The 72,089-nt window shown below is 42.7% G+C and overlaps 3 protein-coding genes and 1 pseudogene across 4 annotated transcripts; 2 read left to right on the top strand and 2 right to left on the bottom strand.

The window, feature by feature from the left end:
- Nucleotides 1-25,558: 25,558 nt before the first annotated feature.
- Nucleotides 25,559-27,267, bottom strand: LOC148870486 (F-box/kelch-repeat protein At3g23880-like). Its single transcript, XM_088968330.1, has one exon. The coding sequence runs from the start codon at nt 26,768-26,770 to the stop codon at nt 25,670-25,672; it is 1,101 nt and encodes a 366-aa protein (XP_088824456.1). The 5' UTR covers nt 26,771-27,267; the 3' UTR covers nt 25,559-25,669.
- Nucleotides 27,268-36,072: 8,805 nt separating this feature from the next.
- LOC148870485 (CASP-like protein 4B1) lies at nt 36,073-38,035 on the bottom strand. The gene is made up of 3 exons (XM_088968404.1): nt 37,586-38,035; nt 37,254-37,389; nt 36,073-36,410 (listed from the first exon to the last, which is right to left on the bottom strand). Exons 1-3 carry the CDS (start codon nt 37,849-37,851, stop codon nt 36,219-36,221), a joined length of 594 nt encoding a protein of 197 aa, XP_088824530.1. The 5' UTR covers nt 37,852-38,035; the 3' UTR covers nt 36,073-36,218.
- Nucleotides 38,036-60,988: 22,953 nt separating this feature from the next.
- Nucleotides 60,989-63,266, top strand: LOC148870484 (uncharacterized). Its single transcript, XM_088972139.1, has one exon. The coding sequence runs from the start codon at nt 61,538-61,540 to the stop codon at nt 63,086-63,088; it is 1,551 nt and encodes a 516-aa protein (XP_088828265.1). The 5' UTR covers nt 60,989-61,537; the 3' UTR covers nt 63,089-63,266.
- Nucleotides 63,267-63,488: 222 nt separating this feature from the next.
- LOC148870483 (IRK-interacting protein pseudogene) lies at nt 63,489-67,406 on the top strand (annotated as a pseudogene). Its single transcript, XR_016107265.1, has 2 exons — nt 63,489-63,533; nt 65,901-67,406. The product of XR_016107265.1 is annotated as an IRK-interacting protein pseudogene (transcript).
- The last annotated feature ends 4,683 nt before the right edge of the window (nt 67,407-72,089 follow it).

The following is a 72,089-nucleotide window of genomic DNA, read 5'->3' as shown; positions in this document are numbered from 1 at the left end:
AATTTGCAGATAGGATTAAGAAGACTCCTTATCCAAATACAGATTTAGATTAAAATAACTCCTAATGGGATTAAGAGGTTTCTTAATCACTAAGAAATGGATGAGAAAACCCTATTCGAATTACAAGAATTCGAACCCTTAGGGATTTTATCAGAACACAGTGCATTCCTGAGATAGGATCTCAGAAACCCTAGAGAAGAAAAAATAGTTCGCCATCTTCTTATCTAGCTTCTCTCCTCTAGTAGCCGCCGCCATCTAACTGCCAAATCGAGTTCTCTATGAAGGAAGATCAAGAAAAGTTCTTGATTTTTGTGTGGTGCTCTCTACTTCCACCGAGCTCTTCAGAAGAACCTGGTTCATGGGACGAACACTGCTGGTTCTGCTCCATCATCACTGTGTCATCTTTAGTGGGAGCAGACCTTGGGATTTTCTTTGGGCGTGAACACCAACGTTGGAGGTACTGCTTCTCCGGATCAGGTATATCCCTTCCCTTCTCTTTTTTGGTTCAGAATTGGTTCGGTTTTGATTCAAGATATATTTTGGAGTATTCAGGGAATGTGATTCCCAGTTGGAAGAATGAAAGAAATTTTTTGAAATTCACCCACCCATTCCATAACCCTTTTGGCGTCCATATGATGGATCTTACCATTCTTTTTGTGGTATCAGAGCCACAGGTTCGAATCTTGAATCAAATAAAATCATATCTGAACCCGCGCAAATGGGCATAATGTGTTCTACCCGGATTTGCGCAGACTGTTTTTATTTCTAGAAAATTTGTTTCTCGAAGTGGGGCGATTGATCTAGAAAATTTGTTTCTTGAATCAAATAACCCTTTTAAATATGTGCATTCTTTTTGTAGTTTTCTATTCATTCGGTTTGTAAATAATTTTTTTTTCTAAACTGAATGTATAGGATTCAATCAAGTTGTAATTAATTAATAGAAATTAGGATTTCTTTTTTTTTTATTTCTTGATTGGAGTTGGCGGCGGTGCTGGAGGTTTGCAAATGTCGTTGTCGCAATCTGTGTTTTGCAGTTTAGGAAACTACAACCCTGCATTCTAAACTCTGTTTTACAGGTGGATTTGGTATGAACGGTCTCGTTCTGATTTGTGATTGTCTATAATCAGAATTATTAATTTCAGATCTTTCTTGAATTAATTCTTGAGTTGAAAATTGGTTTGGAACCATTCCGGACCAGATTGAACCAAAACTGTTTGGACCGAATCTAGGGTTTGAAGGAGACTATTTTCAGTCCTGTTTTCTCCCACTTTCAGGTCTGAAACTAGTGTTTAATTGCAAGAATTAATTCGGCCTAACCTGTGAAGCCCATTTTTAAAGAGTTAAAACTACAAAAGCCCATTTATGTATGAAAGCTATATGGGCCGAACTGCTAACTGCTATTCAGCCCATGTACCTAGATAATGTTAATTGTTAATATTATGGACTTTTAATGGGCTTGTTAATGGGCTTTAAAGCAAGTGATTGATTGGATCAATTCTTCCATGTCATGTGATGTATAGATGTTTGATGTACTACGACCATGGGCCATAAGCACTTGGCCCATGATGATACGATAGTGGCTCTTGCGCACACCATGGCTGAATGCACATCATTGCCATGATGTCCCTTACGGTCATTGGATGACCCCTCCCTTCATGGTGGGCCCCACAACCCTGAAAGGGGTCGCGTGCGAAAACCCTAGCTGAATTGGGCCACTAGAAATCTGACTTTTTGAAAGTTAGTGGGAGCCACTTTGGTTTGACCTAAATTAACTAGGGCGTGAATTTTGTTCCCTCCATCAAATATGAATGCATGTGATAGGGAAATTCATGTGATGAACTCTCTAAAGGCTTTTCGTCATTAGCACAATGATGGGTCCTTCAGTAATGAGGAAACGCACCATAAAATTGGGCTATCCATTTGCTGTTGGATTTGTCAAAGTGTTTCATAAGATGATAGGGGTGTCATTGATCGATGTGGGAGGGGCTTCACCAGAAAATGAGAACTCTCTCACGGTACCTTGGCTTAACCTGAATATGATGGGTGAGCACTCACTGGACAGAAATGCTTACCCTAAAATGGCTATGAACCTTGTCTGACAAAGGCCAAAGGGAAAACTCATACGATGAGTGGATGTGATCCTTCACAGAAAGGTGGTGGGGTTATGCAGCTGAAACAGTTGGCTCCATACACCCTATGTGATTTCCCACATTTCTAGAGACATTTCGCCGTCTCCGTCACTGAGATGGGAGGGAAATCTCAGAGATGAACAAATGAAAATGGAACATAGATTAAAAGCCATATCTATGTAGGTAACATGAATCAAACTAAGGTTGTAGACTAACGTTTTGTTGTTTTACCAGAAAAATGGCAAACTGCCAATTTGCAAAGCTTCTCGACGATAATAAGTTTAAGGGCCCAAACTATGTCGACTGGTACAGAAACCTTATGCTGGTCTTGACTCCAGAAAAATTGGATAAAGTCGCAAAGAATCATGCACCGGATCATCCGGGAGACAAGGCTTTAGAAGCCCGCAAGAGGGACTACCAAGAGTGGGAGGAGAAAAACTCCCTACCCCGTTGCTATATCATAGCCTCTTTAGATAATCTGATACAGAGGCAGTTCGATCAGATCGAACTCACCAAAGACATATTGGATAGTCTAAAAACTATGTACGAAGAGTAGAACCGTTCTACTCGCCAAAAGGTCCTGAAGCAGTTCATGACTGTGCAGATGACCAAAGGGTAGCAAATCCATGACCATTGTCTCCGGATGATGGGGTACATAAATGAGCTAGAGGCCCTTGGGTCCGGGCTAGATCTAGTCACACAGATAGATGTCATTCTTAACTCCATGCCTCCATCCTTTAATCCGTTCATTATGAACTATAATATGAACAACTTGATTGTCAGCGTTCAAGAGTTCAGCAATATGTTGCAACGAGCCGAAGAATTGATTAGGAAGAATGAGCCGATAGCTCAGCAATATATTGCAAATTAGGAAAGAAGAGGAGGGCAAAGAGGAAGCCACAGAAAAAGGCTAGTAAATCTAAGAAGCAAAAGAAAGACAAGGCATCTAAGAAAGGTAATTTTGAAACTTGTGTCATAGAAACTAATCTGTTAGTTACTTCTGTGTCCTGGTGTGTTGACTCCGGGGCTTCAACTCATGCGTATAATTCATTGCAGGGGTTCAAAGTAAGCAGAAGGCTGAGTGAATGAGAAGTGACACTTTACTTGGGGACTTCTGCAAGTGTTGAAGCTATGGCGATAGGAACCGTAGAATTAGTCTTTAGAGAATGAATACTTGTACTTAAGGATTGTCTTTATGTACAAAACTTAAGAAGAAATTTGATTTTTGTTTCTAAATTGTGTGCTGATGGATATACTGTCTGTTTTAGTAATGTGATTACTATTAAAATGAACAATAAATTCATCGCATGCGGGGAACTGGAGAACGGTCTTTATGTTCTACATCTTTCTCTACAAACTAATTTAACTGAAACTACGTCGGTCGAAATCTCCAAGAAAATGACTCGTGATATAGTTAGTCCCACGTGCCTATGGCATTATCGACTTAGCCATATCGGTACTGACCGAATCACAAGGCTGGTAAAGGATGGTCCTTTGGATTTTCTAACCGTAGAAGTTCTTCCCACTTGTGAGCCTTGCCTCTGAGGTAAGATGACAAAATGGCCATTTAATAGTAAGCCTGAAAGATGTACAGGCACGCTTGACCTTATACATACTGATGTATGTGGTCCCTTGAGTGTTAGGACTCATAACCAACACGTGTATTTCATCACCTTCACTGATGATTACTCACGATATGGTTACGTGTACCTAATGAGACAGAAGTGCGAATCCATTGAAAAGTTCAAGGAGTTCAAACAAGAAGTCAAGAAATAGTTAGGGAGAGAAATTAAGGCCCTTCGATCAGATCGAGGTGGCGAGTATCTTTCTGATGAATTCAGGGACTAGTTGAAGGTCAATGGGATAATATCACAGTTAGCTCCCCTTGCAACACCATAGCTTAACGGTGTTTCAGAGAGGAGGAATAGGACATTTTTAGAGACTGCTATCTACATGCTGAATTGGGTTCCATCCAAATCAGTTTCGAAACCTCCATACGAACTTTGGACCGAAAAAAACCAAGTGTCAAACACTTGAAGATTTGTTGTTGTCCTGCGCACGTTAAAAGAATGAGTGCGGACAAGTTTGAATCCAAGATCAGTCGTTGCCTATTTGTAGGCTACCCAAAGGATTTGGTGGGTTATCTATTCTATGACCTAGGTGAGTAGAAAGTGTTATGCAGTCGAAACGCCCAGTTTTTAGAGACCGATTACATCCTGGACACCCATCGTCAGGAAATAGTTTTGATGATGAGAGCTCAAGAGCAGTGGGAGATGTCCCACAAGTTCCAAGTAGTGACCAACCTAGAAGATCCACCCAGGTATCCAGGCCACCGGTCCGTTATGGTTATGACCAGAATAGTTACCTAGTGGAAGCCTTGACTAGTGAGGAGGATCCTGTGACTTACGTGGAAGCTATGTTGGACATAGATTCCCAGAAATGGGTGGAGGTCATGAAAGCCGAGATGGACTCGATGAAGGCCAATGGAGTCTAGACTCTAGTAGATCTACCCTTTGGGGTAAAAGCAACCGGTTGCAAATGGATCTATAAGAGGAAGAAGGGCCCCAATGGCAAGGTTGATACCTTCAAAGCTCGTTTGGTGGTGAAAGGGTATACTCAGAAAGAAGGCATCAACTATGAGAAAACCTTTTCGCCCGCGGCCATGCTTAAATCCATTAGGATCTTGCTAGCTGTAGCAGCATACCATGACTACCAGATTTGGCAGATGGATGTCAAAACCGTGTTCCTGAATGGAGATCTTAGTGAAGATATCTACATGTAGCAGTCGCAAAGCTTCATTGTTGCTGGTCAGGAACACATGGTATGTAAACTTAATCGATCCATATATGGACTTAAGCAAGTTGTAGGAGTTGGAACATCCGTTTTTACTCTGCAGTCAAATCGTTTAATGATGCGAATAAAAATGACCATATTCTTATCTATGAATATTCAATCTTTCTACACATAATTTACATTTAATTGGACTCATTACTCTGGTATTTTGATTCAAGGCAAGAAAGAAGTCGCAAGAAGGAAAATAAGGCTAATCGGATGGTTTTTCATAGTTTCGGCACCATTCAGTAATCTGGGACTAACTCTCACATCCGAGCACCAATTGGGCTGATTCAAGATGCACTGCAAAGATAAGAGCGAGATCTACAACTTTCATGTTTTGGGTTTTGACAGATTCGGCCTGAATGAAGTCAAAATTAGGCCCAAAGTCGAAGCAGATCAGTAGTAAAGCCCAATTCACAACTGAAGCCTAATTCGCATAAATACCTTGTAGCAGCCCAAGTTATTAAAGCAGTCCACTCGAATTCAAGAGTCTAGAGTTTTCTTAGATTTGGATTTTAAATGTAATTCTAGAAAGTTAAAGAAGATTGAGATCATTAAATAAGAGATAAGATATGATAGGATCAGTTTAGAACTAACTTGGATTATCTATTCTAGAGATAACTCCAAGTAGTTGTAACAGCCCCCCCTTAAACTATATCAAGGGTTGGGCGTACCAGTTCCTAAAGGAAGGAATCACTCAATCAATCAATTACTAAAGTTTCCTCTGAAGTAATCAAGAAGATCATCAAGAAAACTTCAAGAAGGAGATCAGCAAAGGAAGAAAACTTCAAGAAGGAGGTGGCGACAAGAAGAAGAGAAGATCTTTGCTCCTGGGGTGAAATCATGAGTTCTTTCTTTCCTCTTGTTTGTTTTATTTCCTTTATCATGAACTGATTTATTTATAGCTAGGGCTGTGGAAAGCCTAACCATGATAATGAATATATTTTTATTATGATTCATCCATGATCGTGATTTCCATATAGTCTATGAATTATTTGCTTAATGCGATTAGGAGTGGCCATCTCTTAATTGATTAGGTTTATATAAAGAATCGGGAGAGGGATCGAGGGGTTATTTGATAGAAGTAGGTTTAATATATCTTGGGAAAGAATATTAAATAAAATTGGAAGAACTTCAGCTTATGAGAATGACAAATTATCTTAGTTAATCTCATCCATTAATATTCATTGGACTGGTTAGGTGGACCAGTGGTTCTAGCGATTTCAATTAATCGTTGCATATCCAGTTATTGATTACCCTTGCTTTTATTTTCTTTCTCTATTTTTTATTTTCAGTAGTTCTTACTGTTGGATCTGAATTTCGATTGTCCAAATAATTAAGGAAGGTTGTAGTTCTAATACTTATTTTGTTAAATCCTCATGGAAACGATATTTTTATACTACTTGAGAACTAGTGCACTTGCTAGGGTTATTTGACTTTGAGCAGAATCCGGGCGAGCCCTATGTTTACAGGAAGTCCAGTGGGGATAAAGTCACCTTCTTGGTGTTGTATGTGGACGACATCCTACTCATTGGGAATGATATAGGAATGTTGAATTCGGTCAAGGTGTGGTTTTCGCAGCAATTCTCTAAAGATCTTGGAAAAGCCTCCTATATACTGGGTCTTCGACTCTATAGAGATAGATCAAAGCGGATAATTGGATTATCCCAAGCTGCTTACATTGACAAAATTGTCAAAAGGTATAGCATGGAGAACTCCAAGAAAGGAAATGTTCCTTTCAGGCATGGAGTCACTCTCTCTAAGAAGATGTCTCCCAAGACTTCTACGGAGATTGAGGGCATGAAAGACATTCCCTATGCTTCAGTCGTAGGGAGCATCATGTATGCCATGCTGTACACTCGCCCTGACATCGCTCAGGCGGTGACTGTGGTAAGCAGGTTCCAAGCCAACCTAGGGTAGGAGCATTGGACTACTGTGAAGAACATAATCAAATACCTTCGAAAGACAAAAGAGTTTTGTTTAGTATTTGATGGTAGTTCACTACAAATTCTAGGGTATACTGATCTCGATTTCCAGTAGGATCTAGATGATAGAAAGTCTACATCTAGGTATGTTTTCACGATAGGATTGTGTGTTGTTTGCTGGAAAGCAGCAAACAGGGGTCCATGGCAGACTCCACGACCGAAGCCAAGTACATTGCCGCAAGTGAAGCTGCCAAGGAAGCCGTGTGGATGAAAAAGTTCGTTCACGAATTAGGAATAGTTCCGTCCAGTACATCACCCATCCCGTTGTTGTGTGACAACAATGGAGCGATCGCCTAGGCTAAGAAGCCTCGAGCCCACTCGAAGTCAAAGCACATCGAGAGGAAGTACCATGTACTGCGGGAGATTGTTGGTAGAGGGGACGTCCTGATTCAGAGGGTAGCATCAGCGGATAATATGACAGACCCATTAACTAAGCCACTCACACAGAAAGTGTTTGAGAAACACGTGGAAAGCATGAGACTCGGACTTGTACCAGATTGGACCTAAGTGCAAGTGGGAGTTGTTAGACAGTTTTGTATGCCCTTAGCTCCAATCAGTTTTGATGTACTTTTGACAATTAGTGTAAATGAATAAAGTGCATATTTGATTCATGTTGTGTGGTATGTTTCTGTGTAAGATCTTTAGACTGGACACTTAATGAGACTTGTGTTAGTTTAGAATGTTCACAGCCATTGGATAAGTCTGGGGAGATTTATCCACCAAGACTGACACTGGTGTGCTGCCAAGTGTTGGGGTGGCCTGTCTCAGCTGCTAGGGTAAAACCCAAAGCACATGTAGTGTAGGATTGCTTGAATCTTTTAACCAGACCAGATTTCTAGTATTGCCCTGGACCTTGGAGATTGATGGGCAAAACTGGAAAATTGCACCTGACCCCTAGACTCGATTCTGATAATGCACTAGGTGTCAGATTGGGCTGTCTTTGATATGCCAATCAGTAAGATCCTTAGCGGGGGTCAAAACCTGGGTATGTTGGGACAGTCTGAGAATTCATCTGAGGGGGTGATCATAGTGACAGAATCAGCCCCTTTGTTGGACAAAGGTAATGATCAAGGATGCACTCTCTTTGATGGAAACCAAACTGCCAGCAGTCCTTGGGATTTTCTTTGGGCGTGAACACCAATGTTGGGAGATACTGCTTCTCCAGATCAGGTATATCCCTTCCCTTCTTTTTTTTGGTTTAGAATTGGTTCGGTTTTGATTTAAGATATATCATGGATAATTCAAGGAATGTGATTCTTAGTTGGAAGAAAGAAAGAAATTTTTTGAAATTCACCCACCCATTTTGCAACCCTTTTGGCGTCCATATGATGGATCTTACCATCCCTCTCCACCTTGCTCAATTGTGAATGATGTGTGTGTGTGTGTGTGTGTGTGTGTGAGAGAGAGAGAGAGAGAGAGAGAGAGGAAGCACAAACAAACAAAAAACTTACCAAGTTTGTTGAAGACATTTGTCGCACCTGAATGCACCGGGTTTGCTGGCTTCCCGTCTATGGTGAGCTAAGTTTGACAAAATGAATAGGTTGTGGTTAGAACTCAGATGCAAAGAGGGAAAAGAAGAAGAAGAAAAAGAAGAGGGGAGAGAGAGAGAGAGAGAGAAGTGGATAGGGATCTCACCATTCACCGTTTCGAGGAGGAAGAAGGTAAAACGTATACCTGGCCTTCTTTGATTTTTTTTCAAAAAAGTTTACCTTTTCTAGATATTATGTTAAAATAATTATTTCTATTGATATTAAAGGGCAAAAGTTGCCCTTATCAACAATATTAATCAATGTTTTTGAACTATCGTTGACCTGGACGATCGAACTGTTTGGACCAGAAACTGATCACTTGAACGGTTTCGGTTTTACCCCGAACCATCATCTAGACCAAAACCGTTGAAATGGTAAAAAAAACTATTGACCCAAATGGTTGAACCGTCGACCCATTCGACTCGGTCAATGGTTAGTGGTTTGGCATTTATATTTATTTTAATTTATTATTTTATTTTAAAATGAAAACAAAACAATAAAGAAAATGACAAACATATCCCAACTTCTAAACATTCAATGATTCCTCTCTATAGGGTTTTGTTTTGCCAAAATTGAAAACCCAACATCTTCATCAGCTTCATCAAAGAAGACGACGACAGCACACCGACACTACCTTCCCGAAGTCTGAACAACCACATGTCAACGACCAAGATTTGCAGCGGCAGCTGATGAACACGGTGGAACACTCTATTTCTAAACATCTCTGATCTCTTGAAAGGAACGACATGTCTTGAAGAGAACGGCGGCAATCACTGTGGACATCCAACCTTTAGAGGCCAATCTTCACTACAGTCGCCTACCACCACACTAGAAGGAGTACAACGATGACTATAAGGTAGAAAACTCGCATGTGATTGTTGATGGAGGGTGATTTGGCCCGACCTCATATCTCAGGGACACGTGTGCGTGACCTGGCTCAATGAACAACTCAGCCTGACAGCACAAACCGCAACTCGACAGGAGAGACATGTCGTGTCCAACACAGACCACTCGGCGTGTTAAGTGACTCGTTGGGGACTAACACCTAGCCAGCCTTGACTCCCACCAAGTGTAGGAGATTCCGAGCTCCTCCCAGGGCCCGAGCTCCTCCTAAGGGGCTCCGAGCTCTCCCTTCCTAAGGGGGCACCCCGGTTTTTGGCTAAGTGTCCCAAGGTAAAAGCACCTCAGAGCAGCACTGCCTCCAATGCAGGCACCTCGGCAACTCGGTGCCAAGACAAACCTGCCCCAGGTGGTCCAGCGTACAATAGCTCGGCAGGCTGCAAGGAAACCTGCCTGACATCTGTACCTTCCGGATCCGGTGGCAGGGCTTTCATCCCTTGCCAGGTGGCGTTCTGCTTGCCAGGCGGCATTGTGTTTCTCGTCTCTAAGAAGCGTGACGCATCTGTCAAGTCCGTACCTGGCAATAGCAATCTGTAGCCGCAACCTACATCTGCCACACCTACCTTGGCAGTAACGGCTAGGGCAGTGGTGGTTATGCCAGGTATGACCGAGCTCCGACATAAAAGAACCCCAATCCTCACGAAGCAAAGGTATTGAAGCTTAAGCACTTTCAACACTCCTACTCTCTGTTCTCTCTTTGAGATTTCTCCAGTTCTAACTTAGCCATCGGAGCGTTCCCACCGGGAGATTGCCCCAGGACCCCTTCACCTTCTCCTTCCTCTCAGGTTCCGTCCGTTCCAACCAGGAAGCCAAGTCACAGTCAGCTAAGAGTGCCTAGATCGTGCAACATCATTTGGCGCCATCTGTGGGAATTACGCTTCAAAAAGCCTCCCTCTAACTTTTGTGAAACTTCCCTCTCTTTAACTCATCGGCACCGACACCCATGGCTTCTTCCAGCAACTCCGAACGGTAGAATGACACACTAGAGGAGCAACTCCAACTACCCATCGTCTACATCGGGTAGTTCACCATCCCCCTCTTTGCGGATAGAGTTCCTAGCCTGAACATGCCTTCCGCGGTGGCACTTGTGACTGTTCCGCTGCCCCCTACAGTTGGGATGACCTTCGCCGAACCTACCATCCCCCTTCTGGTGGCCGACCAAGGTCAAATCGAAGACCTGATGCAGTGCATGCGGGCCATGCAAGCCCAGATGCAGTAGTTTCAACAACTTCAGTTCCACCAGTAGCAAGTGCTTCACCAAGTATCCCAATACCAGTACCAGCAACAATTCTCGTCACTCCCTCCATGGCATCCGGCTGCATAGCCAGCTAAGCCTCATCGCCGCAGTGAACTCCCTTCTCGCCGGGGAGAGTCTTCAGCATCATCTCATGGAAGGAAGGGAATACTCCCTACCCCCGCCACATGGCCTGCAGTCAAGTCGGGGGCTTCCTAGCTGGTTAGGCCGGCGTCGCCTCAGCACTCGCAGTTTGAGCCTCTACTTGCGGAGAATAGGTCTGAAGTGCTAGCCGACGACTTGGAACAAGGTCCTTCTGTCCGTAGCTACTAACAGTCATCCCTGCCTCCCCCTGGGCCCATCGAGCTCAGCAACATTAAGGCCAGCAGCACCAACGCCGAGCTGACCAAGAGGCAGTGGAGACGTCACCGGCCTCGTCGAACTACCACCACCCACAACCTTCCCGAGCTCAAGGGAAAAATACAAATAAGTTCGGGAGAGGTAAGAGCTACGCCACCTCTCTCAGTCCCCTCCCCTCTGTCCCTGGAGCTCCTCGCAGTCCCCATGCCCAAGGACTTCAAACTCCCACCGTTGGACAAGTATGACAAGTCCTTCAACCCCAACGACCACGTCGACGCCTTCTAATCCCAGATGCATCTGGCCAGGGTGAGTGAGTCTTGCATATGCATGGCCTTCTCCACTACATTCAAAGGAGTAGCCCACACCTGGTACCGAAACCTCTCGCCGGGCTCAATAAGGAGCTGGGCGCAGTTCGTGCAGGTCTTCACCTCCCACTTCGTCACCAGTAAGAGATGCCCGAGGACTCAAGAAAGCCTCCTCAACATAGTCCAAAGGTAGGAGGAGTCCATCCGGAACTACATTTTCCTGTAGATACCCGACCTAGACCATGCAGTTCGGCTCACTGCGGCCAAATGGGGCATCACCCACAAAGAGTTTAAATGGCACGTGGTTGTTAACCAACCCAAGACCGTGACCGAGCTCCTTGAGCTCGCAAATCGGTTCATAGGGACAGAGGAGGAGATCAACCAAAAGGGCGAGCACGCCCTCGAGAAAAGAAAAAGGGAACCGGAACCCCCGACTCCAATTGACTACAAGAAGAAGGACCAAGCTCGGGGGACAAAGCCAGTCCAGCCTTTTCGAGCTCCGGTAACAGAAAGGGTGTTTACGCCCCTCAACACAAAACGGGCTGAGATCCTCATGGCAATCAAGGACGCCCCATATGTAAAGTGGCCACCTCGGTTCAAGGCCGATCCTAATGTTAGGAACAAAAAGTTGTATCGTAGTTTCCATAGAGATCATGGTCATAGTACCGAAAGTTGTAAGAATCTCCGTGATGAGATAGAAGAACTCATCCGTCACGGATATTTGAGGAATTTTGTATAGCATAGCAATAATAACAATAAGGCAGGTCGGCACAGGGAGTAGAATAAAGAAGCCCCCGAGTCTAGCAGGCAGGCAGAGCAGTCGTAGAGGCAGCCTCCAGACGAGAGGCCAGTCCAGGGAACCATCCACGTAACCATCGGAGTATCGATTGTCGCGGGCTGCACTTGGGCAACAGCTCGACCATTAGCCCGCGAAGCTGCAAGAGAAGAACTAAACCCCCCAAAGCGGCCAAGGGTGGAGGAGCCGATCTTCTTCACTAAAGACGATGCGCGAGGGGTCCACTACCCCTAGGATGACGTGCTCGTCATCAAGATTAGGATCAATGACTTCGAGGTCAAGCGCATCCTAGAAGACTTGGGCAGTTCGGCGGATATCCTCTTCAAGGAAGCCTTCAACCAGCTTCAGCTCCCAGAAAGCGACCTGAAGCCCGCGAGCACTCCACTGGTGGGATTCAATGGCGAGGAGGTCAGACCTTTGGGGAAAGTCACTGTGCTGGTGTAGGTCGATACCTGGCCCAATGTGGTAAAGCTCAATCATGAGTTCCTGGCGGTCGCGACCCCGTCTCCATACAATGCGATAGTAGGACTACCCATCACCCACGTCCTGCGAGCGGTAGTCTCCACCTACCACCTGGCGATGAAGTTCCCTATAGACTTTGGAGTCGGAGTGGCACGAGGCGATCAACTCGAGTCCCGCAAATGCTATGTTGCCGCCCTCAAAGAAAAGGCCAAGGTAGCTGACGACCTCGAGCTAGGACAACCTGCAAAGCAGTTCGCGGAGCGAGCTACGCCTACCGAGGAGAACATCCCCATTCCGGCTTCGACAGATGATCCAGCTTGGGTACTTTGGATTGGCGCTTCTATCGAGGAGCCCTTGCGGTCTCAACTGGTAAGCTTTTTACTCGAAAACTTAGACATTTTTGCATGGTCAACGGCAGAAATGCCCGGCATAGACCCCAACATTATCACTAATAGACTTAATACTAATCCCGTAGTTAGGCTCGTTAGACAAAAGAAACGCAACCTAGCCCCAAAGCAATGAGGGCAGTCGACGAGGAGGTCGGGAAACTCCTTGCAGTTGATTTTATTAGGGAAGTCCATTACCCGAGCAGGGTGGCCAACCCCGTTCTGGTGAAAACGGCTTACGATAAGTGGCGCATGTGCATCAACTACACCGACCTGAACCAAGCTTGCCCAAAGGACTGCTTCCCAGTTCCCAGGATTGACCGCCTAGTGGATGCGACCTCGGGGCACGAGTTGTTGAGCTTCTTGGATGCCTGTTCAGGCTATAACCAAATCAAAATGGACCCAACTGATGAGGAGAAAACCACCTTCATAACCGAGTTCGGCATGTACTGCTACAAGGTCATGCCCTTTGGACTGAAGAACGTTGGGATACTTTTCAAAGACTTGTTGTTCGAGCCACTCATTGGCAAAAATGTAGAGTGTTATGTAGATGACATGGTCGTCAAAACCCAATTTTCACATGAATTAATACAAGGTTTACACTCAGTCTTTGGAATCTTATGTAGATTTAATATGAAGTTAAATCCGAATAAGTGTATCTTTGGTGTCACCTCGGGTAAATTCCTAGGGTTCATCGTTAACCGACAAGGCATTGAGGCCAATCCGGATAAAATCAAAGCCATCCTAGAAATGAGACCACCCGAAAGCTAAAGGAGGTTCAGAAGTTGAACGGCCGGTTGGCCGCCTTAAGTCGCTTTTTGTCCAAGTCAGTGGATTGTTGTCTGCCTTTCTTTAAGGCCATAAAAAGCAAAGGCTTTGAATGGACCAAAGAGTGCCAGCTCGCATTCGACGAGCACAAAAGGCACCTCGCCAATGTCCCTGTCTTAACCCGACCCGAAGTGGGTGATGTTTTAGAGCTATACCTCTCGGAAAGTGATGAGATGGTCAGCTCAGTACTAATAAGAGAAGTAGATCGGGTCCAACGACCCATCTATTATGTTAGTAAAGTGTTGTAGGGAGTAGAGACGAGGTACCTGGAGATAGAAAAGTTAGCCTATGCATTGGTTATAGTAGCCCGAAAGCTCCGCCCATACTTCCAAGCTCACACCATTGTTGTCCTTACCAATAAACCTCTGAGGCAAGTTTTGTTCAAGCCCGAGGTCTCAGGAAGGTTGACAAAGTGGGCCATCGAGCTCAATGAGTACAAACTCCAATATAAACCACGAATTGCTATCAAGGCCCAAGCCTTGGTAGATTTCATCGAAAAATGCACCTTTAACTCCAAAGTCCCCAGGTCGGTGGAACACGAGGCCCCTAGTACGGGAGAGCTAGGAGTTCTCGGGCTGGTTGAACTCGAGTGCGGTGAAGTAGCAACCAGTGTGGCATCTCTCCTAGTTAGGTCAAGCCTGAACTGGGATGAAGAACCCTGGATCCATCACATAGATGGCTCGTCAAATCGGCAGGGCAGTGGAGCAAGGATCATTTTGTACGGGCCAAGCGGTGTTAAACTGGAGTACGCACTACGCTTTGAGTTCGAGGCATCCAACAACGAAGCAGAGTACGAGGCACTTCTAGCCGGGCTGGATCTTGCAAAGGAAGTGAAAGCCAAGCACATCATCGTCTGTAGTGACTCCCAACTCGTGGTCAACCAGGTTCTGGGTGAGTATGAAGCTCGCGAACCAACCATGGTAGCATACTTAGCCAAAGTAAGAGGGACTTTACTCAATTTCCGGTCACACTTCATCTAGCAAATCCTGAGATCAGAGAACGCTGAGGCCGATGCCCTATCGCGGTTAGCCAGCACGGGAGATAACACCATGAGGACTTTGCATATAGAAAGCTTGCCTCAGCCTAGCATTCTCAGGGGGCAGAAGAGGTCGCTCCCGTCGTTCAAGCAGAGCCGAACTGGATTGATCCACTCACAAGCTTTCTGCTACACGGGGCCCTCCCCACAGATTGTAATGCCGCTAGGAGGGTAGAGCGCCAGGCAGCCAAATATGTCATGATAGACGGATGGCTGTACCGAAGATCCTACACACTCCCCTACCTGCGTTGCCTGCGACCCTCGGAAATCGAGCTCGTCCTCCGTGACACTCATGAAGGCCTGTGCGGTGGACACTTGGGGGGTAGGGCCCTTGCTCAGAAAACACTACGACAGGAGTACTACTGGCCAATCATGAAAGCAGATGTGACTGAGCTTGTCAAAAAATGCAACAAGTGCTAGAAGCACGCCAACATCCACCACCGCCCTGCTGCCAACTTGAAATACCTCACTAACCCATGGCCATTTGTACAATGGGGGATTGACCTACTCAGGCCATTCTCGCCAGCAACAGGACAAAGGAGGTTCCTAGTGGTGGCAGTTGACTATTTCACAAAGTGGGTTGAAGCTGAACCTCTCACAACAATCATGGCTCGGAATGTGCAGAACTTCTTTTGGAAGAACATAGCGTGTCGTTCCGGATTACCTCGGGTACTGATTTCCGACAATGGTAAGCAATTCGAAGACATCAAGTTCCAAAACTGGTGCCGAGACATGGGAATTCAGTAGAACTTCACCTCCATGGCGCACCCTTAGGCAAATGGCCAAACGGAAGTTACGAACAGGGCTATCCTTCAAGTACTAAAAGCGCACCTGGACCGAGCTAAGAGATTGTGGACAGACAAGCTGCCCAATGTACTATGGGCCTACCGTACCACGAAAAAAACTACCACTGGAGAAACACCCTTTAACCTTACATACGGCATTGAAGCAATCATCCCAACCGAGATTGAAGTCCCCTCGCTGAGGTTAGAAGCATATGAAGATAGAGCAAATGAAGACGAACTACACACCAACCTCAACCAGCTAAACGAAGTACGGGACCTCGCATACATTAGGACCGCGGCCTACCAGCAAAGGATAGCTTGGTACTATAACGCCAGGGTAAAAAAGTGGACTCTCTGTGTTGGCGATCTGGTCCTTCGCAAGGTTATGGTGCCTAAGCCCGACGTTGGCAAGCTCGGCCCAAAATAGGAAGGACCCTACCGAGTAAAGCGAGTACTCGAGGAAGGAACATACGAACTTGAAACCCTATAAGGGAAACAAGTACCTCGGGCATGGAATATTGTCAAGACAATATTTTTGATAAATCACCGAACTGGGTAGACCGCGAGTCGCTCCTAGAGCCTAAGGGCCAATTCGCCGAGCTAGCGCCGACCTTGGCAACACGAGATCCAATCACCCCCTCAGTAGGGGCAGCCTTTAGGAAAATGGACCACAAGTCACTCTCAGGGCTAAAGGGCCAAAATGCCGAGCTAACAAAGACCTCGGCGCAATAAAACTCCGAGAACGGACCACCTCTGTGACGCGGATAAATTTTAAGAGGCTACCACAGTACATGACGTATCGAGGGCGCAAGAAGACCAGCAGATCCCACGACGCTTAGCTCACCTCGGCATACAACCAGAAGACAGTTCGGGAACATGCACTACTATGGCTTACTTAGCCTTACTGTGTCTTACTACAACAACATTACCCATAAATTACCAAATTGAGTAGACCACGGGTCACTCCTAGAGCCAAAGGGCCAATTTGCTGAGCTAGCGACGACCCGGCAACATAAGACCCAATCACCACCTCGGCAAGGCCAATGCACCGAGCTAACTGAAGACCTTGGCACTATGCATGGCTTAACCATCTCGCTAGCGTAGGCTCAGTATGACAAGTACAAAAAGAGTCTCGGGTACGAACTCCCTAACACTTAGCCTAAATCGATATACGCTAACAAAGGTAAACACCGACCTAAGTAGCCATGTCAGGCACGCACCTTAGTATGTCCCCCTCAGGGTATGTTGTAAAATCTTATTGTCGCCCCTACCAAGTATAGGAAAACAGTTCGGGGTGATAGTGGTAAAAGGACGCCCACCTCGAGAACTAAACTCGCTAGCTCGATAGCTTGGGATAAGACAAACACTTCGGCAGAAGAGAATTACACAAACACTTAACAAAATACGCACTCTCATTACACAACATACGTTTCCATTGCAAAAAACCTCATTACAAGGGATCAAGAGAAGGAGAAAGTAAAACTGAGCTCGCAGGCCCAGGGTACAAGGAACACACAACTGCTTCGAGGGCTTGTCGACCTTACGCGGAGTCTCTTCGAGGGTGTCAGCCAGGTCAGTAGCACCAGCCTCCTCATCGCCGCCCTCCTCTTCGGAGTTCGGGTCATCCATGGCCTGGCGGGCCATGTCACCTGTGATCCTCCAGGTAGTGATGGCACTTGTGTCGAGGTTGGGGTAGGTATGCCTTATCAACCACCTGCTGAGCTTAAACCCCCTACAGTAGACCTGCGACATCACATCGTCAAACTTAGATGATTTGATGTAGTCGATGACAGCTTGGACCTTCGTCTCCTCGAGAGCTTGATTGAAGATCTTGGTCCTCTCCTTAATGTCAGCCTTAAGGTACTCCACCTCGTGCTCCAGGGCCCCCTTGGCTTCCTTAAGCGCTTGCGCCTCGAGCTGCGAAGCCTTCTGACCCGCCTTGAGGCTCTCCACCTCGAGCTTTAAGGCCTCCTGGCCTACTCTAAGCCCGTTCACCTCAGCTTTCAGCCTGTCCCTCTCGCGGGCTAGCTCCTCCTTCTCTGACAGCAGAACTTCAGTAAAGCACTTCTGAGCTGCAGCGTCACTTTCCAATTGATGAATCTTGCACCGAGCTGACCTCAGATCAGTATGAGCTGTGCGAGATGACTCCTCAGCAGCCAAAGCGCACCTCAGGAATTTGTCATACTGAAAGGCCAATGCGTGCATAGCAATGTTCACCTGGCAGAAGGAATTTGGTTAGTACCAGAGAGGAAAGAACGAAAGAATGGGAAAGTTGTGACCCTTAGAGTGTGAACTCACCACCATAGCCTGGGTTACAGCCCGGGCCCCAAGTTGACCAGGGGTGAGTTCAGCCCAATCTATAACCTCTACAGAGATGACAACCCCTTTACTTCTTTCAAGGCTGACCTGGGGGTTTAGGATGCTCACCTCCTCCTCCTGGCTCCCCGAGCTGGACGTCGTCGTCTCTGTAGCATGATGAGCCAATCCTTCAGAAGCCTTAGCTGCAACCTCGGCAGGATTAGGAACTTCAGCGGCAGCCCCAACTGGTTCAACAACTGACTCTACCGCCATTTCAGGTTCCCGAGATGGCAAGTCCCCCTCCAAATCTATCATTGGAGGGGCACTGGGGAGCTCAGGTCCCGAGATGGGAGCCTGTGGGAGCTTGGGCCCCAAAGAAGGGACCTGCGGGAGGTCATGTTCAGGGGCGGGGGTACTTGGGGGCTCCACGCGCACCTTCTTGGCGGCTCACTTTTTCCTCTTCTTCATTTGGTGAAGGAGCCTCGGGCCAGTAATCCTTTCTTCCTCCATGGGACCTGCAATAGAGCTCGACGTCAATAAGCTTGAAAATACTTGGCTGATAAAGCAAGACACTAAAGTAGAAGTAGACCTACCCAGGCTCAAACCGGCCTGAGTGAGATTCTCCTCAGCAATGTAATCCCTGTGATCGAACCCGACCTGACCCCATGAGTGGAATGTTTCCCTCGTCTTCTAATCGAGAGTAATGCTGGGGGCTTGGGTAGCCACCATCCAGCTGATAAGAAAGGGCCACCCCGTGCTGCTCCAGACTACAAAGTAGTCCCGCTTCCAAGCCGGGACCTTGCTTGGGAATTTATGTAACATTTTGAACCCCAGACGAGGGGACAGATAGTAGGTCCGCCCACGCTCGGGGGGAACGCTCGAGGCGCTCTTCTTTATTAACAGAATGGAACAAAGGATGTCTGCGTCTAAGGGAAAGTTATGTGTGGAACAAAGGGAGATAGGCCCGACCACGTTTCGAATAGAATTCGGGTGGAGCTGGTCCAGTGTGATGTTGAAGCGTCTCAACACCTCAGGAATAAGGCGGTGAAGAGGGAGACGAAGCCCGCCAATGAGTTGCTCTCTAAAGATCACGATCTCGTTTGGATCGTGCTCCCAAGGGAAGTTGCTGGTAGGAAGACTATATGCGTACTCCTGAGGCAGGTTGAAGTGCTGGATGAGGTGTTGAAGCCTCTCCAGTGTCATAGTAGATGGACCGAACTGATCTGGCACCCAACCTTGGCGGGAGGTGGACGCCAGCCTACCCGAGGTCACCTGTGCCTTGTGAGAAGGCCGGATGATAGTAGGGTCACCCTAACCCGAGGTACCCACCTCGGGTTCGTCTAAAAGATTGTCCCCGCTAGACATGGAATGAAATGAACTGAAAAAGGAGAAAGGGAAGCTCGGGGGCTCATCGGGAAAAAAAGCAATCGAACTAGAACTGAACGAACTAGAAGATTCGAGCTAAAGACTCCAAACGCTAGCTCAAGATAGACGAAAGATACTTAGTGGCAAAAGAGAATAACCAAGGTCCCCCATTATTTATAGCCACTAGGCCCGGGGTTCAAGATCGAAGCAATCTGACGGTCCTCAAGAAAACCGGCTGCGAGACTCTCAAGGCGAAATTAGTTTAGCGCATTTTTTGGCGTCCACAAAGTCCATATCGCGTGACCTCCGTGCATAAGTTGTACGCAACCCAGGTTTTTCCTTCCGAGTGAACCGAACGCCAGACCGGTCTGACCAACGAGTTGCTCGACAGGGTGCCATAAGTACCGAGCCAAATCCACCTAGCACACCGTGAACTCCCCGCACTAGGTCACCACCCCCACCATGGGGAGTGGGGGGCAATTAGCAGAGGGTGATTTGCCCCGACCTCGTAGCGTAGGGACACGTGTGCGTGACCTGGCTCAACGAACAGCTCAGCCTGACAACACAACTGCGACTCGATGGGAGAGACACACCGAGTCCAACACAGACCACTCAGCGTGTTAAGTGACTCGTCGGGGACTAACACCTGGCCAACCTTGACTCCCACCGAGTGTAGGAGATCTTGAGCTCCTCCCAGGGCCCGAGCTCCCCTTGAGACCCGAGCTCCTCCTAAGGGGCTCTGAGCTCTCCCTTCCTAAGAAGGGAGCACCTCAATTTTGGCTAAGTGTCCCAAGGGAGAAGCACCTCGAAGCAGCACCGCCTCCAACGCAGGCACTTCGGCGTCAAGACAAACCTGCACCAGGTGGTCCGGCATACAATAGCTTGGCAGGCTGCAAGGAAACTTGCCTGACATCCGTACCTTCCGGATCCGGTGGCAGGGCTCTGATCCCTTGTTAGGCGGCATTCTGCTTGCCAGGCGGTGTTCTGTTTGTTGTCTCTAAGAAGCGTGACACGTCTGTTGAGTCCGTACCTGGCAATAGCAGTCTATAGCCGCAACCTGCACCTGCCACACCTACCCTGGCAGTAACATCTAGGGTAGTGGTGGTTATGCCAGGTGTGACCGAACTCCGACATAAAAGAACCCCAATCCTCACGAAGCAAAGATATTGAAGCTTAAGTACTTTCAACACTCTTACTCTTTGTTCTCTCTTTGAGATTTCTCCAGTTCTAACTTAACCATCAGAGCGTTCCCACCGGGAGAACTCCCCGGGAACCCTTCACCTTCTCCTTCCTCTCAGGTGCCGTCCGTTTCAGTAAGAAGCCAAGTCACAACCAGTTAGGAGTGCCCAGATCGTGCAACATCAATTGTGTTATTATTATTTTTTTTCGTTTTTCTCTCATTTGATCTATGTTTTCCAATTTCACATTAGGAACCACCAATCTATGCGCATTAAGCGATTAACTCATTTCCATTTTTTTTTTGCCATACTATGATTTCTTGCATCAGGAACCACCATTTGTGCTGGGGATCACTCCATTGGAGACAAGAACCACTGTATTTCTTGCAATACTATAGTTTCTTTTTCCTGTATTTTTATGTATATTTTCTGTATTTTATTTTAATTTTTATGGTATTAAATATTTTTTGTTTTTTAATTTATTTATGTTATCACAGGTCCAACCGTTCGACCCGGACGGTTGAATCGCCGAACCGAAAAACGGTGCCCAGAACGGTTCCGTTTCTCACCCTTCTTCCCCCAACCATTAATCGGACGACAAGCCCTTCTAACGGTTGTGGATTTTGATCTGCAATACAAACCCTCACGTTCTAAATCAGAAAAAACGCTCATGTTCTCAGTACAAATGAAACTCAAGCACTGCTCTCCCAACTATTAATGGGTAAATAAGCTTGTTCTGACTTTAGATTTGCAGACAAGACGCGTCTTTTTTCTTCCTCCACTTCTGCAAGTAAAAACAATAGCTCCAAACATATTTTTTCTTGCAGTCAGTGGATTAATTAGCTTTTTCGTTCTCCCTCTCTGGCTTCTGTATTTTGGGATTTCCAAGATTAAAAATGGAATTGGAGCTTTGTTTCTATTTCTTATTAGAATATATAATCTAGGCAAAAAAAAAAGTCTTTCGAAAAGTAAGGACGAAAAAGCCTAAACGCAGTAGTTCACCCTTGAAGCCTTAAACACTCTTTGATGTTTGAAACTTTCTATAACACTGTTGACGTTACCGCTAAAATCCATGGTTGTTGTTCTGTTGCTGTTTGAACATCATTAAGCTTGTTGTCGTCAAGATTTTAGTGGACTCAAAGAGATTCCAAACGCACTGAACCGGGACCGGGATAAAAGAGATTTTTTTGATGATTCTTTCAGACATAACTTTGACAGGGATATTGTTTTGATGATTCCTTTGTCCTGAAAATTTGATCAAGGCGACCTCTCTCTCTCCGCCCCCGTCGATCGAATTGGGATTGCTCCTCACAAACGGCGCCTCACAAACACATCGCATTGTACATTGGAAACATTTTCCGTAAATAATAATAGTACGAAGATGCTCCCAATACGGGATCTACCTAAGAGGTCGGTGTGAGGCGCCCTCTGTGATGAGCAGATCCGGTCTCCGATCGATCGCTGCTCGCTGGTGCAGATTTCTCTTGTCCTGCTTGCAGTAAATCAAAACTATCCGATGAGTCTAGATTTTCTCCATCGTGATGGTGAGGCTGTGAGCTTTTCTCGATAACGTGTTGAAACTGAAAACTCCTGTTAAGTAGTAAATTTTGATATTGCTTGGTTTATGAGAAAGGGCCAAAAAGCTCTATAGGGTAAGAAGCTGTGGTCTCATCTTCCTTCTTAAGGATCTACCACTCTCCATCTCCTCCTTCCTCTCTTATTCTATTTTTTTTCTTCCGTTCTTTTTCAGGAATACAGATACAAGTAACCTGACAGCAATCTTGATCGGCCCGAACATCTTAACTTCTAATGAGGGCGGATTTGGCCCTCCAATAACATTGTGACACATGGCATCTCGGAACAATTGGGGGACACCTAAAACCACTTAGGCAACAACTTACCTTAGCCAAGATGATGGTGTCCCAGCTGGCGACATGGCACTATCACCGACCTGGCGACCTGCCTTCACCGTCGACCTGGCAACCTGCCTTTATGCAGACCTAGCGACCTCGACCACAACTCAGGTCGGATAGAAGCACCTCGTCCAGGGCCAACCTGCAGCACCTCAACACTGGCCGAAGTGACATCGGCACAAGGAGCGACCTCCCTCGAGGGCGTGTCGGCCTGACTGAGGTCCAGGTGGCGACCTGCGATACGTGTTTGCTGACAAATTCAGCATGCATATCCCAATACTCCCACGATTCTTGGAAGTTGTCCCACGTACCGAACATTCCGGAGGATGGTCAACATGCATGGCAATTGCCTCTGAGGATTTCGGACCAGTTAGGCACGCCCTCCCGAAAATATCGGATGCGGTACGTGAGGCCCACATCAAACAAGACCTATATAAAGGCACCAACCCCAATGACGCAAGGGGGCAAGTAAGCACATTCTAGCTCTCATGTTTTATGATTTTTTAGCTCGCGATTTACTACTAGTTTACTGACTTAAGCATCAAAGCAACCTTGTCGGGTTAGTCACCCCGGGTCCTCTGACATTGATTCCTTGCAAGTTTCAACTACATAGCTCAACAATCAATCCAACTCGTCACCATTCAATCAGACATCAGTCACCTCTCCAGCTCGCCATCGGTCAGATCAGCACCTAATCTGCCCCCAGCTCAGCCTGGTCATCACGGCACCTAATTTGCCCCCATCTTGGCCTGGTCAGCTCGGCACCTAATCTGCCACTAGCTCGGCCTAGTTAGCTTGGCACCTAATCTGCCCCTAGCTCGGCCTAGTTAGCTTGGCACCTAATTTGCCCCCAGCTCGGTCTGGTCAACTTGGTCTAGTTAGCCCGGCACCTAATCTGCCCCCAACTCGGCCTAGTTAGCTTGGCACCTGATTTGCCTCTAGTTCAGCCTAGTCAGCTCGGCATCCAGGTCCTCATCCAGCAAAAGTTCTCTACTTTGGCCTCTGAATCATCAGCCACTTGAAAATAGATCGTATGACGAGGTACTTAACACAAAAAATTGATTCATCAACTTCCAAGGAAAAATATGTGATTTTTAGTCTAATTTTCGTAATCTGTCTGCATTTGGTCGGTTTTGGTTATTGGTTTCCTTTTTTTTATTACTTCCTGAAATGCGCTTAATGTTCTGTTTAGACAGTAATAAATGTTAGACTTCTATTTTTTCAGTTTTCGTTCATTCTACATTGAATCAAATGGAGCCTGAGAGAAAATGATAACTATTTTTTGAGTTGCAAGCTTTTAAATCATTGGGAGTTATGTGCTCAGGGAAATTGTATATTTCAGATGATTGTAGTCATCTGATCTAATTGATGATTGGACCAAGCTAACCTCTTCTACTGTATGAATACCTTAACCTGCTTGTTGTATTCAAAGACAAAAGTCAAAAGAGAAGTTAACCTCTTCTCTTTTCTATTGCAGCACTAATTTCTTTTCTATTGCTATACTCTTTGTTGTTTTTCGCTTTTTTTCTGTAAAATTCTTAATATTTTTTTATATATTTTGGGGTTTTTTGTTTTTTGTAATTTTTAATGCTTCACTCAATTTGGATCGGATTGGATCTAATGCGGTCTATTTTCATTTCAATTAGATGGGTCTAGATTTGGCTTTATTGAGTTTGGACAGATTGTATCCGGTCCATTTGCTACGAAGCTACTATGGAATTTGATGAGGGCGGATTTGGCCCTCTAGTGAAAATATGACACCTGAAACCTCATGCCAACTAAGTGCAGCTTCTTGACAATTAGGTAGTTCGCCAATTAGAGGCAGTTCGGCATAGGCAGGTCGGCATAGGTAGATTGCCACTTAGGGACAGCTCGGCATAGGCAGCTCGACACTTAGGGGCAGTTTGGCATAGGTAGCTCACCACTTAGGGGCAACTCGGCATAGGCAGCTCGCCACTTACAGGTAGCTGGCCACTCCACAGGCAGTCTAGCATCTTACGAAGAGCTCGGCACTTATAGGCAGCTCGGCATAGGTAGCTCACCACTTAGGGGCAGTTCGGCGTATCGCAGGAAGATTTCCTACCTGACAACTGTACCTGACAGATCCGGAGACCTGTGCCCATGTCTCTCGCTAGGCGGCGCCGTGCCTGCCAGCCCTAAGAGTTGTCCCTTGCCTAGCAGAGATGTACCCTGTAACAGCTGCCTGCACCCGCCACCTCAGCTCTAGCAGTAACGGCTGCGGCAGAGAGACACAGACAGTTATGCCTAACTTGAGAGAGGCAGTTATGCCTGATTTGGCTAGACACCGCTATATAAGGACTCTGACCCCCAAAGACAAAGGGGAGAATGGAAAAATGGAGGTAATCCCTGCTCTCTAGCTCTCTCATTTCTCTCCAAGCTCCCTACAATCATAATGCTAACTTAGGCATCGGAGAGTCCCCGCCAGGAAAATACCCCCGGGTCCTTTGATTCAGTTCTTGCAGGTTCCTCAGCTCTCGCCGCCTACAAAGAGGAGGAAAAGATGGAGTTCTCGCAGGCCCCTCAGCTCCCACCACCTACAAAGGAGAGGAGATCACCATGCAGAGAGCAATCGGGTTGCGCTACACCAGGGAGCTCTACCATCCCCTGAGTTACAGGCCGCCTAAGAACATGTCAAATGATGAATCCACCAAGGTAGCTCGTCGCCAGGCAGCTCTCTACCAGAGAGCTCGTCACCAAGTAGCTCACCACCAGGGAGCTCGTCACCAGGGAGTTCGTCACCAAGTAGCTCACCGCCAAGGAGCTCGTCACCAGGTAGCTCACCACCAGGGAGTTCGTCACCAGGTAGCTCACCACCAAGGAGCTAGTCACCAGGTAGCTCATCACCAGGTAGCTCACCATCAAGGAGCTCGTCACCAAGTACCTCACCACCAGGGAGCTCCACCATCCTCTCCTAGGAGCAGGTCAAATGATGAGGCACTTAGCCAAAAAAAATTGATACATCATAAAAAATTGATACGTGATCAGAAACGATTACATCAGAATTCTTCTTAATCGAGAACATGTAATAATGTAAAGATATGAGAGAGGCCCGGGCCGGGAAGAAGGTGGTTCATGGTTTGAGTAATGGCTTCAATGCATGTAATCTTGATTTTGCCTTTGGGTCGGAGTAGAACCCAAAGTATACCTGAGATTTTGGTTCTTCATTTTTTACTTAAATCTTTTCTTCATTACTGTTAGCTTAAAGAAATTAAGTAAAAAAGAAAGAAAAGGCCAATCAAATTAAATCTTTTCCCATAATAATACGATGAAAAAGGCCTACGCCTGGCAAACTAACTACTAGTAAAAGACGGATGGTGGCGTCCATTATATCTTTTTTCCGACGCTGACAAGGCTTTCCACATGCGGACTGATAAAGAAATGGGACGAAGGGATCCCCTCAACATCCGCATCCTTGAAGCTCTGCGAATGCAGGTCATACCAAATTAAATTGCCTAATCCCTTAATAAACCCATGCAACAAAATCTGCCCATCAACAATTGCTACCGGACGAACTGCATCCAGAGCTTCCGATGAATGAACAATGATTTCTTGCACCCAACTACGATCCTCGCCTTCACCCCACTCATCTAACATCATCCATATGTCCATCCTTCTGTTTCCTTCCGATTCGAAATCCAAATCTACCAGGCATAGATGCCCTCCCAACTCTACTACTGACAACAAATGGCGTTTCTTAGTGGAAAGACATTCGGGATGCGGTACCACCTCAAACTTCTCATTTCCGATGTCGAAGGAGACTAGTATTTCTGAGAAGGTAGAAGCTGCAGTGATCCAGTAGAAAAAGCCGTTTACAGAGACGGGATAATCAAGACGTAGTAATTTACAGGTAGGAGAGCCGCTTATCTTCCTCCATTCGCCAGTACCCAAACTAAAGACCTGGGCCCCGAGTCGTGGCTCCGAAGAAGACTCCATCAATTTGATGATTTTATACTGATTGGTTGAACAGTCGAAACCGAACCCACAACACATATTCATGGACAAAGTAGAAGCCGCATAATCAACATCGCTTCTGGTAATAGTCACCATTTGTCTTATGTTTGGGTTGCATATGTAAATTCTGTCGATGTTATAGAAACAGATCAATCCGTTACAAGAAGGTAAAACATGGTACCTACCGAGGGAGACGGTGGTGGAGTAGATGGGAACCGCCACCCCATCCCCAGCTTCGCTCAGCCTCAAAGAAAAGAAGTGTATGGTGCTATAACGATCGCCGTCTACTCTGCCTGAAAGGATGAGACCCTGTTTCTTCTTCCCCATCTTCGCCCGATCCAAGTGCGAATCGACGAGACGGGGATCAGAGATCAACGAGCACCAATGTTTATCTACAGATTTGAATCTTAAAAGAGACTTAACCGGAAGTCCAGCGAGGATGCTAAAAACAACATTCTCGGGGAGATGTGCCATCTCTCTCTCTCTCTCTCTGGCTCTGGCTCCTCGAGCTTCTTGAATTTCTTCGTTTGCTTGATCATTGTGTTAGAATTCAATCGATTAAGTAGTGAATCACATGTTTGTTGACGTACGTGTCATAATGAAAACCATGCGTTCTGTTAACGCGATAAAGACGTTCCAATTTGGAATGGCAACGGGGCGGGGATAACATTCCCCATCCCCGATCCCGACCCCCAAATAATCCCCTGTCCCCGTCCCCGATCCCCGTCGGGCCCTCCATCCCCGACTCCGACGGGGATGGGTTTTCAACGGAAGAAGAAGAGTACCATACTAGGGTTTTGAGTTTTAGCTTTCAGCCGCCGCATCTGTTCTCTCTTCTTCATCCGTCGAATGATAATAGAAGAGTCTCTCAACGGAAGAAGAAGAGTAGGGCACTACCATACTAGGGTTAGGGCACTACCATACTAGGGTTTTGAGTTTCAGGCTTTCAGCCGCCACATCTGTTCGTTCTTCTAGTGGAAGAGTCTCTCGAGAGTATTAAGGTTGTCTTTTTAGTTGAAATTGTTATTTGTTAACAAATAATATAATATAATAATATTATAACATAAATAATATATTATATATATTATATTAATTGGGGCCAGGGTGGGGCGGGGATTGCATTCCCCATCCCCGATCGGGGATTAAATGTTAGCCCCATCCCCGACCCCGATTCCGTCAAAGCACTCTCCATACCCGGCCCCGCTTGGTTGGTGAGTTTGGGTACCATCAACAACCGGAAAAATTGCTATCCCTAGTTCCAATACCCACCCAACATGCATCTCACTATAAAATTGGGCCCACCTACCAACTTATCTGATACCATACATGCATCTCACTATAAAATTGGGCCCACCTACCAACTTATTGACACCATACATACATCTCATAAAATTGGGCCTATCAATTTGATCTCACACCATACATTCATCTCAATATAAAACTAGCGGAGAGGCCATGCGTTGCAGGGTTTTGAAGAAATTAAATTATTATATAGAAAAAAAAAAGAAGATGAGAAGGTATTTTTAGTGAAAATATCTTAGAAAAAATTACTTAAAATAAATTATAATTTATATCTAATAATAGTGGTTGCAGAAACAGGTTTTTAATTATTTTTTGAGTAAGTTATTTTTGAAATTAAGGTAGAGAGAGAGAGAGTAGGTTATGAAAAAAAAATAAGTCTGTATTTCTGAAAATTAAGGTAAGTTATTTTTCTTTTCTGAAAATTAAGGTAGAGAGAGTAGGTTATAAAAGGGATAAGTAGATTGCACTGCTCCTCAGAAATCTGAATTTATAGCCCCCTTCTAGTCTACTGGTAATCCCTATAAACCGCATCCTACCCACAGATTTGGCATCGATCCATGGTCAGGATTCATTCCAACTGTACAGTAAGGATCTAATTATTGATTGATTGAAGGAGATTAAAAAAATGTGGTGAAGTGGTTAAAGTACAATTGTAGCTGGACTTGGCAACATAGATACACTGTTAAGGGGAACCAAACAGCTAGCTAAAGGAATGGTTTTGGACTGGCATTGGACTTGCACACTAGCAAACAAAGTAGTCGATTCCCTAGTTAGGCAGGGTTTCCGTAGGGATCATTTGCATGGTTTTTAAAAATGAACCGGTGACCAAACCAGCTAGGGGTCCGATTATCGGTTCAAATGGTCTGACCGTTTGACCTAAAAGGCTGGCCTGTTCTGAAAAAAAAATTAAAAAAAAAAAAAAAAAAGAAAAACGATCAAAACCATTCAAACAGTTAACCGGCCAGTTCAGTGGCTTGTGGACCAAAATCAACGATTTTGAGGGAAAAACGGTTTTGAAGAAAAACAAAACCGATCAGGTGACCGATTGCCAATTTTTCCGATCCGACCATCCAATCCAATTTTGAAAACAGTGATCATTTGTATTGGGGTGTATTGAACTAATGTAGTGTGTAAATAGTAAATGAGGGCAAGTAGTAATTAGACTACCAAAAAAAGTTGTATTTAAATATTTTTTACCACAATTAATAACATTTTATTGTTATTCATCAAGAAAAAATACAAATGATAGGAAGTGGAACTATTCAAAACATTAGGAAAGAGCTACTTCATAGAAAAAAAGACAAAATAAAAAGGGTTATTGTATAGTACCTTTGAAACTTTTTTGTAACAGTAAGAAGGAAATCGGTAGTCTTTTTGCAAGACATGAAGCAGAAGAGATGGATGCAAGCACTAGATCAGTCTGTTCACTTTGTTGTAGCAGATAGATTCTCTTTAGCCTTCTACCAGAATTTTTGGTACACAAAGAAAAATCACTTGATAAGCATGTCTAAGGAATCGAAGATAAATGCAACTTTCATCTTCCTCGCCCCTAAAGTTCAAGGAGCCTCATCCCTAAAGTTTAAGCAGCATTTCATATATAATTGACTATCATTGAATTTTAATTATGTATCATAGTGCACATTTCATCATTGGAGAATACTGGGGCAAGAGACATAACAGAAATAGGGTATGAAATAGTGAAGAAATTCTTAGGAACAAGAAAAAAGGATTGAAAACATTGTGTTGAATTGGGCAATGTATGGTACAGGTTAATTATGAAGTTGTAATGGTAAAACTTAAGCAGACAATCCAAACCAATTGGTTTTACTGACTCAACTAAGGCTGAAGTGTTGTCTGCTCTTGGTTAAGCCATTATTTGACAAAAGCAAGAGATTCCTTAGACAGCTTAAATGCAAACCTGTTTTAGATCCTGAGGGAACTAAATCCTATTATAGATAGCTTAGCTAAATTTGATGTTTGCTTAGAAAATCTGTATAGTGATAGGATTCCTCCTTTATAACCTTTGGGGTTCTTCCCTGTTTTCTACATCTTCTCATGTACTCCCTTTTATTTTAATGAAATCTAATTAAACTTTTCTCATAAAAAAATCAATCGTGAATAAACTCCAACAATAAACAATAAAAATGATTCCTTGTCCTTGATATTACAATAAACAATACAATATGGTCCTTTCATCCTTCACAAAAATTAAAATGACGTGGCATAACTCAGGGTACAAGTATCGTTTCTGAAGCATCTGAAGCCTCAATGATGGCCCAAAAGCTAAAGAGGTAATTAAAGCTGTAAAATAGTTTAGGACATGACAAGTCATCGATATTCAAGTTCAACATGAACAATGAGCTTCCACATCTCTGCAGATCAGAGCTTTTGTTAAGGAATTGACATCACAATGTCCCACAACTCATCCCTGCCGTGAATATTAATGATAATACCAGACCCCATTATATCATCATCCGTAGATGTTCCAATACAAGATGGGAATGCGCTATGGGACGTTACGAGGCACCCCGCGGTCTGCAGACATGGAAGCCCTAGATTTATGTATCAAGTTACAACAAAGACCGGACATCCATAACCTCCACGAGACCTTTATATGCAAATTCAAACCAACTAAGCCGGGAAAAAAAAATAATGAAATGTTGCGGGCACCAGTAAAGAATCTGGAATCATTTGGGTCATCATTTCCAATCAAGCAACTTCCCATTTCTCGTCAACTGGAAGAACAATTTACATCACTTAAGCGTATATGCAACCCCAATGATTGAGTGAAATGCGACAAATGATTACTGACTACGTATAACTACGCTAAAATAAAAAAAAAAAAAGAAAAAAAACGAAAGAAACAACTACATCGGCAAAAATAGCTTGTCTGACTTACGAAAAGGCAGCTATATACCTGAAGACTAAAATCACCATTTCCAGCCATCAATTTCTCTAGACAACGAGTAGAGAAGTCGAGAGACTTCTCGAATATAGCAACGATTATTGGCTCCGCATTTTCGACTGTTCGCAATGTCAAAAAAAGGAAACAATAAGGCCACACTGGAGAAGAAGAAGAATACGAAGAGTATCATAAATAAAGTTCAAGACAAAAATGACTCTTTGAAAAATCAAGGAGACGAATACCTTGGCAACCGATACCACTGCCTGAATCTGCAAGAGGTTCCAGGTCTCCATCCCCAACTCAGTGAGAAGCATTTGTACCCATGAAAGTTCAGCAACAGCTGTTACTCCTATATTATGATTCTGTACTAGACCGTGAAACAGTTCGTTGTTAGCGTGAACTCCAAGAAACTAAGTTCAAATCAAGATAGATATAAAACCCACCATGTGATCGGCGATCTTCAATGCCGCTGGCCCAATCAGCGGCAAAGAAGGCTTCAAGAGAGAATGACTTGGTTGGCCAAATGAAAAAGACCATAATCAATATTGGCTTTGAGGTATTTGAGTATTCTCTTGATAGTTGGCCAATGATCAGTTGTAGGCTTAGCCAAAATTTGGCAAGCCTTGTTGATAGAATAAGCAATTTCAAGTCGTGTGAGGGTCACATATTATAAGGCCCCAACAAAGCTTCTGTATTCAGCTATGGTGGGAATAGGAGTACTGCAAAAAGGAGTTTGGTACAAGTTGCCATTGGAGTATTACTGTGTTTGAATTCATGCATTTTTGTACCAAGCAACAAATTTTGTATGTACTTGTGTTGAGACAAGTGTAAGCCATTCTTGGTCTAATGCATTTCAATGCCTAAGAAATAGTGGGGCTTCCCAAGGTCTTTAAGAGGAAACTGAGTAGTGAGGTCAGTGGTGACATGCTGAATTGTGGAAGGATTAGATCCTGTGATCAAGATATTATCCACATAGACAAGAATGTGGTGTCAGATGATGTTTGCCTGACAAATAAAGAGGAATCAACCTTTGAATCTTGAAATCCAATAGTTAGAAGATAGTCACAAAGATACTTGAACCAAGCTCTTGGAGCTTTTTTAAGCCCATATAAGTTTTTGTGGAGTTTACAAACATAGGTGGGGTGTTTTGGATCCACAAAGAACAATGGGTTGTCTCATGTAAATTTCTTCTTATATATGGTCATGGAGAAAAACATGGAAACATCAAGTTGATGAGTTTCCAACCAAATGAGATAGCTAGGGCTGTTTTCGGTCGGTTCGGTTAAGCTACATGATATTTTAGCAACCAGACCGAACATCTCAGATTGGCTTATTAGCCAACGAAAATTGACCCAAAACTAACCTAAACTGTTTGAAAATAATGTTGTCGAATGCTCAGTTAGGTTGGTTTAAACCGAAATGAGACTACTTTTTTCTTGTAATTTTGTTGTTTATAGGTTGTAGCTTGGGGTTTTGTATGAAATGGCATAAAAATTGAAAAAAAAAAAAAAAAAAAGAAAAGGGGAAATCGTTGTGATTGGTACAAATTTTCTGACATTTGTTTTCAAAATAAAAAATTATTTGAAATTTTAATCAAATACCAAATTACAAATTTAATGAAAAAGGGATAAAGAATTAAAGTGTACGCATTTGCCTAAAAATAGGCCTAGGGATAGGGCCTAGGAATGCAGACCTATAAAACTTGGTAGGTCATGTCATTGTCTTGTCATGTCTTAGCAAAAATACTTAAAAAAGAATTGATTTTTTTTAAATGGATATAACACATTATGTATCCCTATTATATACCACTATTCAGTCAGTTTAACTCAATTTGTAAATTCAAAAACTGTGACCCAAACTGATCAGTCAATTTATTTATGTCTTTAAACCAATGCCAACCAAAAAATTAATAAAACCGATCAACTTGGATCGAGTTAGGTTGGGTTGATGATCAGTTTGATCGATTTGACCCAGTTCATGAATAGCCCTAGAGATAGCAATAGAAAGAACAACTCTAATAGTGGGGGGTTTAACCACTGAACTGAATGTTTCATCGTAATCAAGTCTGGCCTCTCCATATCTGAATGATAATGTGTTTAAGAGCTGCAATGTCCGACTTGAGGATCAAAGAGCATGTCAAAGGCCCTGATTGTTATCACAGGGGTGGAGACTCTAACGGTCAAATTAATTAAGTGCTCAAAAGGGGATGAAGGATCCGATGAGGCCTAAGGAGAGAACTCACATGGGTTCACCCAAGTGCTAGAGAGCTTGAGAGTAAAGAGCCAAAATAACTTACCTAAAGAGTGACACACTTATTTATATTTAAACTTGCTTGGGAGTTGGTTGGAGGTTATTAGCAACAGACGGCCAGAATTTCATTTGGCCAATGCCACGTGGTGCCATCCTTGCCCTGTCATATGCACCTACATCAAAGCACTTGGCGCAGGTTGATGATGGGTTTGGTTAGTCATATCTACTGCCAGTTGCTTTTACTGTTAAAAGAAAAAAAAAAAAGGAAAAAGAAAAATACTAGTAATGTGCAATGCTAATTACGAACAGATTAAAACAGCAATAATAGTATATGCCCATTAATATTAAGCGCATGGCAAAAGCGACATCTATCTATGCATGATTGAGTGATTTGGAGGTGGGATTTACTCACAGCTCACAACACTTGACTCATTAATATTAAGCGCATGCCAAAAGCTACACATCTGTGTACTTATATATTTTCCATTCATGGAAATTGCATCCGTGGAAAGTGTTATAAGGTGGGCATGAGGACCAAACGGACCTGTGACTGTAAGGAAGAAATCCTGATTGATCGATTTGTTGATTTGGTACATTCTACACAGTACAATCATCGCACAAATGTACCACAAATATTCTACGTCACATGTAATTGGAGATTTCCTCCTCCTCGATCACATAATCCTTTTTCACAGACATGAATGTGATCATATTGTTGAGTGCTAGACATAATCAGCCCTCAGTTTTTTATTTCACCACCCACCCCAGTTCTTCAAAGCAGTGTTTTCGAACTGCCAATGATCCAGACTGTTGGCCCAAGAATCATTTAGGCAATCAGTTCCGTTTTTGCATAAACTCATAATTTGGTTAAAATTTATTAAAAAAGTCAACAAAATGTTGACTCAGGCGGTTGAACAGTTGAACCATGATTTATTCAATGGTTTTTTACCATTTTTTATTTTTTAATTATTTTTTTTATTTTCCTGTCAGAATGAACTGTCTATTCTAACTGGATGATCGGACTGTTGACTCAGAAACTGATGACCAAAATGGTTCCATTTCCAGGTCATTTTTTAAAACATTGCTTCAAAGTTATGAAAAGGCAATTACAAAAGCCTGTTGTTTTAGCCCGATGACCGAGTAGCTGAGACAGCCACTCGGCATTCCATTATTCCATGGTAAGGTCAATGAACCTCACATGTACCATGATCTATCTCTGCAGTTTGGGTGGGCCTAATCTGAGCCTGACTTGAGCTGGACAAAAATTTTAGGATTTTGAGTTGGACCTAGACCAAAAATTCAGGCTCGATTTAAATTTAGGTTGGGCTTAGGTTGAGATCTCAAATAACTTAAGTTTGACTCAAGTTCAACCAAACAAATAAATGCATATATGCATTTTATTTTTATGAGAATATCTTTTTCTAGTTAAATTTACTTTATAATATATGTAAATGTACATTTGTTAATGAAATATTTACATATTTTCAATCATTTTATTCTTAAATTGGATTATAAAGTCAATAAAAGATGGTTTATACAAAAATATATCAATTATTCTTTCAAACCGAACCATCCTACCCAAACCTTGTCCGATCCAAGCTGAGCCTAAACCCAGAGCGAGTTATGTTGGGTTGGGCTTGGGACTTGGGTTAATGCTGAATACCAAAAAATATACCCATTGGCCTGGTCAATATTTTCAACCGATTGTTGACCCAGCTAGGTTTTCAATGCATTGTTGATCATGTCAACGTTATCCAAAAGGCAGTGTATTCAAATTCAATCCATCGTTGATTTAGTCATAATCTCGGTTCAACTCAGCCTCTGATCCCTTATTTCACAAAATCCTCTTAATTCGGACTGTTGAACCATTGACACATCTAACACGTTCAACGGGTTAAGGAATTTTTTTTTTTCAAATTTTTATATTGATAACGTCACAGGTTGGCCCATTTATCCAAATGGTTGTATTGTTAATGAAGAGAAAACAATTCGACCTCCAATAATGCAAAAAATAGCTAGATGTCGGGTTTAGATCTCTTGTTCTTTCACACCTTGCGCTTAAGCATACACTAACCAATGAAAATTAATCAAAATTCACAGGATAGTTTTGATTGGTCATACTCTCAAAATATGAGGGTCTGTTTGGTTTGCAGTCAGAATTAGAATCGGAATTGAAATCCTTCATAATCAGAATCAAAATGATTCATTCCTATAATATGTTTGGTTCAGACAGGAATTGAAATGAAAATTGGAATCTGTAGGAATAGGATTTCGTTTCCAAGAGAGGGGTAGGGAATGGCCATTCCCTCAAAAAGGACAATGCCATTCCAGCAGGAATGAGAATGAGATTCTGATTCCACCCAACTAAACAGTTGGAACTGAAATAGTCCATTCCAATTCTGATTCTAGACCCCTATTTCCATGAACCAAACGGGGCTAATATCTTTTGATAATATACTCGCCCATTCTCACATTTGAGAAAATTATTATTTGGTTAGTATACGCCATACTACGAGTTAAGTGTATGAGATCAAGACTCCCAACTTAATGTCCGCAGGGTTTTAGGGAGAGCACTTGACTTCTTCAGGGCTAAATGCGGGTCCAACAATCACTTTCCTAAACAGCCTTCATAAAATGAGTGGCTTACACTCCTTTTAAAGAGGGGTTGGTATCAAATTCGGATTATTTGAACACTTTAGTTATTTAGCAGGCATGGAATCAATAATATAACTTAATGCCAATGATAAAATACATGGAGCCCATACTGAGAAGTTGAATGGTTATGATAAGTGTGAAGTGATATTATTGGTTCCACAGCCTGCTGAACAGCTAAAGCGTTCAGTTAATCCTATCTCATTGGTGGATGTTAAAGCCACTTCATCCAAAAAGGAGGCATAGCCTTTCCTTCCACTGTGTGAATGTGACTGTTTCCTCCTCCCTTTAAAAGTAGAAAAGGTTTTTTTTTTTAAATGCATATCTACCACAGGCTTTAGATCAATTTGAGTAGCATAAGCTTTTAAGATTAACAGTTTCAAGTCTATCTTTTTTGTCATTAGTAACAACAAAATTCTGAGAAGTCCTAGCCTAATGCCCATATCATGCCTTTCACCAAAAGAAGTTAAATCATCTAAATTTGGGAGTGCTCAAATAAGTGCTTATTGTTGGCAAATACATTCAAGAGCCTCGCACTTGAATTGCTAGCAAATGAATGTTCTGTTTTTTTTTTTCCACTTGAAAGAATAGGTGACAATGGAGTTTATCGATCGTCATGAAATAGCCCAAAGCCACCCCATAGAAAGGAGAAAAAAGAGGGGAGAAGTGAGGTAAAGTGTGGGGAATCATTTTGTGAATCGACTTACAACAGAGCCAACACACTAACTTTGTGTTGGCTTGGCTGAACAATGGAACCGTTTGTACAAAGTCAGCTCATGTATCCATTTGTAGCAGAAAAAAAAATCAGTAAGCCTATATGTTATTTTGATTTGAGAGCTTATATCCAGATATTGTGGCAGACAATGCCAGAGCTACGAATGCCAAGAAAGACATGCTAATAGAAGCTGCAGATGAGTCTGTGAAAATGTTATCTGACCCCTCCCTCATTTGGTTTGTTAATGGAATAGCTGCTGATGCTGATGAAATCAACAGGTAAGACGTAACCTGCACAATAATCCACATCCCATGCTCAACTTCAAGTCGATCAATAGTTAAATGATAACTATGTCATTCTGAACACTGTCAACAATTTACATTGAAATTTTCTTCTCTCATCTTTCTGCTTGGAAGATGAAAGGATGGAAGGTGCTTTATTATAACGATGATTAACCAATCCACTAGAGAAATGCATCCCTAACCCTAATGCATCTTTCTCAAGATTGTGACAACTATAAACTTTTGGAGATCAAAATTTGCCAAATTTGAGTCTGTTTGCCACTTGGCAAGGCAAGAAAGTAGGCAACTGTGACATTGCCAAGGAAGTCACCCATTCAACCAGGGATAAATATAGTTTATTCGGTTTGTAACGCTCTAAGTAATGTGATTAGCACTTGTAATTAGTTATTGATTGATAGACCCAGACCACAACCATAGCTATCCAGTATACATGCGGTCTTCTCATGTGTTTCTGAATGGAATCTGATCCTTCTCTTATGTTGATCTTCTATTTTCCATTGGCCTTAGGGGCTCTTTGAATAACGGTTGAAGTGGCTGAACTGAACGACCTATTGATTTGAAGACGAAAGTCATTCAGTTTAGCCACTTCAGCCGGTAACAAATTACGCCTTTAGTTGAGGATAGAGACCACTTCCCAATTTCCAAGATCGATCTCCCCTTCTGGACGAATAGATTAAGCTTCAATTCTTGCGAATTAATTAAGGATGAATTCGTTAGATCTTCCTCTCGAAGGGATTGTAATTTGAGCCAAATCAACGCAAAATCCTAAAGAAGTTTAAAGAAATAAACACAGGTATTTTCTTTCCCAAAATAAGGGAAGAAATTGTGCACCTGATCGCCAAAGAAATCCACAAATCTTGATATTCGCTGCGAAATTATGTTTTTTCCGGTCCAAAACTGGTGGATTTGGCGTAGAACTTGGGCTGCCGTGTATAGAGTGGATAGAATTGATATGGCCAGGCAATACCTGCTCAATTGGATTGGAGCTTGTTAAGTTATACAGAGAAAAAATAAGAGAAGGAATTTTAATTAATCTCACCAAACCCAAAATTTGGTCACAGCTTGATCATCAATTTGAGTGTTATATAAATATTAAATATAGCGATCAATTTGAAGAATTTGTGGGCTAATGAAAAAGAAAAGAAAATAATAACAACAATCACCTGTATTCTTCGAATCTATCGAAATGCATCCAATCGCCGTGCTTGTTACTGCCCATGACAATAAAAGAAAGCAAGGAGAAGAGCAGGCCCAAAGTCCTGAGGATGGTAGAGCCCTTATTCAGTAAATCCTCTCTCCTCCACCGCCGGATGATGGACGACACTCCGAACATTGGTGTCTCCTGGTTCTCGATGTCAGCTGGCGGAGCGGTCACCGGAGGAGGACACACAGTTGGATTTTTCAACGATGGATCCTGCGAATTTGCCATAAGCCTTTTTCCAATGGCAGAGTTGTGGAAGTCTGTTTTCGGGTTCGGAGGACTAGACTACGCTTCGAGATTCGTCTTGTGTTAAGTGTACGAAGACGACGAAGAAGAAGCAGAAGAAGGGGAGGGAAGGGAAGAGAACAGAGAAGCGAACAACAAGGTTGGACAAATTGAATGGTTTAATTACAAATTCAACAACCAGACTCTATTTATATTTCAATATTTAGTCATCAAAAAATAATATTATATTAGGAAAAAACGGGTTACAGTTGGCAAGCTCAAAGAAGTTGGTCCATTAGTAGGGCCCATAAATATTCAAGATTCAAGATAGAGGAAAGGTTAGAGCCCGTGTTATTACAAGTAACGATAACCATAAATCGCGGTTCTATCCTCCTACTCTTGCTACATTCCATGAATTGGTCCGGTTCTTTTTAACTGCCAACCAACCATTCCGGTTCCGGCCATTAATATCGATCCATATCATGGCGTGATCCAAATCCATTGTGAATCATTATATAAGTTCCATCATCCAGCATGATTTGGTAATTGTTTTTTTTTTGTGTACGAAATTTAAAGGTGGGTCCTAATAGGCCGAGGAATGAGGACTTCCGGCCCCACTATTATGATATAAGTTGCAACGAGTAAAGAAACGCAATAATATGTTGCCAAACTTAAAAGAAAAGTATATCCTCCATTTATAAGGGAATAAATAATCTGTAAAAGGAAATAAATTAAAGAAAATATTTTCATAAAAAAAAATAACAAAAAAGGGAAGCGATCAATAGCCGTAGATGTAGATTCCATCATTCCAATTCATTTTGGCTATCCATTAATGGCCTGGCCTGCATATATATAATATATTATTTTGTTAATGGGCTAGCGCTCTATGGCCCAAGCCGGACTTCGGTTATTGTTGTTGGATAAAGTGGGCCTTGGCCAGGCCCGACCCATTTTTCAAATATAGGAACAATCCATTAGAATCTCCAAGTGTTACGGATCTGGAATTGTAACTCAACTACACACTCAAGGATTGAAATGGCATCATACTTGCTGAAAAAACTTTTATTAGAATTACTCTCTTATAACACAATCCCAAAGTTATGTGGTTTCTAACAAAAGCGTTATTAGCTCTTCACTTACCGTTATAGGCGGAGCATACAGGGCAGCAGGCAGCTTAAAAAGATTTGGGGTTTGATACTTTGATGGGGCTTATCTTTAGTCTTTAACCAATTAATAAAACTCTTCTCCCTATAAGTAAAATAAATAAATACAAGTTGGAGTTGGAGTTGTAGCTGTTATTCCTTCAACAAATAACAATACCAATCACATTTTCTGTGCTGTGGATAGCATATCCAGAAGCCAACAGCTTGGAGTTAATTTCATCTTTCTTCTGGAGTTTAAGAAGAAAATCCTATGTGGCTTGGAGACAGGATATCCACCAGGTTTGGGGTTATAATATATTACAAAAAAAAAACACCCTTACACGTCGGTGGCTGCTTAATTAATAGTCTTGTTAGTTGGGCTCATTTTCGTAAGAGTGCATTTACAAATATGTACAGTGAAAGCAATAGTGCTTGAATTGGACATTTAAGATGGAATTTTTCTAATGAAAAAATAATAATAATAAAGTTTTGTTGCTATTTAGGGAAGAAGACTTGAGACCCTATTTGTTATCATTGCTTTATGATGTAGGTGCTTATAGCCAGGGCCAATGACATGCCCACGCATGGTAGAAGGCGGCGCACTGAGCGGACCCGATGGGAGTGTCGCCCAGTGCAGAGGCCAGCGTGTGACGCGGGACTAATGGCGTGATCGCATGCAGCGGCCTCGGATGGCTGCACGAAAAGGCCGGGCTGCATCTTGGTCGTCCATGCCCACCCACTTTCAAGCGGGGGTGACTTCTCTAAGGTGAATATCTAGATTCTTCACTACGGAGGATTTCATTTTCTACCTTGTGGCCTCATGTGAGCACTCTTAATTCAGGCCTCGTCCGCTTCTTGCCACACCTTTACTAATTTGATCGTGAGAGTCCTCACCTCAAATTGGTATCTAGGCCTTGACGTCTTTTATCTCTTCACAAGATTGACCTACAGGCCCTCTACCACAGCGTACCTTAGATTCATCAATCAGCCCTCGGTTTAAAAGTGAATTTACTTTATTGCCCTCGGCCCAAGGCAATAACACTTTATAAGAAGAAGAATGAAATTAAGATTGCTAGGATAGTTCAGCTTCAAACTCATATTGGAAGTCGGCTCTATAGGTTGGGATTTCAGACATTTGTATTAGAAAGTGATGGAGGGTGATTTGTCCCAACCTCATCTTAGGGGGACATGTGGGCGTGACTCAGCATAAGTGACAGCTCAGTGCGACCAGTCCGCCAAGATCTAGCGTGGCAATTCGGCACAGGGTAACACTCTGATTATCCCGAGCTCCTCCCAAGCAAAGGAGCCCCCGAGCTCCTCCACAGTAAGGGAGCTCCCGAGCTCCTCCACAGTAAGGGAACCCCCGAGCTCCTCCATGGTAAGGGAGCTCCCGAGCTCCTCCCAAACCTGGGGCCCCGCACCCACGTCTCTCGCCAGGCGGCGTCATGCCTGCCAAGCCTGAGAGGTGTCCCCCGTATGACAGAGCCGTACCTTGCAACAATGACCTACGCAGCCCTGGCAAGTAACGACTGCGGCAGAAAATCAGAGGTGGTTATGTCAGATTTGACAGAACACCATTATATAAGGACTCCAACCCCTTGAGAGAAAAGGTAATTGATTTTGTGTTATCTGCACTCTTAGCTCTCCTTGTATTCTCTGCAATTCTCTCTCAGAGTTCTAACTTGATCGTCGGAGTGTTCCTGTCGGACAAACTCCCCGAGAATCCTTCACTATCTTCTCCATCTCAGGTGTTATCCTTCGCCAGCTAAGAGCCAGACTACCGCCAGGTAGAAGTGAACGGATCGTGCTACATCAGAAAGTGATAGAGTGACATCCATATTTCTGTACATCTGTTGTCGGGGTTATCTTGAAACCCACACGCTGGCTGGTTAGTAGGAACACCACCGCAATGTATATTGGGAATTATCTCCCCCATGAATAAGGGAGATATTAATATGAGGTTGAACACTACTCAGCTCTGTGCGGGAACAGTTATTGTATATTCACCTTAAATAACGGACTGAACTGAATCGTACGGGATCCCTTTCCTCTGTATTCCCACTCTGAATTCTGAAATAGAATGCACACTTTATTGGATTTGCTACCGTACGTGATGGTGTAATATAGATGGCGAAGAAGCTTCTGCTAGCTCAAGATGATTTTGAGCATTGGTTTTAAGCAATCTGTGTTAATTTGTTGGGTACAATTGGGTCATCGTTGGAGGCATTATCACTTAGTTATCAGGTAAAAAGAACAATGTTCTCTATGCATGCATGATATTAACTAATTTCATCTCTTCCCTCCTCTCATCTTATATGTTTATTTTGTGATCTGCAATACTTATTGTACAATCTTGTCCACCAAATGACGTAAAAAGACAAGTTCATTGGAACATTAGAAGGGAGAGAAGGGCACCAAGGTTTGCATGAATATGTGCAGCAAAACATGCACCCTTGCAGAAGTAAGACAAGATAAGATTTTCAGATGCAATGGACATCGGAGATTTGTTGCTGCAGACTAGAGACTAGAGTATGATCAGTCTCCTGCAACTAATTAGGTCCCATTTAGTAGGGCTGTCAATGGACCGGATATTGGTCCAACCCAACTCAGTCAATGTGAGTCTGTTGCAGATGGACCGGGTACAATCCAATCTGATTATTACGTACTTTGGACTATTTTGGACCTGTCCAATTCCATGTCTGCTCCGTCCAATTTGATCAAATTAGTTTTAATTTAGACTGGGTCCAACCCAAACATGGTTCATTAACTCATGGGCTTTTATCTTCTATCAATGGACTGGTTATTGGATGTTGGTTCAATCAATCCAATCCAATTGATGGTGCGCAATCCGGTCACTCCTAACTGGCACTTGCGTGGCTCCTAAAAAGTACCTAAGATGGAGAAGAAGAAGGATCCCCGGGGGCTTGCCCGGTGGGAACACTCTGACGCTTAAGTTAGTTTCTGTGGAAGAAGCAAGGAGAGGATCAAAGCTAAGAGTGCAGATAGCGTGAGTGATCGAAGTTACCCCTGTTCTTTGAGAGTAGGTTCCTTATAACAGAATTATGGTGTATCAGACCCACTGGCCTCTGACTGGGCAGGTATAACCGCCACTGTCAGCCTGCCGCAGCCGTTACAGGCAGGGCTGAGGTGGTATGCGTTGGGCCGTCATTGCAGGGTACGTGCCTGTCAGGTGTATAGACACCCTCTAAAGGTGTCAGGCACGACACTGTCTGACAAGGGACGTGGTTGCTGTCCCCAAATTTGTCGGGTACGGTAGTCGGGCAGGAGATCTTCCTACGATATGTCGAACTGCCCTTTCGCAAGTTACCCTGTGTCGGGCTATCTCGCAAGCGGCGAGCTGCTTGTGGCAAGCTATGCCGAGCTGTTTGGCTCGAGGTGTCCTCACCTCGGGGTACCTAGAGGCGGGTCGGGGTGTTCCTGTCTGGGAGTGGCCTAAGATTCATTGGGAGGAGCTCGAGTATTAGGAAAGGTCAGGGGACCCCAAGCTTGGAGGCAGCTTGGGGTGCCTTAGCCTCGAGGAGGAGGTGTAGGCTAGGCGGCTCCCAGCGAGTAGCCAATCCCGTCGGGTTTCCGGGCTGAACTTGGTGGGACCTTCCCTCCAAGTTGCGGCTACGCTTGCTGTGCTGTCACGCTGAGTCATCGCTTGAGCAAGGTCATGCCCACGTGTACCTATGCTACGAGGTCGAGCCAAATCACCCTCCATCAATTGCCCCCCACTCCCTGTGCTGGCGGTGTTGACCCAGCGCGGGGAGTTCATGTTGCACCAAGGGGATTTGGCTTCGGTACTCATGCCGCTTCGTCACGCATTTCGCCCAGCTGGACCGGTCTAGTTCCCGGCTCAGTCAAAGGGAACCCGGGTCACGTTCAGTTTATGTGCGAACGTCATGCGATTCGGACTTCGTGGATGCCAGAAAACGCGCTAAACTGATTTCACCTCGAGGAACCCGTAGCTAGTTTTTTTGAGAGTCGTTGGATCGTCTCCATCTTGACCGTTAACGGCTGGGTGCAGCGGCTATAAATAGTGGGGGACCCTTGGTCATTTCTTTGCCACAAAGTCCCCAGCATCAGTGTTGAGCTCGCGTCTGAGGTTCCCAGCTCGGGTCTTCTAGCTCGGGTTCTTCCCCTAGTTCAGTTCGCATTTCTTTTGGTGAGTCTCTGAGCTTCTTTTTTCTTTTCCGAATATTCTTTCCTTTCGCCTTGTAATGTTGTCTAGCATAGATAGCCTCATCGACGAGCCCGAGGTGGGTACTTCGGCTCAGGGTGGCTCTTCTGCTGCCCAGCCGTCTGATGTACAAGTGACTTCGGGTCATCTGGCCTCCACCTCCCACAGAGGTCGGGTGCCAGATCAATTCAACCCTTCCATCATGACTCTGGAGAGACTCTAGGACCTCATACAGAGGTTCAAACTTCCCGGGGAGTACTCTTACAATCTTCCTACCAATAGCTTTTCATGGGAGCACGGTCCCGACGAGATCGTGGTCTTCAGGGAGCAACTAGTTGTCGGGCTCCAACTTCCTCTTCATCCCTTGATTGTTGAGGTGCTGGTGCACTTTAACATCACTTTGGACCAACTTCACCCGAATTCCATACGGAATGTGGTTGGGATCATTTCTCTTTGCTTCGACCGTTCTCTCCCTATTGACCTAGATATCCTCAGCACCATCTTGGCTATAAAGAAGAGTGCTTCGGGCACTCTTCCCGGGCACAGACGGGCTTATTACCTGTCTCCCCGCCCAGGTTTTAAACTCATGCACAAGCTCCCAAGTAAAGTCCTGGCCTGGAAGTGGGACTACTTCGTAGTTCGGAGCAGCACGGGGTGGCCCTTCCCTACTGACTGGAGGGTGGCCGTTCAAGACCCAGGGGTCATCCTCGATGGGAAGACCAAGAAGTCACTCCAGTCGTGGGCTCAGCTCGGGTTAAATTACAAAGACTTCACAACCGAGGAGAAGCTCATCCAGGGCGACTTGAGCCCGAGTAGGTTTTTCCTCACTTCAGCTTTTTTGTCCATATATTTACTTTGGGATTACTAACGCCGAGCTTCACTGCAGGTGCCATGGAGGCGGAGAAGATTGGTGGTCAGAGGCTCTTCCGCCAAATGAAGAGAAAGAAGCGCGTAGCCAAGAAGGCACGCGTTGAGTCTCCGCAGGCCTCCGCCAAGGCTCAGCCTTCACAGGCTCTAGTTTCGGAGCCTGAGCTCCCTGGCGTTCAGCCTGTCATCGATCTGGAGGAGGACATGGCGCCTCAGGGACCTAAGAAAGCAGCAAAGCCCACCACTAAGCCTGCCGAGACAACTGCCAGAGGTGCTACAGAAGCTACTCCTGAGGTACACCCTGCAGGGGCTACAACCGAGGCCTGCCCTGTTGGTGCCGCCACCGAGGTTTCCGAGGAGTCCGCCCATGCGGCAGAGATGACGGCGTCTAGCTCGGAGAGCCAGGTGAGGTGAAAGTATTTTGAACCCTCGATGTAGTCTCCAGAAGAGCAAGGAGGCCGCGTACCCGGAGGAGGTCACGAAATGGGCTGATCTCACTCCTAGTCAACTCGGTGCTCGGACTGCTTCTCATACCATGGTGGTGAGTTCCCTATGAAAGACTCTCCTCTCTTTCTTTTTTTTTTTTACTGGTCTCCTTCTTGTAGGTGAACTCAGTCATGCGTGCTTTGACCTTTCAATCTGATCGACATCTGAAACGAGACTTGGAAGCTGAGAAGTCATCACGCGTAGCCCATACCGAGCTGAGGGCAGCTCGCGGTCAGATCCACCACCTGCAGAACGATGCCTCAGCTCAGAAGAGCTTTATTGAAGTGCTGTTGGCGGAGAAGAGTGAGCTGGCCCAAGACAAGGATAGACTGAGGGCCGAAGTGAACGGGTTTAAGGTCGTCCAAGAAGCTTTGAGGCTTGATGTTGACAGTCTCAAGGCAGACTGAGATAGTCTCAAGGCAGACCGGGACGGTCTCGAGGCAGATCGGGACTCCCTGATGCTCGAGGTGCAGGGCCTCAAGGAAGCAAAAGGGAAGCTAGAACATGAGGTGGAGTACCTCTAAGCCGACCTCAAAGAGAAGACCAAGATCTTCGAGGATGCCCTCAAGGAGACTAAGGTTCAAGCTGTTATCGACTATGTCCAATCTTTGAGATTCGATGAAGTGATGATTGAGGCCTACCGCAAGGGCTTCAAGCTCAGCTGGTGGCTGATTAGACACCTCTACCCCGGTCTGGACACAAGTGCCATCACCACTTCCCAGATCACTGATGACATAGTGCGTCAATCGGCGGATGATCCAGACTCTGAGGATGAAGGGGCCAACGATGAAGCAAAGGCTGTTGGCCCGGTTACTGCCCCCAAGGAGGTCCCTGGCAAAGACAACGAGCCTCCAAAATAGCTCAGTCCTTGTATTTGCAAGCTTAATCTTCTCTTTTTCTTTTTCTTGTAATTAAACCTTTTGTAATGAAATTTTCATAATAAAAAATTCACTTCGCTAAACGCTTGTGCAATTTCCTTTACTTGCTGAAGTGATTATTTTATCCTGAACTGTTAGGCTATCAGGCTAATTACCTGAAGTGAGGGTTCCTCAATTGTCGTGACCCCGAACTATATTCCAATACTTAGTAGGGGTAGCCTTATGTACATCGAGGTGAGTAACATAGTAGGGTATGTGCCTGACCTGTCTGGGCCCGGTTTGAGTTGACATTGGTTGTCCTTAGTGGGTCCAACCTGTTGCATGCTAGGGCGGGCTATGCATCACAAGGTTCGTACCCGAGCTGCCTGCGCCTTAGGCACTACAAATACTTAGCCTATGCCGATGAGGCGGCTAGGTCTTATGTGGTGTCGGGGTCTTCCATTAGCCCGGTATTTTAGCCCTTAGGCTAGAGGAGCGGCTTATAGTCCGTTCTCCTAGAGTTCACCTGTGCCAAAGAGGTGACAGGGTCTTAGGCTCTGGGAGTGGCTCATAGCCTACTCAGTTGTTATAGGTAATATTGTCTTAAGTTGACAATATTCCATGCCCGAGGTACCTGTTTTCCTTTGAGGGTTTCAAGCTCGTATGTTCCTTCCCCGAGCACTCGCTTCACTCGGTAAGGTCCTTCCCAGTTGGACCCGAGCTTGCCAGCGTCGGGCTCAGGTACCATAACTTTACGCAGGACCAGGTCACCGACGCGGAGGTTCCGTTTCTTAACCCTGGCGTTATAGCACCGAGCTACTCTCTACTGGAAAGCTATAGTCCTGATGTACGCGAGGTCCCTTACTTCGTCGAGGAGATCGAGGTTGGTACGTAGCTCGTTCTCATTCGTCTTATCACTGTATGCTTCTAGTCGCAGCGTAGGTACTTCAATTTCTGTCAGGATAACTGCTTTAGTGTCATAGGCGAGGTTGAAGGGAGTCACTCCTGTGGCGGTTTTCTCCGTGGTTTGGTAAGCCCGTAGAACACTGGGTAGCTCGTCTGCCCACAATCCTTTAGCTCGGTCCAAACGTGCCTTCAGTCCGCGGAGGATGGCTCTATTTGTGACTTTTGCTTTACCGAAACGGCACACAATGTTCTTCCAAAAGAAGTTTTGGACATTTCGGGTTGTGATTGTTACAAGAGGTTCAGCTTCTACCCACTTGGTGAAGTAATCCACTACTACTACTAAGAACTTTCTCTGGCCTGCCACTGGCGGGAACGGTCCAAGTATGTCGATGCCCCATTGTGCGAAAGGCCACGGGCTAGTGAGATACTTGAGGTCGACAGCAGGTTGGTGGTGGATATTGGCATGCTTCTGGAATTTGTCACATTTTTTGACGAACTCGATGGCATCTGCCTTCATTGTTGGCCAATAATACCCCTGTCGTAGTGCTTTTAGGGCGAGGGCCCTGCCCCCCAAGTGTCCACCGCACAGACCCTCATGAGTGTCACGAGTATGAGCTTGGCTTCGGTAGGTCACAGGCATCGTAGGTAAGGGGGCATGTAGGATCTCCGGTACAGCCATTCGTCTATTATGACGTATTTGGCTGCCTGGCGCTCTACCCTTCTAGTCGCATTGTGATCTGCAGGGAGGGTCCCATGTAGCAAGAAGCTCGTGAGCGGGTCAATCCAGATCGGCTCTCCTTGAATGACAGGAGCGACCTCCTCTGCCCCCCCCCCCCCCCCGCCCCCTGAGAATGCTAGGCCGAGGCAGGTCATCTATGTACATGGTTCTCATGGTGATATCGCTGGTGCTAGCTAACCCGGACAGGGCATCGGCCTCAGCATTCTCTGACCTCGGGATTTGTCTGATGAAGTGTGACTGAAAGTTGAGCAGAGCTTCTCTTACTTTGGCTAAGTAAGCCACCATGGTTGGTTCGCGAGCTTCGTAATCTCCTGTGACTTGGTTCACTACGAGTTGGGAATCGCTGCAGATGACGATGTGCTTGGCTTTTACTTCTCTAGCTAAAGCTAGTCCAGCTATCAAGGCCTCGTATTTCGCTTCGTTGTTGGATACTGTGAACTCGAAGCATAGCGCGTACTCCAATTTCGTGCCACTTGGGTTGTGTAGAACTATTCCGGCTCCGCTACCCTGTTGGTTCGAGAAGCCATCTATGTGAATGATCCAGGGCTCCTCATCCCAGTTCACGCTTGGCCTAACTAGGAGAGATGCCACACTAGATGCTACCTCACGGGGCTCAGACTCAACTGGCCTGGGAGCTTTGGGCTCACCCAAACTGGGGACCTCGTGCTCAACTGGATTGGGGACTTCAAAGCTGAAAGTGCACTCGGCGATGAAATCTGGTAAGGCTTGGGCCTTAATAGCAATTCGTGGCTTGTACTGGAGGTCGTACTCACTGAGCTCAACGACCCTCTTTGTCAATCGACCAAAGACCTGGGGCTTAAGTAAGACTTCCGAGTTGTGATTACTAGTATGCTAGCTTTTCTATCTTCGGATATCTCATCTCTACTCCCTACAATACTTTACTAACATAATAGATGGGTCATTGGACCCGATCTACTTTCTTTATTAGTACCAAACTGACCACTTTGTCGCTTGCCGAGAGGTACAGTTCTAAAACATCACCCTCCCTGGGTCGAGTTAAGATCGACACACTAGCGAGGTACTTCTTGAGCTCGTCAAATGCGAGCTGGCAGTCTCGGGTCCATTCGAACCCTTTTCTCTTAATTGCCTTAAAGAATGGCAAACAGCGGTCTACTGACTTGGACATGAAGCGGCTCAGGGCGGCTATGCGGCCATTCAACCTCTGGACCTCCTTCAACTTTCGGGGTGGTCTCATATCTGAGATGGCCTTAATCTTATCTGGGTTGGCCTCAATGCCGCGCCGGTTAACTATGTATCCTAGGAATTTACCCGAGGTAACACCGAAGACACATTTGTTTGGATTCAATTTCATATTAAATTGTCTACATAACATTCTACTTTTTTGCCAATTAATGGCTCAAATAATTTATTTACAAGCCTTTGAAAGGTTGCCCCAGCGTTTTTCAACCCGAAGGGCATAACCTTGTAACAGTATAGACTGAATTTTGTGATGAAGGCAGTCTTTTCTTCGTCTGTCAAGTCTATCTTGATTTGGTTATAGCCCGAATAGGCGTCTAAGAAACTTAGCAACTCATGTCCTGAGGTCGCGTCCACCAAGCTGTCGATTCTGGGGAGCGGGAAGTAGTCTTTTGGGCAGGTTCGGTTTAGGTCGGTGTAGTCGACGCACATGCACCACTTGCCGTTAGCCTTCTTTACCAGAACGGGGTTGGCTACCCAACTCGGGTAATGGACTTCTCTTATGAAGTCAGCTACGAGGAGCTTCGCGACCTCCTCGCCGATCGCTTTCCACTGCTCCAGGGCTAGGTTGCGTTTCTTCTGTCTAACGGGCCTAACTACAGGATCAGTATTGAGCTTGTGAGTTATAAGGTCAGGGTCTATACCAGGCATCTCTGTCGTGGACCATGCAAAAATATCTAAGTTTTGAAGTAAGAAACTTACTAGTTCGAATTGTAGAGGTTCCTGGATAGAAGCACCGATTTGAAGCGTCCGAGCTGGGTCTGCTACTGAAGTCGGAACAACGACTATTTCTTCCGTGAGTGCAGCTCGTTCTTCGCCTTGCTCCGTAGGCTGCTCCAGTTTGAGGTCATCGGCCACCTTGGTCTTTCTCTTTAGGGCGGCGACATACCACTTACGGGACTTGAGCTGGTCGGCCCGCGCTACCCCTACACCGAAGTCTATAGGGAACTTCATTGCCAAATGATAAGTAGAGACCATCGCCCGTAGAACATGGGTGATCGGCCGACCTATTATGGCGTTGTATGGGAAGGGGGTCACGACCACCAGGAAGTCGTGGTTGAGTTTGACTACGGAGGGCCATGTGCCGACTTCCACAGGTACTGTTACTTTCCCAAGGGGCCTGACCTCTTCTCCACTGAAGCCCACCAAAGGAGTGTTCGCGGGCCTCAAGTCACTTCCCTGCAACTGAAGCTAGTCGAATGCGGCTTTGAAGAGAACATCTGCCGAGCTACCTGAGTCAACGAGGATGCGCCTGACCTCGAAGTCGTTGATCCTTAGCTTTATGACAAGCGCATCGTCGTGGGGGTAGTGGACCCCTCGCGCATCGTCCTCCATGAAGAAGATTGGTTCTTCTGTCTTCGGCCGCTTTGGAGGATTTTGTTTTACCCTAAAACGTTCGGACTGCCTCTATGACTGTTCGGCCGGCCTGCTGTTGGACTCGGGAGCATCCTTACCATGCTCCACTTGCCGACCTGCCTTATTATTATTATTATTATTATTATTATTATTATTATTATTATTATTATTATTATTATTATTTTATTTTGTACAAAATTCCTTAAATATCCACAACGAATGAGCTCCTCTATCTCGTCGCGGAGGTTCTTACAATTTTCAGTACTATGACCGTGATCTCTGTGAAAACTACAGTACATTTTCTTATTTCTCTCACTGGGATTCCCCCTCAGGTGGGTTGGCCACTTCACATACAGGGCATCCTTGATTGCCATCAGGATTTTGGCCCGCTTCGCGTTCAGTGGGGTGTAATCAGTTCGGTCCGCTACAGGAACTCGGAACGACTGACCCGGCTTTGCCCCCCGAGCTGCATACTTTTTCTTTCAGTTGTCCCCTTGGCTAGAAGGCTCTCCTTCTCTCTTCCTCTTCTCGGGCGCGCCCTCGCTCTTCTGGTTGATCTCTTCCTCCGTGGCTATAAATTTGTCAGCGAGCTTAAGGAATTCGGTTATGGTCGACAGTTGGTTGACGACCATGTGCCATTTAAACTCTTTATGCGTCACGCCCTTCTTGGCTGTTGCAAGGCGCACGGCGGGGTCCAGGCGTGGTATCTGCAAGCATGCATCATTGAACTGCTTGATATAGCCCCGGATGGACTCTCCCTCTCTCTGTACTATGTTGAGGAGGCTTTCTTCAGTTCGCGAGCACTGCTTACTGGTGACAAAGTGGGACGTGAAGGCTTGCGTGAACTGCGCTCAACTTCTTATCGATCTGGGTGCTAGGTTCCGGTACCATGTGTGGGCCACTCATCTGAAAGTGGTGGAGAAGGCCATGCACATGCATGACTCACTAGCTCTCACTAGGTACATCTGTGACTAGAAGGTGTCTACGTGATCATTTGGGTCAAACGATCCGTCGCACTTGTCGAGAGGGGGGAGCTTGAAGTCCTTAGGCATTGGAACAGCCAGGAGCTCGGGAGACAGGGGGGATGGAACTGAAAGGAGGGGAGCCTTAACTTCGCTCGAGCTTACCTCTTCTCTGCCTCCGAGCTCGGGTAGGTTGTGGGTGGCAGATCGGCGAGCTCGGCGGTGGCATCTCTGCTTCTTGGCGAGCTCCGCAATGGTGCTGCTCACCTCCATGTTATCAAGAATGGTTTGCACAAGAAGTAGCTCGGGCCGCTAGTGATGGCTGTAGATAGAGGGATCCTACTTGGAATCTGCAGCTAGGATCTCGAACCGGTTTTCCAGAAGCGGGGTTTCAAACTTTGACTGCTGAGGTGATGTAGACCTGGCGAGCTGGGGTCCTCCCGACCTGACCACCCGCGGTGAGACCGGGGTGGCCGGTCTTTCTTGTCTGCTGCAGGAGGAGGCCTGGCTCTTAGGGGGGTTTTGTGAGGCTTCTCCTTGGTGAGAAGGGCGTTCATCCTGGCGGTGGGACCTAGCTCGCTGTGAGGCTGGGTGTTGAGGAGGGAGCTGTGGCTGAAGCTGAGGCTGAGGCAGCTGAGGGAATTGTTGCTGGTAGTGGTACTGGGAGACGTGGTGCAGCACTTGCTACTGGTAAAGCTAGTGTTGCTGGAGTTGCTGCACTTGGGCTTGCATGGCCCGCATGCACTGCATTAGATCATCAAGCTGGTTCTGGCTGGTTGCTAGAGGGATGACAGTCGGTTTAGTAAAGATCGTTTCAACAGAGGAGGGAAGGGGAACAACCACAAGCGTCGCTGCTCGCGTTACATTCAGACTGGGGACTCCATCCACCGAGAGGGGAATGGTGAACTGCCCAATGCAGACCGTGGAAACCTGGGGTTGTTCCCTGGCATTATCCATCTCCATGCTACGTCCAGCATTGCTTGAATAAGCCATAAGTGTTGAGTTTTCAGAGAAGAAAGAACTGTGAAGGTTTAGAGGAAGGATTTTAGAAGCGATTCCCACAGACGTATATATTATATATTATATCGATTACATCGATAATTTTGACGTATATATTATATCGATTATCGATGTAAATAAAATTCAAAATAAAATTTTATATCAATTTTCAGTATAAAATTACATGTTTACCAAATGCCAATAAAATTGAACCAAAGTATAAAATTTACCCCAATTCGATTTTTCACCCCAAACAAACGTAGCTTTAATTAAAAAAAGAAACGTGTAGGTTAATTAAGAGACTGGCTTAAGGCACATTGTTATAAAGATAAAGAGACTGTGATGGAGGATCTAAAGTAGGAAATATCTCCATCATCATAATTGTCATTTATTCAATAAGTTACATACGTTGTCCTTGATAACATCATTAAATCAAGGTTGTGTTTGGTTTGAGGAAACGGTAGGAAAAGGGTCATGTATAAATTTCATTTTTCTTTCCCTATCCTTTTGCTTCAAAACAAACACAACTTAAGGATTCTTCCTCGTCCATTGTTGAAGATAAGGATGAGGAGGAGCTGAATAAGAACAAATTTTGATGATCCGATTTATGATGCGTTGTTTTGGTGTAAAGTCAGTATTCTGGTCTCAAGTTAAGGTTGCCACACCGTCATGACAGTTTGGCAATGCGCTGGATTGGCTGGAGTTATAAATGTTCCTTGCCTTTCAATTTCTAACTAACAATGTATATACGTAACTCATGCAACTTGGAAATAATTACATGTGCATTGTAATGTTGATGCGTAATATGTAGGGTAAGGGGAGGGTGGGTAGGATGTCCTTTAATTTGCTGGAAGGATGAAAGAGTTTTGCTTTTCGTTGATGCAAATCGCCCATTTCCTTATGTCTATGTATGTATGTCACGGAATGGCATGTTGTATTTACCTACCCCACTTGGGATAAGATGGCGTTGATATATATTGATTTTATATAAAATTATTTTTTATTTATAATGCACGGATTTTATTAAGTAAATATAAATACATAAGAGTATATAATTATTTTATATATTAATTTTTTAATGATTAATCCGATTGAATTCAACCTGAGTTGGTAAGTTTTTTAGTATTTTCTGATTAATTATGGTTCAGCAATTTTTCAATCCAACCAAGTTAGGTCAGTTTCGGTTTGTCCATTTGTAAACTGACCAAAGCTGAACCGACCCTACCATAGATATATATTAATGTTTGATATTTTAAATATAATTTTTAATACAAGAAAATGGGAAAATTCCCATATTTCTAAGTTTAAAATATTTTATATCATAAATTTATTTTTTGAACTTATTTATTAATAATACCACTGTAATTTATTAAATTTAAATTTGATTTTTAAGTTTAAATATCTTAAACAAACAAGCCAAACTGAAAATAGATCCAAACTGATACAACCCGAGTTAGTGGGTTTTCACTAATGGTCAGTCGATTTCGAGTGACAAAATCCTAACCTGACCAGGTCGATTTGGTTGGTGAAATAGCCTGCAACCGAACTGAGCCAATCTTTGAACACTCTTAATTTCAAATAAATTAAAAGTATAATATCCAATAAATAATAATAGTTTAATCTCTAATAGTTATTGAAAATTTATAGCAAAAATACACAACTATTAAAAATAAATTTATAGTGAAAATACAATAGATATCTAATAAAAATACAATAATTACAAAAATACAATAAATACTGAAAAAATATTAAATTACTTAATAAATAGTGTAATCTCAAGTAATACTTTAATTTCTAATATATATTAATCAATAAATTATAAAAATACATAATCACTAAAAATAAATTTATAAAAAATCAATAAATACAATAAATTTGACATCAAAAGTTAATAATAGTTGTTTAATCTCCAATAGTTATTGACAATTTTCTATTAGATAACAAAATAAAAATTAAATAATTATTGAAAAAATATTCATCAAAAAATGCAATAAATAATTACTGAAATACAATAAATATTAATTTATTATATATAAATATGTAATGAATATACACTATTATTGTGAAATTATTACTAATAAATATTAATTTTTTAAAGTTATTTTCTATAATTATCAATTGATATAACTAAAATTAGTTATTTACAATATTGTTTAGTTATTTAAATAATATTGTCTTTAAAATTTTTAAAATATTAATTATTTATTGAATTTAATAATCCATAAAATTATAATTAGTACTATTATTACATAATTTGTTATTAATTTTGGAAAATATTAAATTATTGTTAATATGAATATTATAAAATCTATTATAGTTATTTTTCTACTTTTAAGAATTTTTTAATTTATTACATAATTTTTTTATTTTTTAAATATTTAAATAATATGTAAAATATTTAAATTTTTTATTATTTGAATTTTATTTATTTTAAAGTTATTAAATATTTTCTTATATAATTATTTAGTTATTTTAATGTTTTGTTATTTATGATATTTAGTTATTGAAATATTTAAATATTTTTTAAATTTTAGATTTTTATTATTTGAATAACATTTAAATTAATTAATTCATAAAATTAGAATTTATATTGTTACTACATAATTTCATGATGAATTTTGTAAAAATATAGACTTATTAATGATGATGCGTGATCTGGCAGCTCCCTACTGGAGGGCAACTCGGAGGTCAAGTTGAGTAGGTCACACCTAGTCGAGCTGCAAGAAGAGAAATATCATACCTGGTGTGGGCACTTCGATGCTTAAATTAGCGAACTAGAGATTTTAGAGAGAGCAAAAGAGCTAGAGAGCTGCGAGAGCTAAATTGCACATACCTCTTGAAGTTGGAAATGAGACATTTATATAGGTATTGTTTGGCGTGAGCTCCACGCACCACGTCCGAGATCTCTACGAAGACGTGGTTGACTGGTCCGAAGTCCTTAGAGGTAGTTTCGCATATAGACTAGGCTTTTGTGCCTTTCTCCGGAACATTCAGTATGGGAGCTGACTTCTGGAGGACTTGGGAATGATGGGACGCCCGTAAAGGAGGTTGGCAAGCATGTCTTGCAAGTCACCACTTGATCCTCAGTCAAGTCGGCAAGTTCTTGAGGGAGGTCACTCCCCACACTAAGGTCACTTCAACTGGTACCAACGAGGTACCACAGACTGCCAAGTCCTCGTGGAGGTCACTCCTCACATCGAGGTCCCTTGGAACGGTAACGATGAGGTACCATAGGTCGGCCCTAGACAAGGTGATGCTAGCCACCCTGTCGAGGTGCCTGAGTTGCATATGTAGTGTCCTGGATTGGAATAGGGGTACCATAGGTCATCCACAATATTTTCTCGTGGATGGTGTGGACAGCTTGTGGAAAGGTTTCAATGTAACACATCCAATTACTCTTATTTTATTTATCCTTTAATAATTTTAATATTTTATAAATAAAATAATAATTTTTAATGTTAATTCTAGCATAAGTATGACAGTTCTCCTTCTTAACTCTTTTTTCATTATTTAAATATTATTTTTTTAATAATTTTATAAATAAAATAATATTTAAAATATTACTTTTTATTTTAAAATAATATTTTTTAGTTATTTAAAAAAATGCAATTGTTGTCCACATATTGATGCCTTTTTTCAATTTATTTACCATATAAAATGCAAAGCTTAGATATTTATGATCGACTGTATAAATCTCCCATAAAATGTATATGAGATACATGGAATCAAAAGGTGTGGTATGGACTGGTTTGGTCCACACAATCTAATCTATCCACAATTCAAAACAGATGTACACTGTGGTGTGGTGTTGATTAGTCTCACAAGGTGTGGTATGGACTAGTCTATACCCATCATTTTCTCATCCACACTAAAGAACAAGACCAGATCTACTCTTCACATAGGGCGCCTCACACCGACCTCACATGCACATCCTACAATGCATTGGGAACTGATGCTACTTGATCCAAGGTAATTCTTGAACCAAGGTCGCAGTCAGATAATCCTGCCAAGTGGGCGAAGCCGAGGTTGAAGGATGATGTCGTGCTCCAAGATCTAAAACCAAGAACAAGGTTAGAGACCCAAAGAGATTCCCTGAGTAGGTACTCCGATGTTCAAGTTAGTGAAAGAGGATGGGTGGTTGGACTGAACAGTTGGGAGAACAATATTGGTCCAAGCAGAGTAGTAATATGAAAGTCAAAAGTTGGATCCCTTACCTTGAGGGAGAGGTACCTTTTTATAGCCAAAAATCCATGTCCTAATCGGATGAGGCTTCTAAGGTTGTCGGGATGAGGTTGTCTGTCGAGGTTTTCAAGATAAGACCTAATCCTCGGTGGAGTTGTCCTCATCCGTACGATGCTCTCCTATCTTAGTCGTGCTTATCCACATGATGTGGCCGCAGTGATAAGGCGGCTACAGAGGTGACACGTGGCACCTGGGGCCAGTTCAACTATAACCCAAACACCACTCTCCCATAGTTCCGAAGTTGAGGAGTGTAGTACTCGGTCGCGGTGTGGCATGGAAGAGTTCCTCGATTCTTGGCTGAGGAACTTGAGTATGAAGTTGGTTGAGTGTGCCATTTGAGAGAGGGATCTTGAAATTGAACCGGTTTTTTGGGTGAACCGACTGATCCAACGCTTGTGTCATGCTGATAGAAGCGACATTTTACCTTCCCGAGGCTACATGGGTGCAAAGGTCAGTGGCATCGTTTCCTCTTCCTGAATGATTAGAGGATGGCATTTGATCTACGTCATTGATTTGGATCACTAGGAGGCTTACGAAAGGGTGGCCCAGGCAAGAGAAGAAACAGTTGCCTAGTTCAAAGCCTCAAAGAATACATGAATGAGATGGATGATTTTTCCGTGCACTCCTAGGAGGCAGGGTTCTACTTTTTCTGAGATAAGGTTCTGCGTCGATTCCCCGATGCCGCCGAGGCCGAGGAGCACCCTACCGCTGACGAGTGAAGCGTCTCCTATTGCACAGTGGATGTGCCTGTGAGGCGCACATGTGTGACTATCAGATTCCGTCTCATAAAGAACACCGCACATGTCACTTTGAAACTGAAACCCATTATAAAAGTATAAAAGTGGGATCCGCCCTTAAAAGGCGTGTGGTATGAGATGACGTTGATACAGGGTTGAAACGTGTTTTGTTGGTAGGTGATCCGAAATCTTTAATTTTTACGCGTGTCAGATATTCATTTCACTTGCTGTTGTGTCATATATTTGTTTATACACGGTTAGACCGGAGCATTCATGCGGCGCAACGCTGACGGTGACGCGGTTGTGTCGATTTCCTTCGTCCTTAGCAGATACTTAAAGGACGTGGCAGGGATTGATTTACCCACCAAACCATGACACTTTTTGTTTGGTCCATCATGCGTTTGAGACTCATCAGTCATCACCCATCATGTCTGAGATGTGCAGAGACAGTGGAGATCCGGCCTCTACTCTACTCTCTCTCTCCGTCTCTCGTTAAATGATGTCGTCAGAGGAACCGGTGGCTTTTGCAATTTTGGGCTCCCAAGACCCAAGGTAACCTCGTGAGTTACGCATACCCATACTCCCCAGTCCCCAGTCCCCTCCGGCCACTTTTTGTCACTTTTGGTTGGTTGGTTTGGCAGTTTGAGCCGTTACCCCCGTGACCGTGTGAAGTGGGCATTGGCCAACGGAAAAAGGAAAATTAATTAATACACTTCGCATGCTCCATATTTTCGAGGGGTACATTCCACATTCATTGATTGTCTCATTGCCTGCCATATCCCAGGTGATTCACGAAAATGTCATTTCACTTTCACTTTTCTCGTTCTGTGTGAAGGCACATTAACCGCCGCGATTACCGTTGATAGTTGTTAATGCTTATGTCCAATGTATAGCAGCATATAGAATAGATCAGGATTCGGGAATATAATCATTAAAATAAAGAGGACGGAGTAGAGACCTGGGATCTAATCCCGCTGCCACCAGGCGTGGGGTTAAGGGAAAGGAGATGGACTACCCTGTAGTCCCATGAAGCGAAAAAACAAAAGAGAACGCACACTCGCGAATGAGAGGCGAACACATGTTAACCGCGAATTAACGGAAATTTTCTTCGTTATTAATAATTTAGTTGGTTGAACCGGTTATGGAGGGGAAGAAGAAAAAGAGAGATGGAATGCACGTGTTGAAGCAGGATTCTTTGCAGGACTCTACGCAAAGCTCTCTGGTGCCGGGAAAGCCAAAAGCAAGTCAGCCATTACCGGTGAAAAAGCCCTACACCCGGAAACACCTCGACAGAGATGCCCCCGACCCCAATGAGTCTCCGTCTCTTCCCCAAGATAACTACGCGGTTCCGCCACTAACCCCTGCCATCGCCTGGGCAGCGACAGCTAGAAAACCCCTGCAACCCATGTCGACCTTCGATTCCTTTATGGCACTGACGGTGGTGGTGCTCCTGATGGTTCTGTTCTTCATGGGTTTCTTTTCTATCTACATCCGCCGCTTCACGGAGGAGAATGTCTTGGAACTTTGTCAAGTAGGAGAATGGAGAGGAGATGAAAAAGAGAAAAGGAGAAGAGAAGAAGAATACGTCGTCACCGGAGCTCTGTCACTGTCGATGACTCGTCGGAGTTCTGTCGCTGCCGATGGAGGAAGGGTTTGGTGTATGGGCAGGGTTCGGTGGAAAGAAATTGAAGAAAGGAATCAAATAAATGGAGCCTTGTCTGTGTTCTAGACCGGTTCGCGCGCGTGGACACAAACCGGTTCGTCGCCGTGTGAACCGCTCGATTGAACCGACCAGGCCACGTTAACGCTCAAACGCACGTTAACGTTGGCCTGGTTGACGTGTTGGTTTTCCATTCACGGGTGCACAAAACTCAGTATCCAAAATAAAAAGTTTCATGGATGAAGAGTCTACATCTGCCCCAATAGAACACTTCCAAAAACGGCCCATAGCATCCATTGAGAACATCTTTTTATTTGTCATTAAGAGATGTTTTTAATACACAGTTGAGATGTGGTGCAAGACGTTTTTCTTTTTTTTGGATACATGCTGTGGAGGTAGATGTGACTTCGATTTGAAGGTGCCAATCAACTAATTGTAGTGGAGGCTTGAGATCGAATCCTGCTTGCGCCTGCATTGGGGGTTATGGGTGGGGGCATGGACTATCCTGTTGTTGTGTAGCTCTTCAAAAAGAAATCAAAAAATAAAAAAAAGATCCATCAATTAATTGGGATAAATTTCATAATAGAATCGGTAAATATAGATATAGATATATAATGGATTGGTAAATTGTTGAAACCTCCCTTAAAGTTTTTGACCATTGCTGAAATCTCTCTTGAATTTTGGTAATTGCAATAGCCTTCTCTTAATTTTTTTTATATAGTTGCAAGTAAACCCCTTATGTTATAGGGAAAATTCCCGATTAGTACCATATACTTTGGGTCTAGTTAGGGGTGAGCATTATTCGGTTAAAACTGAAATACCGAACCAAAAATTTTGGTTTTGGTTTTTTGGTTTTTGGGTAATTCGGTTTGGTTTTTTTGATTTTCAGAGTTAGAAATTCAGTTAATCGAAAAAACCAAATTAACCAAAATTCATTATATTATATGTAATATAACATTTAATATATAATATTTTATATATTTATATATTAATATATTATATATGATGTATTATAATGAAATTCAATTTCATAATATATTATAATATATATTATAGGTTATAATATATATTATTATATATATATATATATATTAATTAAATTCGGTTTTTAACTAAAAACCTAATTGAAATTTTTTTATTTTAGTTATTTTGGTTTTCTTGTAATTCGGTTTTTAAAATTTCGATTTATTTGGTTTGTTTTTTAACCGAATGCTCACCCCTAGGTCTAGTGTCACTTTGGTCTTCGAACTTTAAAATGCAATAATTCAATACCCAAACTTTCAAAACGTGACAATCCAATACCTTTTGTTAATTAGTTGTTAATTAACCGTTAAGTGATATATTAAAAAGACAAAAATGCCCTTCAAGTGTCATCTAATTTTCTTTATCAATTATCCAAACATTGACAAAAAAATTAATAGTCCCAAATCCTTGCCTCTTCTATTTAAGAAAGTTGGGGTCACGAGAATGCCCACTCAAACATAACCACAACTTTCTTGAATGGAAGCAGCAAGGATTTTGGGACTGTTAATTTTTTGTCAACGTTTAGATGGTTGATAAAGAAAATTAAATGACACTCAAGGGGCATTTGTGTCCTTTTCAAATGAGTTCGGCTTTGATCGGGGCAAAGCCATTTGAAGAATGCAATCGTTGCAAAAGACTGTTAGGTCGATATAGGTATAGATTTGTCCAGATGGAAGCCGATTTCTAATATAATAATTCTTATGGTTAAGATAAAAAGGGAATTGGGAAGGACATATACCTTCCAAGTTCCAACTTCATTGACTATTTGTTACTGTGATAGTGAATATCAGAATTTTCTAATGTGTTGTATATTGTGTAAACCCAAAATTTACTCGTGCTGAATAGGACTGTCAATGGGTTGTGTCTATCTGAACCGATTATAATGGCTATGAGTCCTAATTAATAATTGAATCGGTTCTTATTATCATTTATTCCGATCTTTAGAACTAATTATTTTATTAAATATATATAATTTTTAATTTTTTATATAAAATTTATTATATTTTGAATTTGAAATAAACAATGTAATATATAATAAATTTAATAATATAAGTTAAAAATGTTTAATCTATTAATATATAAATAATTTAGTTTTTTTTTATCATTTTTGTTAAGGTTATGTTATCAAAGTTTAAAATTAAAAAAATAAATATTATTTATTATCAGTTTATAATTTTGTCCCAATTAATAATTGATTCAAAATGGATTCAATTTAGACCCTACCCTAGTCGACCATCTCCATGATACCTTCATTACTCCATTACGACATATAATAATTAGAAAGTAAAAAAACAAAGAAGGTGGCCTAAGAAAAAGAAAACAAAGAAGGAAAGTGCGTGAAACTTGATAATGATGGCATGGATAATTGGATATGTAAGATAAGGTGTCAAATGCACCGCTTTTGGCACTTAACATAGAAATGGACCCCACCAATTGAAGTTGAAGGGAAAAGCCGGCCCCACATTATAAAGTTAAAACGCAAATAAGCTAAAAGAAAATGGATGATCCGCTCTGGAATCTGGATGTGGATGAGCTTATATTTTTTTATTAATTACAAATAATTGTTAACAGTTTCTTTTAACTTAAATAAAACTATTGAAAGAGTCCCAATGTGGGAGTTGGGACCAACAAATCTATGCTTCAAAGCACTTAGCTTTTACCGTTAGGTCTACGCCGTGTCAGAAGTCCTCTTGTGATAGACGAGACACCTATTGCCTTGCCTTGTGTCAACTGTCAAGTGCCACCTGCCAATATTGAGTGCTAGCGCCATTGCCCATTGGTGGTAACTTCGTTATTTCAAAGAACAACCAATGGCATTGCTGGAATGTACAGTCAATTGAAGCGATAGCCGAGAGCATACTACCCCCCTTTGGCGACCGACCGTTTCGGTGTCCTGCCGCGTTCCTTCCACCTTTTATTCCTTCTTCGCCTGTTCCTGTTCCTGTTCCCCATCCCCAGTGTTATCCGCTTTTCCTGTATAGACCAACCTTCATTCAGCTTTCGAGAGAGAGTCTGTGAAGAAGCGAAATGAAAAGGGAAAAAGATCTATTATGAGAAAGATATATTCGAGGAAATCAATCATGCATCCTCCTTTCACCCTCCGAAGCTCTACTTATTTTCGTTTCTTATCTGTCTGTCAATCCCGGAGCACTCTAATCGGCGCTAACCATACCTCCGCTCGTTTCTGCTCTCGCTAGGCTTTAGTCTTTCTCTCTCGTTTACAGATCATTCTTTATTATTATTATTATTATTATCATTTTTTTTCATTCGTTCTTTCAACACAACAATATCACTTCTCTCAGTTATCAGTCATGGAGATTACGACAGGGAAACCAAGCTTCTTGAGAAATATTCTCGTCCGTGTGCTTTTCTTTTGTGTTTTTATTTTCCTCCTTCGTTTTGTATACGTTGTCATTATCAGGGGCGGATCTTGCGATGCCGCTGACTTTTGCTTCTTCTCCTCTCCCGAAAACTTCAACTTTGCCGGCAGCGGTGCCGTACGGATCGGCGCCTCCTCCGTTGTCGTCGACAGCGTCGGATCTTCTTCCAGCACGGCTCTTCGTGACCTCTGGACCAGCAAAGAATGGCGTAAGTCCGTCGACTACTACTCCGCGATCTTCCAAGATCTGATCGCCCAAGGCTATCTCTCGCCGGGGTCCAAAGCCTTGTGCATCGAAACCGTGAGCGGGCAAGACGTCTTTGCTCTCAAGGAAGTCGGTCTTCCCGACGCAATCGGAATCTCTAAGAAGAAATCCCCGCCATTTGTAGTATCTGGTCAGGCCTTTCGCCAGCCGTTCAAGAAAAATACCTTTGATTTCGAGTTCTCAGGTGCCGGTGGGCTTGACCGGTCTGTTAGACCGTTGGAGTTTGCTTCCGAGGTTTGTAGGACGCTTAAACCCGAAGGGTTTTTGGTCGTCCACACGGCTTCGGCTAAAGACATGTACAGCTTCAATACTTTTCTAAGTTTGTTCAATTGCTGTAGGTTGGTTCGGTCGCGTGAAATTGATGGCCCTGATTCTTCGATGCCGTCTATTCGCGAGATCGTCCTGAAGAAAGAAAGTGAAATGATTCTTAGCCATGGGACGGCGAAGAAGCCCCATAGCACATCGGTTAATATGTGCTCTGTTCCGGGGTATAAACAGGAACTGATCCGGAAAGCAGAGCCGTTAATTACAGAGGAGCCGTTAAAGCCTTGGCTTACTTTGAAGAGGAACATAAAGAACGTAAAGTATCTTCCTTCAATGGTCGATATAAGCTTCAAGCAGAGATATGTTTACGTCGATGTAGGGGCTCGGAGTTACGGGTCCAGCATTGCCAGCTGGTTCAGGAAGCAATATCCCAAACAGAACAAAACCTTTGCAATCTATGCCATTGAAGCTGATAAAACTTTCCACCAAGAGTACCAAACGAAGAAAGGAGTTACTCTCTTGCCGTACGCAGCGTGGGTGAGGAATGAATCCTTGTTCTTCGAAATTAACCGAGATCCAGGTCATAAAAATGTAGCGGGAGGTAGAGGAATGGGTCGGATTCGACAAGTTCAATCTTCTACTAATTTCGTGGGGGACATTGATAAGATTCGTGGTTTCGACTTTGCGCATTGGTTGAAGAATACCGTCTCGGAGAGAGATTTTGTGGTAATGAAAATGGACGTGGAAGGGACTGAATTTGATTTGATCCCAAGGTTGTTCGAGACTGGAGCTATTTGTTTGATTGATGAGATCTTCCTCGAATGTCACTACAATAGATGGCAGAAATGCTGCCCTGGCGAGAGGACTTCCAAGTATCAAAATACTTATAGCCAATGCTTGGAGCTTTTTACTTCTCTCAGAGCGAGTGGAGTTCTTGTTCATCAGTGGTGGTAATTCATACTTCCCTTGAACATCTCTTTGTAACTTTTATTTTTTTTTTGTTTTTAATTTTCATAGATTTTTGTCAATTTTTATAGTTGAAAAATTTGTATCTCGTTCATTTTTCCTCCTTATCTCCCTTTCTTTCCTTTCTCGTCTATTATATTTAATAAATCAAAATTCTTAGCACTTATATTGGATGAAAGAATCACTTTTATGTACTTTCATTTGTGTGGTCTTCATCATTCTCGATCAGTAAGAAGGATATAAACAAATTTATTTGGTTATGTGATCCATAAAGCATTGGGGGAATACTAATGGGAAGAGCCAGCCATAGATAACTTGAAATAACTTGATAATGGGAATTAGACGGTTCATTTGGAATCGTTAGAGGTACAAGGAATTCAACTGTGAAATGGATAGTAGTATGGGTGAAATGAAAGGAACTCCTGGTTCCTCGGTTCTTTTGTAGTATGAGTGAAATGAAAGGAACTCCTGGTTCCTCGGTTCTTTAGTAGTTTAGGAAAAGTTGATAAGATACTTGGTCCTTGTTTTGTTTTTTTGATATCCTTAGGGGCTAGTGGGCTAAACCGGGGTAGCAGTGTAGCACATCCCCCGACCCAGGTGCAGGCGGGATTCGATCCCATGTTTCCGCTACGACCAGCAGAGCTGGTTGCACCTTGCAACTTGGCCCTTGTTTTTGTTTTCTTTCTCTTATAGGCTGCAGTTATTCTTTTGATGCATTTGATTTGGATTTTGGAACCAACAATAACATTATGGCTTTGTTTGGTTTGATAGAAAATGAAAATGAAATAGAAAGTTGAGGGAAGGTTTCCAAGGAATTTTACTCAGACATAGCCATAATGATCTCTGTTTGCCTAATTTTCCTTCTAAGCAAACACAGCATATGGTTAAACAGTCTCAATTTGAAATTTATGATGCGATGTCATTACCCAATTATCTTACGTTATGGGTTCTGTGTGATAGACTCGCCATGACTTTTTTTTTTGTTTTATAATTTAAGAATAATTTAATTCAAAACAGGGGAGGAAAATAAAAGGCCATGGGTCCAGGCACAGAGGAGGGGGGGGGGACAGAGCCAACTCATTGACAACCTGCTCTTCACCTTCTAGTCAACAAAGGTGGCATGACATGTAGAGAAATGAAAACAAAAAAAAAAAAAAAAAAGCTAATCAAAGCCCAATAAATAGTCACTTGAGCCTCACGACACGACACTCTCACGAGTCATGAGTTATGACCTTTGTGTTTAGTGATAAAACACATTAAAACAACCATTCTGATTCTTAATTGTCTTTTCTTTTGGCTAAGAAGTGTTGGGGGAAAATGGTTCTAGCTCTATTTGAAATTCCAAAGTTGAAGTAGTTGGTAGGGAGAATTGGAAGTCGGTGCTAATAGTGATGAGTAAACATCAAGCTGTTTTCAATGGTAGAGATTGAGTAGAGGGCTTTCATCCCACCGTGCATTGTGAACATTTTTCATAAATAATAGTTTACAAGTATTGGAGATGTTTCTGATGCGTGTCTGGGACATGCTGTGAGGTCCGTGGTCTGTGAAGAGCATATCCGGATTTTTCATGCAGTGGCTTCGGGCATTGCATGATATAGGCCCTATTTCCATGAAACCATGTTTGGTGAAAACTCTAAACTTTCCAATGCAGCTCAATTAATGGCAAGTTTCCAAACGGAGCTCGGATCTCCTACACACATCGATGCTATCCATGCCTCACATGAGAGTCTGGATTTCCTGCACTCGGAATAGAATGTATGGGATGCACTTCCGTTTATAATTGAACACATCACACAGTTCACATGGGCAACCGGTTTACATGTGCGGAAAAACTAAATGGTAAGTTTTCCCTGTAAATTAAAAAAAAAGCAAGACAAAAAAAAGTAATAATAAAAAGGAAACTCAAAGGAAAGAGAAAAACTCAACCAAATCCTAGTACTCGATGGATGTCATTAACAATTTTAGAACTCTTTTTTTTTTTTTCTTTAAGCTTCAACGCCATTACCTATTGCAACTTCAGAAGAAGTATTAGACTTACAGGCATTTAAGGACTAGAGGAGACAATTATCTAGTGAAATGACTGAGTTAGATAGCTGCTGTTTCTCTGGGTTTTTTGTCAATATCTATGGTATTTAATAATGGTTTGAGATCTAACTTAAGTTAATATTGTTGAACAATGGCTTGATAATTTGCAGAAGTTTTACGTTGTTGGCAGCACTTGGTGTAGTTTCCACCTTGCTGAAATTGGGTCTTTAAGTGAGAAGAAAAAAGATTCTTCTTGCAAATACACTCAGTGGCGGATCCAGGACCTTTGAGGCCTTTTAAACCATGAAAAAGGCCTTTTAAACCATGAAAAAGATCTCATTTAAGAAAAATTGACCCTTACTATTTTATTTGAGTGGCAGCAATTCTAAGAAAAAATAATTTTCTTCTTATACATATAAAGCAGTTTCAAATTTCAGTGAGCGTAACTGCCCACACTTGCTTCTACATAGATCCACCATTGAATACACTAATAGGCTGGCAGCAAAACCTTGCATGAGGATCTTGTTAATGGCATCCCTTAAAAATGGGAAAAGAATAATTTTTTGGGAAAATTTCTGATAGGTACCCTGTACTTTAGGCCGAGTGCCAATTTAGTATCCAAACTTTTAAATGCGACAATCTAGTACCCGAACTTTTGAAAGGCGACAATCTATTATTTGTTGTTAACTAGCTGTTAAGTGTTATACAAATGCCCAAGTGTCATCTAATTTTCTTTATCAACCATATGCAATCTACAAGTTTGCAACAACTATAGAGAGGGATCTCATTATCGTCATCTTCAACCGCCAAGGAAGAGCAATGGAAGCTCGTCGCCGTAGACCTGTCGCAGAAGCTCATTCAAGCCACTCAAAAGAGAGATGAAAATCTCCAAGAAGCTTCTTGACTTAAGTACTCCATCTCGGAGTTAGAGAAGAAGCTCAACAAGCTTGAAATCTACTGCCACAACTTGAAGTCTGGTCTCAACCCTGTGATGGTGATGAGTGCAATCGAAAGACTCGAACATCAAGACTCAATCATTGAATCATTTCTCAACTCAGTGTCTGAAGCCTAAACTTCGGTCGGGACTTTGAGCCAGTCTCTCACACTCTAGCTCCGGCAGATGGGTTGCAGAGTCTATGAGTGCATCTATACTCTTCTCCAACTTTATGACGTAAAGTTTTCATTTTGCAAGAACCAATAAGCACCCTGTTCTACTTGGAAGTACTCCTGAACCAAGCATTCTACGAAGACTTCGAATCCATCGAATTTCAGAAAAGTGGGTTTGAGCGAATGCTCAACCCAATACAAAAATGCGAAGTGAACTACGCTTCCTTCACTCTTCTTAGGGGACTCACATGGGACGAGGTGTTGAACAAAGGAACTAGACACTTCAGCGAGGAGTTCAACTGGTTTTGCGATCGAAAGATGAGCGAGATCGTGGCGATGTTGGGTGGAATCAGGCGTGGCCAGAGCCACTACTGCAAGCATTCTTCGGTGTGAAGAAGAATGTCTGGCTAGTTCATATGTTGGCTTGTTTGGTGCACCCAAGCTTACCCGTATTCAGGGTGGATAAGGGATGAAGTTCGATGGGGTGTACATGGAGGACATGGGTGCAGACAAAGCTTGGAAGTTGGTTCTAGCCATGGTCCGGATCATGGTGGCACCAGGATTCTATGTCTATTGTAATGTGGTCAAGTGTAAGGTTCTATGCAGGTACGGTAATACCGGTTAGGGTTTATTACCCTAAAACAAACAGCTCGATCAGATCAATTTTGTAAAAAAGAGGTTTTGGGCTTTGAAGTGAATGCTGCTGCTTAGTTCTCACTTATAGTTGCGGTTGAGATGTGCAAGTATGGCATTTGGGTTAATTGCATCTTGCCATTCGCCATTCCAACATCGTTTGTGATGGAAGAAATGGTCAAGATGTTTCCCAGCGTTGATGAACAGCACGTTGTGGAGATGGTTCAGGGTCTCGGAGAGTTGGCTGAGGCCAACTGTGAAGCTGAAGACATTGCAAATACAGAATTGTACCTTGCCTCCGATGATGCCAAATACGTGAACGGCCATAATTTGGTGGTGGATGGAGGCTTCACCTCCATCAAGAGATTTGGGTTTCTGGAACTGGATCTTCATTTTCTTGAAAAAGAAGATGATGAACATTGTGTTTTATTTTTAAGAGTAATTTTGACATTTTCAAAAATCTTAAATCGCACACGAGGTCATGTGATATACATAACTGACAATCCATTAATGGTACGTACTAGATTATCGTATTTCAAAAGTTCAGGTACTAAATTGGCACTTGGCCTAAAGTACCGGGTACCTATAAAAAATTTTCTCTATTTTTTTTTCTTATGCCATTCATCAATAGAACTCCTTGTTTTGAAATTTTTTTTAATCCTAAGTTTTCTCTTATTATTTTCACATAGATGGGTTTTTTTCTCCATCGCCAGATAATCCAAATGATCTTCATTTATTTTTTAGGTTTTTTATTTTAAAATATAAAAAAGAAGACACTTACCGATATCAGGACCCTCATACCCCTAACGTGTTATCAAATGAATGGAAGTGCAACTCGGCATACACCATTAGGAAATCCGGACTCCCCGTACATTGAGAACATCTTTACATATTCATGTTTCCAATGTATAGCTGTAGCATCCTGTGGGTAGAGTGAGTAGGAGATCCGGATTCTTCCAAACGGGCCTGGAAGTGGGCTGGGATTATAACATGGCCTCGATCTATTTACTTGGCTGAGCTCAAGATCTTAGGTTGGTCGATGTCGATTAGATGAGATGGTCCCTCAGCTTCCCTCTGAAATATAGGCATGGTACAAAACCCGCATAATATGTTAATCCCAGTTATGCCGTCATCATTATCATTATAATTATTATTATTATTATTATTTTCAATATCTAAACCTTATCCTAATTATATAATTATATGGATTGACTGTATAAATTCTGTTTTTTCATTCCATCAGATTTAATGTTTATATTTATTGTTAAATTATTAGTGTTTAAATAATTTTTTATCACTTTCACACAAAGTCATTCTCTGGTCTCTTTGAGGGATTTGGCAAATTTCAGCTAGATGGGTGTTATATGAATTGACGTTAAATCCAAACTGCTATCAAAGTATCGGATTAGCTTCCGACGGAATAATAAAGGATCTCTCCAGAATCCAAACTGTAGAAATATCACAATACAATTCGAGTAGCTACATGAAAAGATTCCATTCCATCACGGCCCAAAACTAATTTACTTTTTGTTTTTGGAAACGCCAAAACTAATTTACTTTTGCCACGCCAAAGCTGGTCAATCGGAATTTGGGACTGATTACGCTAGTTCATTCTATGACTGCGCGTTTGGGAGGAGTCGATATGATGCGGCTTCTTTCGTATTGAGCTGGGGCTTAAATGGAATTCATATAAATTGTGTTTGGTAAAAATCAGGAAAATTAATATCGGCATTCCGATCCTATTTGGTCTTATTTTTGTTCGGATCTTGGGATCGAATAATAATAATCTGATTAAAAATCGCATCATATTTGGATTGCCTCCTATTTAATTCGATGTATATTATATATTTATAAATATAAATAATATATATATATATATAGTTATTTATTTATTTATAAATTTGTTATATTATTTACTTTTTTTATAAAAAGCATGTATATATATGATGAAAATAATTAAAAAATACTTGTAATTTTGTTTTTACTTTATTTAAATTAGTATATTTTGTTTTTCTTTTAATAATTTATTAATTTTTAAAGAAAATAAGTTTGGATCGGATCAGATTTGAAGATCCGACTTACAATAGGATTCAAATTCAACTTCAAATTGAATCCTATCAGATCCGATCGGATTGGATCCAATATGAACAATGTCGAATCGGATTCAAATATATCCTGATTCGAATCCGATCTGATCCGTTTGCATCTCTAATTGCACTAGGTAATTTGTTCGCATGTGCTCAATAACCATGGCTCAATCAACGTAGCTCACCTTCACTGTAGAAGCCTTACCTGATCTCGTTTGCATCCCTAGTTGCACCAGGTAGAACTCACCTTCACTGTACCAAATGAGCCCTAATTTGACTTGAAAATGCCTATTATTAAGAACTATGGTGATGGTCAGAAGTAGTTTGAAGGAAGTGTTCCCATGATTCTGATGGGTTAATAGGGCTGTCAACAGTCTGGGTCTGGTTCAAGACAGGGTAGAACCGTTTTGAGCCAATTGCTAAAACGACAGTACTGGAATCGAACTAGACTGGATCGGTTCTATTTTCACAACCGGTACTGAACCTACGGGCCAATCAGAACAATTAGGTCTAATCCGATTGGACCCGATTAAATAAAAATCCATACTTAAGATGGTAAGACTGGTAGTTTTTGATAAAATATTTTATATTAATAAAATCTATATTAATTAATTAATATTACTAATAAATACAACAGCAAAAAAGGACTTACTTTATGCTAGTTTGATAAGAAAAGAAAATTTTGTTCAATAACTTGTTATCAGAATATCAGTAGAATATTGGTAAAAAAAAACCCTGTAAATCAATTTGTAAACAACGTACAATCCTATATAATTTCAGCTTAACCTTACTAAAAACAAAATAATAGCAATTAAATTGAAGCTAATGGGAAAAAATTAAGCAAACCTGCATATATCGAGTGATCTTGAAATCAGACTGCCTCCTTATTTAAGAATTGAAATATCCGGCATTTAAGCTAGAGCCCACTTACTATCCGTCCACTTATCTGGTACTCCGAGTCCCAGGTTCACATGGGTGGCATTTAAACTGTGATAAGCTTCTTTTTTCTTCTACTCCATCTTCTCTTTTTCTTTGGCCATTGTAGAGCTTGGTAGAGATGAGAGAGGTATCCGTTGCCAAACCTGCATACTCCTTTAAACCATTAGATCATTCATAAAATCACTACAAGAATTGAAACCATTAAACGTTCCTCCCTTAAACCTATATACTAATGATTGACAATCCATTAAATTAAATCCTTAAAAACTGAAACTTTAACAAATTCTCAAAAACATTCATTAAACCTTTAAACCACAAATCTATAATCCATTAAACCATCAAAAGTTCAAAATCATTAAGTTTCTCAAGTATCAATAAACAACTCGTTCATTCTGAACAAAAAAAATGATATAAAATCTCCAAAAGTCTCCACAAAATATCTAATAGTTAAGAGTTAATACAACTCCAAATCCACCAACGAAGTCCAAGACTCCAAAATAATTCTGACTGCAATCTTCCCATTTCCAATCTTTTAGTCCAAGCTCCCAATTCTACAAGTAGGGGTGGAGCTAGGAAATTGTTATAAGGGGAGCCAAAATATAAATGAAGTATGGATGGGCCCATAGGGGGGGCCAACCATTGAGATGGAGAGTGGGGGGAGGGAAAAATTTACATGGAAAGCTGTATTACAGTGGGGATTTTCTGAACCATAGGGGAGGCTCCTGGCTCCACCCCTGCTTACAAGAAAAAATAATCAAAATATACTTGTATTTATATGATTATAATGAAAGAAAAAAGCACTTAGTTTGTGTTAATTTTTCGTATCATTTCATAATGATCAAAACTCTTAAACTCCATCAAATATTATTTTCTGGAGTAGTATTTTCTAATACAAGAAAAAAAAAAATTGAAAGGAATTAGTATATCCATAAGATAATTCTTAAGTCAAATAAACAATGTTTCTTTACTTATTAATATCTAAGTCTGGCAACCAATCTTGTCCACATATCAAGGATTGAATAATATCGAGACGAAGGCAACTACATCTTGAATCAAAAACTCTACCACCTGTAGAGAATGCCGACTCTTATGCAACAGTTGAAACCAGGATCATCAGTACATCATGTGCCATCTTAGAAAGTACAGGATACTTTGGACTATTGACTTTCCACCAATTTAATATATTGAAATCTGGATTTCTAGAAAAGTGTGGTTCATCCTAATATTGATCCAAATCTGACTTTTGGCGTCGCATTTGATTACTGGGCATTCACTCATACACTAATACTATCTATCGAAAGATGTAAACAAGTATTCACTTCCCCTACTTTCATTAGCATCAACAAATGAATCATTATTCAAACCATCATTTTCTATAATAATTGAGGGACTAACACACCTCATGAGTGAATCCATGTCATCAAACTACAATGGGTCAAACTGCAATAGCAGTGGCATCACAAAACCCATAAAAAACACTGTCTCCTCCCCTCAATCTATCCTGACCCATCTATAGGCTACAACATTATCAATTCCACTACCCACCACCACTAATTGGTATATTTATTATGTAAATGAATTAATCTTTACCAAATATTGAAATGTCGAGTTCTAAATATTGAAATACACCCATATATTCTTTACCAAAAAATAAAAATAATGAGAGAAAATGAAACAAAAATTAGAAGCCAAGGACCAAAACTTCACCTTTTTCGAACAGAAAAAGTGATGAGCAAAAAAAGAACAGAACTACAGTCTACAGAAGGTTTCAAGTAAATTTCAAGTGCAACCATGCCGTTGTGCCAGTTTGCGTGTCTTATGCATTGACCACCGCTTGTGAGGTAGAAGGCACTACCGATCTAACCACTTATGATGAAGCCATATCCAGTCCGGATAGTGGTAAGTGGTTAGTTGCCATGGAAGAGGATATTGCATCTCTCGAAAAGAATGGCACATGGGAACTTGTATTGCCACCACCAAAAAAGAAAATTGTTGGGTGCAAGTGGGTCTACAAGACTAAGGAGGGTATTCTTGGTGTTGAGGATGCTTGACACAAAGCAAGGTTAGTGGCACAGGGTTTCAGTCAAGTTGTAGGTATTGACTATACCGAAGTCTTCTCCCCTGTTGTTAAACATTCTTCTATTCGTACCTTGCTTGGTTTGGTAGCTATGCATGACATGAAATTAGAGAAGTTAGAT

This window comes from Nelumbo lutea, chromosome 2 (assembly GCF_056320005.1).
Source record: "Nelumbo lutea isolate HS-2025 chromosome 2, American lotus-T2T, whole genome shotgun sequence".
Classification (NCBI taxonomy): domain Eukaryota; kingdom Viridiplantae; phylum Streptophyta; class Magnoliopsida; order Proteales; family Nelumbonaceae; genus Nelumbo; species Nelumbo lutea.
The sequence above is the reverse complement of the archived record's forward strand: the minus strand, read 5'-3'. Positions and strand labels throughout refer to the sequence as shown.

What these genes read in the sequence shown, in the direction of transcription:
- LOC148870486 (XM_088968330.1), bottom strand. Translation starts at nt 26,770, where the DNA reads ATGGCACATCTCCCCGAGAATGTTGTTTTTAGCATCCTCGCTGGACTT.
- LOC148870485 (XM_088968404.1), bottom strand. Translation starts at nt 37,851, where the DNA reads ATGGCAAATTCGCAGGATCCATCGTTGAAAAATCCAACTGTGTGTCCT. An exon ending in GATAGATTCGAAGAATACAG is followed by an intron (nt 37,390 to 37,585) that starts GTGATTGTTGTT and finishes CCAATTGAGCAG; the next exon opens with GTATTGCCTGGCCATATCAA. An exon ending in TGGATTTCTTTGGCGATCAG is followed by an intron (nt 36,411 to 37,253) that starts GTGCACAATTTC and finishes ATTATTGTGCAG; the next exon opens with GTTACGTCTTACCTGTTGAT.
- LOC148870484 (XM_088972139.1), top strand. Translation starts at nt 61,538, where the DNA reads ATGGAGATTACGACAGGGAAACCAAGCTTCTTGAGAAATATTCTCGTC.